Source organism: Acanthopagrus latus, chromosome 4 (genome assembly GCF_904848185.1).
Source record: "Acanthopagrus latus isolate v.2019 chromosome 4, fAcaLat1.1, whole genome shotgun sequence".
Classification (NCBI taxonomy): domain Eukaryota; kingdom Metazoa; phylum Chordata; class Actinopteri; order Spariformes; family Sparidae; genus Acanthopagrus; species Acanthopagrus latus.
In genome coordinates, this window is record NC_051042.1 from 2,602,200 (window position 1) to 2,673,808 (window position 71,609).

At 40.9% G+C, this 71,609-nt stretch overlaps 4 protein-coding genes across 7 annotated transcripts; 3 read left to right on the forward strand and 1 right to left on the reverse strand.

Annotated features, from left to right (window-relative positions):
- Positions 1-2,206: 2,206 nt before the first annotated feature.
- Positions 2,207-16,668, forward strand: pnoca (prepronociceptin a). Of its 3 annotated transcripts, none has more exons than XM_037095676.1 (3): positions 2,207-2,447; positions 13,309-13,439; positions 14,991-16,668. In XM_037095676.1, the coding sequence occupies exons 2-3, from the start codon at positions 13,320-13,322 to the stop codon at positions 15,609-15,611; spliced, it is 741 nt and encodes a 246-aa protein (XP_036951571.1). In that variant the 5' UTR covers positions 2,207-2,447; positions 13,309-13,319; the 3' UTR covers positions 15,612-16,668. The 3 variants fall into 3 exon arrangements, with proteins under 3 accessions (XP_036951571.1, XP_036951570.1, XP_036951572.1); XM_037095675.1 differs by having other exon boundaries at positions 2,214-2,447; positions 13,306-13,439; XM_037095677.1 differs by lacking the exon at positions 2,207-2,447 and adding an exon at positions 11,451-11,475.
- Positions 16,669-18,478: 1,810 nt separating this feature from the next.
- Positions 18,479-33,431, forward strand: pdpr (pyruvate dehydrogenase phosphatase regulatory subunit). The gene is made up of 18 exons (XM_037094935.1): positions 18,479-18,614; positions 19,304-19,577; positions 19,809-19,942; positions 20,408-20,489; positions 20,766-20,929; positions 21,124-21,245; positions 21,427-21,544; positions 22,215-22,364; positions 24,155-24,347; positions 24,573-24,697; positions 24,814-24,969; positions 26,393-26,526; positions 26,861-27,009; positions 27,089-27,201; positions 27,703-27,797; positions 27,934-28,023; positions 28,139-28,321; positions 28,975-33,431. Exons 2-18 carry the CDS (start codon positions 19,315-19,317, stop codon positions 29,380-29,382), a joined length of 2,679 nt encoding a protein of 892 aa, XP_036950830.1. The 5' UTR covers positions 18,479-18,614; positions 19,304-19,314; the 3' UTR covers positions 29,383-33,431.
- A 298-nt stretch (positions 33,432-33,729) lies between these two features.
- mrps11 (mitochondrial ribosomal protein S11) lies at positions 33,730-37,559 on the reverse strand. Its single transcript, XM_037094938.1, has 6 exons — positions 37,242-37,559; positions 36,953-37,057; positions 36,684-36,782; positions 35,781-35,910; positions 34,627-34,692; positions 33,730-33,924 (listed from the first exon to the last, which is right to left on the reverse strand). The coding sequence occupies exons 1-6, from the start codon at positions 37,328-37,330 to the stop codon at positions 33,817-33,819; spliced, it is 597 nt and encodes a 198-aa protein (XP_036950833.1). The 5' UTR covers positions 37,331-37,559; the 3' UTR covers positions 33,730-33,816.
- Positions 37,560-37,894: 335 nt separating this feature from the next.
- On the forward strand, positions 37,895-44,426 carry mrpl46 (mitochondrial ribosomal protein L46). 2 transcript variants are annotated; one of them, XM_037094936.1, is made up of 4 exons: positions 37,895-38,188; positions 39,203-39,404; positions 39,792-39,962; positions 44,037-44,426. In XM_037094936.1, the coding sequence occupies exons 1-4, from the start codon at positions 37,913-37,915 to the stop codon at positions 44,282-44,284; spliced, it is 897 nt and encodes a 298-aa protein (XP_036950831.1). In that variant the 5' UTR covers positions 37,895-37,912; the 3' UTR covers positions 44,285-44,426. The 2 variants fall into 2 exon arrangements, with proteins under 2 accessions (XP_036950831.1, XP_036950832.1); XM_037094937.1 differs by having other exon boundaries at positions 44,040-44,426.
- The last annotated feature ends 27,183 nt before the right edge of the window (positions 44,427-71,609 follow it).

Genomic DNA, 71,609 nt, shown 5'->3' on the forward strand with positions numbered 1-71,609 from the left:
GGTATTTCCATGAATGAGCAGGGCTCCTCCTCCAACACTATGTCCTGTAATACAGCATCCTTGAATAGACGCAGAGTCCATTGACGTGTAAATACAGAGTTTACACGTTCCAGTTGCACACTAAAGCCTGACCTTCAAGTAGAATTTTTTTGACCAGTGGAAAATGTGCATTAGTTTGCAACTGAAAATGGATCAAACAGGTACCAGGAAGAAGAAATGCATTTCCAAATTTCAGTCCACTTAGTGGCATACCTTCCCTTTTTACAATGTGAATTTCAGATGCTGACTTTTGATACTTGTGGTTATTCATCTGTGGTGTAGGATTATAGGGGGTGGCACTCTTTTTCACAGCTTAATGTTGGCAGGTATGTTTTCAGTTATCCAGTATTCTTAGTAAAATGTATATCCAGAAACTGAATGAATGTGTTATAGTACAGCCACACATGCATCCAAGTCTTTACTTTCAAGACAAATTGTGTTTCCTGTTTCCTCAAAACTTTAGTTTTTTTCTTCATTTTGAGATTCATCCTGGAAACACATGGCCAGAGTTAAGTAACCCTAATCAGACAGAAACAGAGCTCATGCTGCTGATAATGAAGACCGGACAGATGTGTATTAAGAAACTCGGGAGCTCAGGCACGTCGTGATTCTTTTGTTTCCAGCGCTGATTTTTGTTTGTGAGCAGAATGACAGTAATACAGTCCTGCCACTGCCTGAAGAGAGGTTGGAGGACATCTGACTGTCACTCCCACAACATGGAGGAGGAGTGACAGCCAGATGTCCTCCAACCTCTCTTCAAAAGAACGCTGCACATGAATACGACATTTTCTTTGAGATAACAGCATATGAGGAATTTTACTCAGGGGAATTGCTAGTAACATCATCTTATAGGCACAGCTTAAATGAAAATAAGAACTTAATTTGTCCAGGTAAAAAAAAAGCTGTGGCAAATGTAAATGCTGAATATGAAGTGTTTGACTATGCAATACATTTAGAGAAACCAAGAAGTGATTGGAGAGCCTGTACAAAATGTTTATGCTCCCCTTCAGTCAGAGCGGCTCTGCAGTGCAGAATGAGACATGTGAAGAGACATGGATCTATAAAAGGGGGAACGCTTCTCTTTCACCTTACCTTGTGTTAACATGTGTGCAGCAGTCTGAAATCTTTATGGACATTTTGATATTTGGTAAACAAATAAAATAACCTACATTCCACATGGTTATTATTATAGTCAATGATTTAGTTATATATTTTACATTTACCTTCAAGTGCAATTAGAAAGTCACGTTCAGTATGTTTAAAAATGATTCATTGAGATTTTGAAATTGAAAAAACAAACAAACAAAAAAAAACACCTAACTATAAGGATATCTCAACTTAGATATGTATACAAGTAGGACATTGCTAGTAGAAAAAATAAGGTATATTTTGCAGACACTGACATACGTGTAGAAATGGATCAGACACGATCCACTATTTTTTATTTATTAAAAAAAATCTTTTGATGTTGAATAAGTGTGTAAATAAGTATGTTAAACATCATTTAAAGTTGGCAGCTTTTTTGTCGTCTGTCTCGGCCCCCTAGTGGCAATAAGGCCTGAGGCATGTGTCCAGACTGCACACACAGCCTGCCCAGTGAAGCAGACGCCTTGTATTCAGTGGTTACATTTTTATTTATGAAAAATAATTTCATTGATTCATAAATTTTGGTAGATTCAGTTACGGAAATAATTTAATTTAATTTCATGAATTTGGAATGAGGTCATAGTGCTGGATGGAAAAACCCTATTTTGTGTTATAGCCCATTGCAAAATCATTGCTCATGGATTTCTTGAGAGTCTTTAATGTCTGCAAGTAACTGCAAGTCGTTGATTTGTGTTTTTATTTCAGTATTCAATTTATTAGTATTCTCTTCATAATGAAGCATTGATAAACGCCTATATCCCTCCGCTTTCCTTAATATTTCCTTCTCCCTCTTCTTGTTCCATTTAAATTTTCCCTTTTTCCATCCTCACCCTTCACTCTCTTCCTCATCCTCCCATCTCCCATTCTCTCACTCAGTTTCACTCCTGCCACCATCTCCCTCTTTTTCTCCTCTACAGTTCTCCCTGTTGTAACTCCTGTCTTCTCTCCCCCGTCTCTCCCCAGCCCAAGTCCCTGTGCATGTTCTCCCCTCATCTTCTTTCTCCTCGGATCTCCATCCCTCCCTCTCTCCCTCCGTCCTTCCCTTTCTCTCTCTGTGATGAAAGAGGGAGTTTTGAAAGAGAGAGAGAGAACCAGAGGAGGAGGTTGAAGGGGAGGGGTGGGTCTCTATAAGAGCAGCTGCCTCCAGCCTCCACGTAGCCAGAAAAACCACGCTGAGACGGAGGGAAGGAAACGTACGCTGACGAACCTCAACCTGCACCCAAGGGACCCCTGTTGGCACCCATAATCTCACCTCAATACAGGTAAGAACACCCTGGGGAGCGGGAGGGAGATAGAAAGAAATGGCTTGACCTCTGACCTTTGATACAGGATCTTTTGCATTTTTATGTATGTAAAGAATTACTGACATTTTGTTACATTTGATTGACAGGCAGGAAAGAAATTGTCAAAGGGAGCAACCGGTTTCAGAAAGTGAGGATCTGATTTTACATGCCATGCTTACAAGTTGCATCTAGTGTTGGTAACGTAACACTGTCAAAAATGTGAATTCCCTTTTAACTATATATAAATCTAATTTGAAACAATGAGTGAGTAAAAATTAAGAAAAAGCAAAATGTTTGAAAGCTTTTTCATCCATCCTAAGAGCTCTTATCACTTGTCGATCATCTATCTCTTTTTCAATGGTTGCCGTGCTGTGACCCTCTGACCCTCCAGCTCCTCACGGCTGAGTGCCTATAAAGATGCCAATCAAAGAATCTGAGCTTCTCTTGTTGACGTCAGTGATACACAGAGTGGTTTTGGATAATGTCTCAGATCACTTTAGCTAACAAACCACTGATTCTGTGTTTTTCATAGGATCAATACATCACCTCCAAAGGAGCAATTACAGTCTATTATGTCTCCTGACACTTTCACCCCGGGGTTAAATACTTTGTGTTTTAGTGGTTTAAAAGCGCAGCGCAGCAGGGATGTCCACGCTACAGAGAGCAAAAGGGGATGACTCTGAGGGCTACACACATCGTTTGTTTTGTCAGTGCGGTGGTATTTAGTGAAGAGGGAAAGGTCATAAATCGTTCATACGGTTAGTCATTAATCGTTAAGGCCTGATTTAGCGCTGCGCTCGAGTGGTTTTCGTGAATGAATGGGGAGTCTCCGCAGAAAGCTGCTGAGGGCTGGTGCAGTAGCTTCATGAAAGGTAATTTGGGTGAGTGCGTGTCGGTTAACTAGGGTCAAATAGAAGATTGTTTTTTGGGGGGGTTTCATAGCCTGAAATACTTTTTTAAAATTCAGTTCAGTTCTTTATAGAGTATGGCAAAAATATGAAAGATTAAACGAACGAGAGGTGATGAGAGAGAAATCAATCCCTGTAGGCTGCTTTAAAGGGGCACCATGTAGTTTTAGAAAATAAACTTGGAAACTCAGAAAGGTAATTTTATACATTACTGACAAGGTAATAATACAAACTTTAAAAAGTGAAATATTTCATTATTTCCACGAGTGTATAAATAAGTCTTCATCAGAGAAAAGTAAGGTCCCCGGAATGCTGTTTAAAGGTGGCAGGGTCCAGCCGATGTAAACCGTAAAACAGTATGAAATTGTGATGTCAGTTTGTATATTCGGTTTATTCAATAATGAAGACAGTTTGTGTATTGTGTTGAAGTATTAAAAATCAATCAATGAAAATCTTCTCATCTGATTAAAATGTCTTCCGAAAAACTGTGAAGTGCACCTTTGAGTTTGATTTAAATATGGACGATGGAACATGAAATGAAACCTACTTCTCATTTTGGATCCACTGAAGGATTACAGCATTTGTCCAAATCTGGCCCATTTGGACATTGCAGTCACTTGTCCGCAAAACCTTATTCTTCCAAAGTTGGATTAATGGCGTCATACCAGGCTAAATGTGATTGATTCAGGTAATCATCTTACCGGAAATATATATGAAATCACATTGTTACAACACCAACTGCGTGTTTGTAATGGTTTGGAATTCAGATTAAGAAAAGATTTTGAGTTAATATTTATAACAATGATTTTAATCATTATATTCATTGTAGTCATATTGCAACTTCTTTGTTTCTGCCCTGTCTGAGCCTACTCATATTATTTACCTTGTGCCTTCAGGCTTTTAGGTGTAAAACTCATTATTGGCTCATTACTCTGTCAAGAAACATTAATGACGTTAATAAACTCTGAGATTGGGTGTCACCTCAGAGATTAACAAAGTGTTTCTGTTCAGCCTGCGGCTCACTTCCCACTTGACCTTGAAAGAAACTCCATACAAAAAAATACTGTTCAAAATGGATTACTTTAAAAGTGAGATAATACAAGATGGCTCTCCCAACAGCCGCTGATGGTAACTGATTTGAGAGTGCATGTATCTGGTTCTAATTAAAGCTTCTTGCATCTCTAAAGAAGGAGCCTGCTGTAGATCTGCAGATAGTCACACGGCATGTTGAGCTGGTTCAGAGAAATCTAGAGGCTGCTTTCTCACACCTGAGGGCAAATACGCAAAGCATTCTTGTGATTGCATCAGATTTGTGTAGCTGTGAAATTTATCTCTAATTAGCTTTGTATTGTGTCCTACAAATGTAGCGTATTTCTGCACAAGCTGGGTGAAACGAGCAAGTGAGGCTTTACGGAAGGAACAGAACCCAGAGTATGGACATAGTATGTTAATGGAAAGTTCAGCGTGAGGTATTATTTCTGCAGAGATTAAAACTGTGATATGTGGATATGTGGGCGAGACAACAAGAAGAGCATTATTATATGGCTATATATCACCATCCTGAAACACATCAACTGTTGGTGACAAACCTTCTGTGCTGTTGTTTCGTGGGCAATTTCATAGTGTTCCTGTGGCAACATGGCCAAACATAGACAAGGTGACGATGACATTTGGGACTGAGAGAGAGAGAGATAAGATTTACAACACCTACTATGATAGAATTTCTAACAGAAAATGTTTGAAATATCTAACACAACTCTTGTGAGAGGAGCACGGGCTTCTTTCTGTTTTACTATCAGACTTAAAGAAGATCTGGAGGGAAAAGTGAGGCTCAGTTTCCATCATCCAGTCCCCCGAAACACACATGTAACATCTGAATGCTTCAAGGTTAAGTCATTGTTAGTCGAGAAAGTAACAGCGCCACACAGGAATTCGTTTTACCCGTCATCCAACTGTGATGGTATCTTATTTGGGGTAAAGTGATGAACTGGTAGTGACTGTGTAGTCATTGAGATGTATGAGTAAAAAGAATAAAACAAGTTCCACCAACACAAATCCATCTGCCATAAACAGTCACTGGTCCAATTCATACTCACATCAAGTAAGGAGGAGAAACTATCACCAGTCTAACCGCTAGCTGCTGCTTACTGTAGCTGCCGTTAGCTTGTAAGCTCAGTTAGCCGTGCAGCTAGTGTTTCAGACTGGGAGCTCGGAGATCACCAGACACACAAGGCTTTTGGACCAGGTCGGGTCAGGGCTAGCTGGTTAGTCTCCCAGCCTCAGTAAATATCTCTGCAGCACAGAAAATGAATGTTATAATGTCAAAATTAACTTTTTTTTCACTCCAGTTCTTACATGATAATAACCACCAACACAATGATTGCACACAACGTTCAGAACACATTACAGAGTTACAGTGAAGTGTCTCATGGCATAAAAATCCCTTTTGCTCCAGCTTCTCAGTATCAGTGGATTCTTTGGTTTCCTCAACAACACAGCACACATTTTTTATCTTTATATATAAACTTCCTTAACCCCAGGAAATCATTCTTGTTCAAAGGCTGGCTAAGTAAAATGGAGGGAGGAGTGCAGGACCACAGGTCAGGCTGCATCGTGCTGGTCTGTACAGCTGGGGTGGCTGCGCTGAATTGGATGTGAAGGTTTGGAGTTAATCCAAGGATACAATGTTCCTAACACTGCAGGGTATCTGTCCATCCTTTTGTGTTGGGATGATTTCACAGATCCTTCTTTATGTCTTCCTCGGTGACCCTGGTGTGCTCCTCTTTTCCCCTCCCTGCTGCCATTTCGAAGGAGAACCGACTCCTGTCAGATGCAGTGGCGCTCATCTTGATTCTGGGGGCAGACATCTACTTTTGCTGTTGCTATTTTTCTGTCATAAAGGCCAGGGCATTTCTTCAGGCTTCTTGATTTGTTTTCTTGTATTCATGGTTCTTTGGGAGTGAAGAGGAATTATTGAGCCATAGTGGAACTCGGGATAAGTGGCAACAAGCAAGGTTGTATTAAGAACACTGGCGAGTTAAGTCTGCTGCAAAACACGTGTTAAATAGCTGTATTTATTTTTTTGACCTCACCCAATTCATTTCATTTCTCTGACACAAACAGTATACATCGTGTTATAATGCATGAACACCACTGAAATGTATAAAACTATAATTGTGAGTTGGAGGCGTCTGAATGTGTTTAATGCACAGACTGATAACTACTGACATGATGTCTGCATTGCTGTGGTAACAATGATAATGGTGGAAACGAGACCTTTGGTTATCCTGTGGCAATATTTCAGCAATTCATCTTATTTTGACTTGTCATAGTTGAAAGCGCTGAGATGTAATAACCGTACTGATGCCTTCCATCAGTGCGTCGGCCAGCCACCTCTGTACAGACTGCAGCCATTAGTGTTGTTATTAGACACACCTGTGCTCGACAAAGGCCTCTTGTTTTTTAAATCCTTTCCGGCCACAATACATTTCCTAAATACCCTAACACAACAGGTTTAATTTAATACTATAATAAGCATGTAGCAAATGAATAAATAAATGAATAAAAAGTACACTGCATCATCTCATCTCAAACCATAAACAGACAAAAAAAGAAGTCAATATGAATTAAGTGTGAAACTGGCCCTGTGTCAGTGTGTGAGCACACCTCCCAGCCATTAATCGACTTTAGGTGATTAGATGCATTAAGAAGGGAAATTGATTTAACTTAGTGTGTCTGCCTGTAATAGCTTCTGAATGTAATGACTTGACTGACAGGGAACATTGTGTTAAAGCACTAAAGGTTTCTTCAAAAGGTTTCCTCTGGCTCGTGATAGGTGCACAAGGAGCGGGATCAGATCAAATAATGTCTTTTGCTAGTAGTGCAGTTGTTCTTTTACTGCATGGGCACATTTTTATGCTTTCTGATCATTAATCCATGCAACATAATCACTGAAAATAACGACTACAGAAAATGGTGCAACTTTAAATTTCTTTGTATGATCTGGAATTAATGGAATGTAGAATTTAGCCACCACTGTTCATGATTAATGGGTTGAACAGTGTGCTAATAATTAACACTGATATAATAAATAAGGCATATAATGCTCTGGTATCAAGTAAAAGGTAAAACAATAAGAAACCAACCTGTTTCTTCTATGCAATAGAATTTAGTTAAGGGGCACTCCTACAACCAAGCCTCATGTCGATGTTTTTACCAGTGGTAGTAGTAGTTTTATCCATTTTATGTGTGTGAAAGACAAAGAGTGAGAGTGAGAAAGTGTATGACGTAGGAAGGGGGAGAGAAAGAGTGTGAGTGGGTGAGAATGAGAATTAAAGAGGCAGAAAGCAAATGTTCGTCTTACAGGAAGAGAGAAGTAATGACAGGTAAATCAGTAGATGGACAGTGTAGGTTCTGACAGAAATGGCTCATTAATGGATTAGATATTTTTAATCAACCTGACTGGTCATCCTGGTTGATTGGCAATATAGATCTACTGTCCTGGAATGTGCCACATCAATGACCAGCCATCAATATTAAAACAAAGAGCACAATGTGTTTTGAGTGGGCCTGGGACAAGCTGTCAATCAAAAAGACTTTTCTGACAGTTAATGTAGTCTGCCATCCAGCTCCAGGCAGAAGACTAAATAACATTTAATTACCTGTCAAACTGACTCATCAACTAACAAAGCCAACATCAGGAATATTTGATTTTTGTCCTTAATATGGTGCTCGTCTTTCCTTTAAGGGTTGGAGGCTATTGCTTAAAGTAAAAGTTATCATATTTAAAGCTGCAGTTTATAGGTATATTTTTGTATGAATACTTCCATAGATCTTTATTCATATCAGTCACTTTTTCATTGCTACTAATTTCAAACCACAGACCACAAATAAAGCACTTGTCTGTCAAATGAAGTGGTCACAGGGCAATCAAACCTCACTAAACATACAAATGTTTTTTTCATGTTCTTGCACATGTAACTACAATGTGTCCAAATGTCCAGACTGGCCACTTGAAGTTGCAGTGACATTGTGTGAATCTGACAATATTGTGGTTATTACATTTTAACTTATGTAATAATCTGCAGCTCAGCTTTTAAAAATAAAGAAGAGCAAGACGGATGGCCACTGCTCCTCAGCTCAACCACGCGTAAATAATCCGGCTTTAAGACGCTCTGCGGGCTGAGAGTAATTTATTTGGAACTTCCTGCTCTTGATGAGAAAATGGCAATAATGGAGGAAAATAATGGTGGAAACAGCTGATAACACAGTGTCAGACAAGCAGTTTGAGAATTTTGTACTTGACTGAGTCGTGAGCAGTGTGGTGACGAGACTCTCAATCAGACTGAAACTTACAGTTGAACATTTCTTGTAGTAACAGTATTTATTCATGGTTGACTAAACATGCTTTTAAATCAACAACTAGAAGATTTCATGATGTTTAGTACTTTTTCCATTTAGCTGTGAAAAGCTTGCTGGGCTGACAATGTACATACAGTCAGAAACTTTCCAAGGAGACAGACCACAGACCCTCTCCTGATGGGCTCCCTCGGTAAGGTGTCACTATAGCTATAATTTGTCTGAATACTTGTTATGTTTTACAAAACATAGATGACACCAAGTGGCTCTTTGCTTTTCCTTTGCAACCTTCTATGGCGACTTGGATCAGGTGTTTTGCAAAGAGCAAAATGGTTCAAATGGCGCAACATCAGCTCATGTGGTCGCATGGTAACAGACTGAGTCTGATACTATTGAGAGATATTCTATGGACAGGGGTTCCTTACATCCAAATGATGTCGCTGGTACATATTTATCTTCCCCTGGACTGTAACACCTCCATCAGCATTGCCTAAGCGTAGCGCCAGACAGTAATGACTTAATTAACTGGTTTATTTAGTAGTTAATCAGTTAATTAAAAGGCAGAGTAATTGGTTCTTTTTAAAGGCTCTCAAGAGAGAGAAAACCTGGAAGACGTCAGTAGAAGACCTTGTTGAGAAGTCCAAATCATTTTACAGAGCTTTTAACAATGAAAAGTACAGATAACAGATAAAGATTCAATGGAGTGTACCTGTGTGTGAATGTCTGCATGCGCACAGATATCTGTAATGTCGCTGAAATGAAATTAGAATTGAACGTTTTTCAGCAGGAAAGGGAGAGTTAGAAACATATTGTCACTCAGCCTGGCCATGATGGTTGACTGTTTCCTGCGTTCACCCTCAAGTAGGATTCAGACTGCTCCTTAAACCTCCAATGACAGCTGTCAAAACATATTCCCCAGATCCAAATCTCATCAAACATTCATGGGGCATGCAGAACAAGTCCGTCCCACGGAGGCCCTAACTTGAAACCCTTCGCACTCAAAAGATCTGCTACCAAAAACCTGGTGCCAGACACCATACGAAAACCAAAAAATGTCCTGTGTCCACTTCTTCTGGCATATCCAACAGATGCTTGATCGCATTTGGACCAGTAGAAGTCGGAGGCCATGTCGATGCCTTGTGAAAAACAGAAAAAAGGACATTCCTGAGCAGTTTTTGTGGTGTGCCATTGCTCACTGTCCTGCCAGGGGAGTCATGAGGTGTGAACTTGGTCTGAAATGGTCTTTGGGTGGCTACAACAGTCAGCTAATGGCCACAGTTGTTGAATGTTCCTTCCTTTTGCCCTCAAGAAGGATTCAAACTGCTCCTTCAACCTCCAACGACAGCCGTCAAAACATATTCCCCAGATCCAAATCTGATCAGAAGTCTGTGGGGAACCGAGTCCAATCCATGGAGGCCCCATCTCGCAACCCACAGGACTAAAAGGATCTGCCATGCTTTGGTGCCAGACACCACAGGACTACTCAGAGGTCCAGTGCCCATGCCTCGATTGGTCAAAGCCAAGTCCGGTGAAGGGTTGGAGCTCTGTGGATCAGACTTGTTCCAGTAAAACCAGGCGGCACTCTTGATTGGACTGGAATCTGTGGAAGTTGGAGACTAGGTTGATGCCTTCAGCACAGAAGAATAATGGACATTCCTTACAGATTTTGTGGTGAGGAGCGGTACTTGGTCTGGGAAGGTGTTAGGCAGAATCCAAATAAATGCCAGGACTGGAGAATTTCTCAGCAGAACATTGTATTGTAACAAGAAGATCAATATTTTTATTTATTAGTCATTTTAATGGTGTTGCTAATTGTTGTATACAATATGACATAATGGTTTGCCTGTATGAAGGTGAGCATGTATGCCACTCTCCTGAAGGATACTGCATGTGTATGTGTCCTTTGGCCACAGCCCTGTAGATGAATACAGATGAGAAGTTATGAAGTCTCCTTCATGCATTATGCTATCCTTAGACTTGCTGTCTGAAGTCAGTGACAGGAGTGAATGAAGATGCATTTTGGACAAATGCACTTGCCCAAGCTGTTTGTCTAAATGAGGTGCCATCTGGCAACAGAGTCCCGCCCTTAGCTGTCCTACGGTATGCCTGCCTTAAATGGCTTTGCTGCTCTGCAAACCATCTTCATTTTCTTATCAGACTAAAGAGAGACTTGACACACTGTGAACGTTTGCACAGTAGAAGACCAATTAATTTTGATGAATTTTGCACCTATTGTTTTATGGGTAGTTATAGATTGGGGAGCACTGTAGTGCAATTACACTTTATCAGTTTTTAATTACTCTGAATAAATTCCAAATTTCTCAGACATTATAAGGTAATGTTTGATTGAAGGCAAATTAGTTTCCTTTCTACTGCATCGTGGCATAGATAATGACAACCTACAGCTAAAAGGGCAGTGGTGTGTGTGTGTATGTGTGTGAAATTGTATTTGAGTGTGTCTACCAATGTACTGTGTAATGGGCATTTGTGAAGATGCATGTATTTATATGTACGTATGCATGTTGGTGTGCTGCGTACGTTTGTGTGTCTGAATGTTTTGTGCATGTGAGTTTCAGTGTGTGTGTGTGTTTGTCAGCACCACACAATGACTCAGTTTGTTGCCAGAGGCATTAATTGAGGCATCAATTAAAGGAGTTAACGAGTTTGTTTAATGAGATGAAAACTCTGGTTGTGTTTCTGACGTCAGACTCACCAGACTGGGCTGCTCCTGCCAGAATAAGGTCAAACTGTTTTCTTTCTGTCTTTTTTTTCATGCCCAAAGTCTATCACACTCTGCAGTGCTCTCTGTCCCCCCGACTGTCCTTCATCTCACGTACTGTCCCGTTTTGTCATTATCATTATGTTATTTGACTCTGTGTCCCTCCTCTTCCAAGTGTGAGAAGCCTACATGCCTCTAAATGACGATCACTCATCTGTTTATATGTGATGGGGCATACAAATATGTGATTGGACAACACTTTTAAAAATGAATTACCTTTAATTCACATTACAGGAAAATGGTAAAAGTATCCATTCTAGATTTTTCTAGAATGTTTGCATTACCTTTTGCATTACCACAAACATAAAACTTGATGAGCTGTGCATTATGATCCCGCATCGTAAATGACAAGTCCTTTAACTAATAACTGATTAGCAGTTCAGTGACTCTGTGTGTGAATGATTGCCACTACTGAAACATGCAACAAACCTATAGGATCGGCTCCTCATTTTGGGAGAAATGCCTTTTCACTGTCTTACCAAGACAAGGTGAAAATATTGATATTGACCTTATTTTGACTTGCAGGGCAGCAAAAAGCACAGGTGAGATTTCTTTAATGAGGGCTCAGTTACATTCAGTGTCCCAGTAAGCCCTGACAGTGAGCCAGCATGCACAACACAACACACCCCGGAAACAGATCAATATTTGTCATGTTACCAGTTAAAGATGTGGATGTCTTCCCGTTAAAGCCACAATATCTGATGTCTAGTTCAGTTTAGCAGTAGCTCAAGAATGACTGAACTTATCACAAAGACTTGATCACGAGGAAACAGCTGGTCGTGCATTGTCATCTCCAATACTGTCTAATTGTGAAGGCCTATGTAGTATACGCATGCAGAAAGAGAACATACAGCCTCATTCTGCTTGTTCCTGATCAACAGCAGCAGTCAAACAACAGCATGTAGCGTCTCAGACGCCCTGAGGTCATCTTTCACACACCTGAACTTTGTGCAGTTGATTCTCGATGAGTGAATTACAGTTTTTGTTAACAACATTGCGGGTAGAAAACCCTGCATCATACTAGCTGACATACTATTTAATTTTTGTTTTTCACTCACCTATATTGCTTAGAAGTGTATACATCTCATTAATCTAGCATGTGTGTTTGATGCTTTAATATCTAATTGATAACATCACTTGAATTAACATCAGTTTTGAGACCTAATTTACACGTCGGGCCACAGACTGAGGAAGATGACAGCTTGACTATGAGGTGTCGCTCTTAGGTAAATGTCAAAGATGCTGGTAAAGTAACACAATAGGCTACATAAACGCACAGCAGGAATGTCAGATAGATCATTCCACTGTTTTGAACTATATATGTTTAAACAGTAGCAGCTTACAACAAAATCAATTCACATATCCCAGAAATGCAAATGAAATGCCAGTAGTCTACCCAGAAGTACCTTTGCTGCTGCCCAGACGCCATGTTGATTCGGTCCATTAGTTGCTAGCTTAGAAAATTCATGTAAATACAAGAGATTTACATCTGCTGGAAGGTGTATTATCCTTCTTTTTAATGGTAATTCAATCTGTAATCAATACTCTGTAGCTGTTACTGTTTCGGTGTGTTAAAAGACAACAAAAGAACAAATGAAAACCATGATGTCGCCAACTTTAATGGCCAGGGATCATTTCTATTAGTGGTTTCTAAGTATCTCCCATAACTATCCCAAACTTTGATACATATCAAGCATTTAACAGTTAAGCCCTTTAATCTTACTTGACACAACATAAGATGCATGACATGTTGCACTGAACATGTGTGTTTGCTCTGTCCTGTGTGCTGCAGCAGACAGTGGGACCATGAAGACTGTGGTGGCTCTGCTGCTGCTCTGCCTGTGTGATCCTGGACAGAGTGACTGCCAGAAAGACTGCCTGGCCTGCAGCAACATCATGCCCAAACAGCTCAGTTTCAACACCATGGTGAGGAATACACACACACACACACACACACACACACACACACACACACACACACTGCAGATTACAGAAGTAGAGGTCCCACCCAGAGGGGAAAGGGTTCCACTTTGTCTGCTGGTAGTAAAACAAATTTGTCCCATCTGAGTCACAAAGTTGGGCGACAAAACAGACAAACGGCCCATCCAGATAAAATCTAAAGGCTGTTCTTTGCAGCCTTTTTCAGAGAAAACTGTTTGGCATGTCACTGTAGCAAAATCACAGGTGTAGATAATAAAGCATGCAGGCTTACTGTCACGGTGTCATGACTCATTGAGACACTTGAAAAGAACAGAGTCATTGTTAATGTTTTTCAGTAACACCTGAGTTTTTCCTGCTATGACAGCTGGAAAAAAAGGCCACTAGCCACTGTTCCTGTTGTGTATTTATGTCTTAAGTTGGAACTTTAACAAATTATGAGTGAAATTACTGAAAAAATAATTATACTGAAACATTACTTAGCAAATCGTCTGTCCAGACAAACCTGGACCTCACTCTCACGCAGACCAAGTCTCTCCATGGGGCTCTTTTAATTTAAGAAACCCCCCACACACCTTCCTAAATTCATCCCATCCTCCCTCTGTCTTCTTCAGTGTCTCTGACTCAAGAAATTATCCTTTTGGCATTTGAGTTTTAATTTGTTGTGGCTAATTAATTCCTGGGGATAGATGTGTGTTACCCCTCTCAGCACTCATGCCTGGTGGTTGTTTCTCCTAATGACATATGTGCTCCTAAAACATTTTCGCAGGGAACAAAGTAAAAGATATTTAAGTGCTCGCGGTTTCAAACATAATACTTTGAATCATTAGCATAGGCATTCATTACCAATGCTCAGCTGAGGTCGGCAGTACACCTGACGATGTTCTCCTCTACTTTATCTCCATGTCTTCTTCTTGGCTGAAAGGCATTTTACTCTTCCATGATTAGTTGGCTTTAAGAGTCAATGATGAGCTCAAATCAATGTGGTATTTCATGCATAGCTACAATCTTTTAGTCTAATAAAAGAAATGGCAGCAGTCTATCAACGTATACGACCAGGAATGCTATTGAGCAACAATTAATGTTACACCTGCGCTTTGTCATGTCAATATGTGTGTTCAAAACTCTGTTCCTTTGACAGAATGTTGTACTTTTACATCTAAGCTGATTAATGGATGGTTGTTTTTAAAGGCTAATTTTTCCTATATTCATATTTAAATCATTAAAAAAATGAAATGAAGCGAGTGCAAAGGAACAACCGTGTTGACGTTACGTCTAGATGTTTATCTACTGTACTGCAGAGATGTCTAGTGAAGTGAGCATGCTAACCACCAACCCCCGGCCTGTCCTGTCTCTGAATACTATTTTTAACCGGCAAAAGAACAGAATATACTCACAAAATGTCAAGAAATTAAATATTTTGCTTTTACCCAGACAAGCTCAATTTGCTTCGTTAACTCATCGTTAAACATTAAATAACAACTAAATTTGTATTGGTTTAATGATGTGAAGGTGATCTGTTGTCTTTATCCTTGTCAGGTGTGTCTCACTGAGTGCGAAGGAAACATCTCCCCAGCCTTCTACTTGGACTTCTGTCGTAAGGTGCTCTCATCGTCAATCTCCTCCCTTGGTGGTGCCATGAGGAAAAGATCTCAGGAGGAGGCGGAGGCCCTGTTTCCTGAAGAGGAGGAGGAGCCGGTGGAGGGACGTCTGATGCTGCCAAATGCATTGGAGAGGTTCGATCACATGACCCGGGCACTCGAGGTGGACGAAAGGGATCTTGGTGGCAAGGGCAGCCATCTGAACACTGCCTACAATGCCCAGAATGCCCTGTCTCTTGAGGATGAGTATGATGAGGAGGCAGGGCAGGAAGAAGGGGCTGCTGACCTTGCAACAAGAGGACAGGGAGAAGTAGGGCTGAGTGTCTCCAAGAGGTTTGGCGGCTTCGTGAAAGGGAGGCACAACTACAGGAAGCTGATGTCTCCCGGAAGATCTTACCAGAAGAGATACGGAGGCTTCATCGGCATTCGGAAGTCGGCCCGTAAGTGGAACAACCAAAAACGTTTCAGTGAGTTCCTGAAGCAGTATCTGGGGATGAGCGCTCGGGCAACTGAGTTCGACAGCGTGTCAGAAGGCCTCACCCAACAGAATGAAGTTTAGCGGAGTGTTCCTTTAAGCCACTGACACAAAACAATTTCCTGGTGTCATTTCAATGATATTGTTTTGCATTTCAGTCATATCAAAATTTTACTTGTGTCACCAGAGTTGACCGTTTGAGATGAAGTAAGGAATCAATAGGTGAACATAGATTCAACAGTAAAACTAAACCCATAATCTGAGACTGCTAGCAGTTCTTTTGAGACACGAGAATCCCTGGTATCTTCTAGGCCACTGAGTTATCAGATCGTTTGTTCATTGCCCTCCTGCGGGATGTTCCAGCTAAACAAGCTGTGTTTGTTTAGCTGGCCAACACCTTATCCTCTAGAGTTTGAAAGGAGACTCTCACTTTGGGAGATCTTTGTATTTCCACAGTGAAAAAATAGCATATAATTGAGTGTTTAATGTAATTTGCAAGGTTAACAAATGCATAATTATGCCTTTCTTATCCCCTGTGTTATACAGTATATTTGACCAATTGATTTCTGTGCTGGGTCATCTATAAAATTTACATGGAGGCCTTTGGAACCTCTGATTTCCCATCTAGAGGACCAATCATTTTCTTCATTATACTACCATCTTGTGGCAAAATGTGTAACTCAGTCTATTTAAAAAGACAAAACTGGTGTTTTTCATGTTTTGGCATTATGGTTAGGGCAGTTATACAAAGTTTTCTGTATGTGATTTGTGGTAAATAAATTAAGCAACACAGCTTAACGTCATTAATTCATCACTGTGCAAAAACACACCTGAGACAGGGCTACTAACGCAGGTTTAATATAAAGGTCTCTCATTTAATCTGGGGCAATGGTGTGTGAAACACTACGCAGCACTCAAAACTCATGCATTACTGATCTGTCTGACAAACTGATGTGATGTACAAGTGAGCATCGTCTCTGACTGGCTGTTGTGCTTACTTATGTAAAAACACAACATACACAACACATATTTGCAGTTTCTTTTCTTCAAAGTGTAACAGTGTTAAAATGTTTTTGTTGCCTACTATGAGAACTTGTAAATAGCTGATTTAAACATGTCAATAAAAATAGTTTACTATTTCCTTCGTGGCCTGTCATGCAGCAACTGATTCTGTGTCTTGAGGTGTTTTTGTTCTTAGTAATGGGAGTGGGTTACATTAATCTTTTCTTTTTGTTTGTCACTGTTAGATATTTTATATGATCTTTATGATATATTTAGGGATCATGAACTGGACTGATCCAGCAGGTCAGAGGTCAGAGGTCCATTGGAGCGGTTTACCTAATGAATACCTAAAACAACCCATTTTTTCAACCTGATGACACCAAAAACTTGGTCTCATAATCGACTTAAATTGCTTTCACAAATTACCTCTAAATGACAAATGAATAAAAACAATTAGTGGCAACTGTTTAAACCTTTATAATAATTTTATGTGAAACATTATCATTATTATGCTTCTGTACTGGCGATTACCGTGGCTTGCCTTCTGTCCATCCAGTCTTTCTGAACGTGATATCTCAAGCACATCCTGAGGGAATTTCTTCAAATATGGCACAAACATGGCAAAATGGTAAGGCTACTAAAATGTATATTATTAACAACTGAGAACCTGTTACAAATATGATGTCAAGTGGAATCTGCCATGATGTGTCTTTACCTCAGACAACAGGCAACTTGACATCTTGACAAAAAAAAAAAAAAAATCACTGAAACACTCAAAATAATCTCTGCACAAACAACACACACACACACACACACACACACACACACACACACACACACACACACACACACACACACACACACACACACACACACACACACACACACACACCAGTACCAGCTGTCCTCTGCTGCCCCTCAGTGGTCAGTCCTACACATGCCTGACTGAAAAAACACTAATAAACCCACTGATCTATCTCCACATTCCCAACCTAATGTCACCACTACTACATATTGTTGTTTTGAAGCATGTCAATTCTTCTTTGGTAGCATTCTTTGATATATGGTTACTGATGAAGCTCAGTTTGTCCACTTAACTTGAAGGAAATACCTCTCAGGCAAACTGCAAGAGAATAATTGAAGATCTATTAAAAATACTGTTTTTTTGTGTAAATGTTATATTTGCTCTTAATCGTCTCTTAATAAGGACCAAGCCTAGTTCAAAACATTTTTGTAAATATATTTTTAAAGTGTATTTCTTCTTCCTTCCATATTATTATCCTCCCAGTTTAGATACTTGTCAACAAGTGTTTGAAAAATTGAGAAACTCTCGTCATCACCTGGACTCTAGCCTTAGTTCTGAGAGTGGTTTGGCGAGAATACCTTTTGGCCTGTTGGGCTCCACTAATTATAAGAAGTTTTCCATTGGTACATTTCTTACAATAAAATACCAGTAAACTATATATATCAACTAGACTTACATTAACATCAGCAACTAGAGGACAAGGTTAACCCCAAGAGTCTCTGTAACTGTATAATCACCTGAAGAGATCAGTCAAATAATTGAGGAGGTCCCAATTTTCCATAGATATGTCAAAATAAAGTTTTGTTCAAAATTTGGTAAACTGGCTTTAAAAGATGAATGAGAGAATTGTATAGTGGCACATAGAATATGATGCAAACAGAAAATAGGCCCACTTAATCTCAAAAAGGCCTACAACTTTAGGACATAGAGTCATCATGAGTGCATCATGTATTAGTTTAAACCTCTTTAAATGTATGACATTAACGTATGAATTCAAATCAGGCTAGTGAAGTGAGAAGTGTTTCTAATTCAAACTAGATCAGTGAATGTATTCACCACACGTTAATTGACTGTGAGGTGATCCTACATTCTACTATCCTACATTACAGTCAAAAGGACCTTACTTTGAAGGTTTGGACCGGAAGTGCCTGTTGTGATTGACGTTAGTTTGACATTGGTACTGACTGCTGTAGCCAAACAAGACTTTCTGTCATATCACTCAGTCACTGGTATTCACTTCTGTCCTTTAAATACCACGACGCCTGGACTCGGTTGATTCGGTGAGTTGCACGTCGCTGTAAACAATGAAAGAAGAACCACGGAGGAAAAGTTTGCGAAGGCGGTTTCCCGGCAGAAGTCAGAAAACATTTACAGTAGCTAGCTTACTGATAGCTTAAGCTACGCAGGCTAGCTGCTTCTACCACCAACGGCACCTTTAACTTGAGAAACTCGAAAGACACGAAATGTCACCAAACCTTTGCGGAACTTTGGAAAAGTACAGTTCTGTTCAAGCTGTTGACCCCAAAGATAAAGTTTGAGGGTGGTTTACAAAGGTACTAACGCATTATAACCCAACGTTAAAGCTAGCTATGTTGCTAAAGGTCCAGCGTTAACTGTTAACTGCGGCGATGCTTAAGAGCTAACAAGTATGGAACGCCAGGTTATATATAATATAATTGACCGCCGAAGGACTTTTGTGAGATAACCTTGCTGGCTTACTAGGCCCCGTCTTCGTTGCAAAGTGTTGAATATTGTGCATAACGACTTTACAGAAACTTGCTGAATTGCATTCGTAGACCCAATTAAACTAAAGCCGAAGAAAGGACAGCACTTTGTCATCTTGAAATCTTATAGAAATTAGATGTGTTGGTGTTGACATTTTACCTATCCTGTAGTAACCTTGAATTCTTGAATACATACATGACCCGTAGGTGAGGTTGTGCATCTGTTTGTGTGTTTATGGCTGCAGGAAGCACAGCTATGTGCAGCTGTGTGCGGAGCTCCAGGGCTCTGTCCCCTGTCCTGCTCCCCCGGCTGCTGCACCCCCAGACGGGCTACAGATTAGCTGGCAGGAGCCTCTGGACCACCCCCCACTGTATGGCTGTCAGTGGAGACTCCCAGCTGCTCCCACTGCCCAGCCAGGCCCGTGTGGTGATATGTGGAGGGGGTGTTGTGGGGACATCAGTCGCCTACCACCTGGCCAAAATGGGCTGGACTGATATAGTGCTGCTGGAGCAGGGCAGGTGAGATTATGTGTTTAATTCATTTACCAGGAATGACTGACATGTTGTGAATCCTCTCAAGCACAGCAGTGTCTGCTCAGCCACCAACCCTGACTTGTGACTTCCCTGTTTTTTGGACAAATAAAGGCCGTTTCTACATTTGGAGTCAGAGGAGGCTCAGTGAAAAAAGAGATGTTGATTGGATATTGCTTTGCTAATGCTGTATTGCTTGCCCCGTTATCTTGTTGGCAGACTTGGTGCAGGAACAACCAGACTATGTGCTGGCATTGTCAGTGTGGCCAAGCCTATTTCCATTGAGTGTCAAATGGCAAACTACTCCAATAGCCTTTACCAGCAGCTGGAGGAACAGACTGGGGTCAAAACAGGTCAGCCACTGGAACATATTTTGCTTTCATTTGTATTTCACTTATTCTGATGCTATTCATGAAGACGACTGTTTTTTCGATATGACTACTACTTGTATCCTTACTGCTGAGAAACTTTCAAAGAAATTTTTCCAGATGCAGATTAATGATCTATTCTATTACCATTTCTAATTTTATCTCCCCAGGGGATATTCAGGCAGTAAAGCAAACCATTGCGTCATGGTCATAACAATTTTAGTGCTGTAAATCATACAGTAAGGCAGCTTAATCATTTGCACGACATGCACTGCTAGTCAAGGTATCACGAGATTTGCCTCGCTGAATACCTCCCATATGTTTTGTCTTTTTACAAATCTAGAATGATAACTCCCCTAGAGTGTTGTTATGGCTTTACTCTGTATTTTAGCTTTGAGCAGTTTGAGATCTGCTGAGTCACATAATATGTGGTTTGCGAATGTGTTTCAGGGTATGTAAAGACGGGGTCTTTGTGTCTGGCCCAAAATCAGGATCGCTTCATCTCTCTGAAGCGGCTGGCATCCCGACTGAAGTAAGACCTGGAAACCTTACTTTGATATTTATAAAATATACATTGACTCTGAGTTGGCCACTGCAGGACGTTCATTTGTGCCTGGTGGTGGCATGATTCTGCAAGGTCATAGCTCAAACATATCAACTTAGAAGGCTTACTTTTATTATGTGTCTGTACATTTCATCTCTGGTTTATTCAGATAAAAAGGTTCAGAGTTGTGGAAACAGTTTATACACAGGGCATTTTGAGTATTAACTCTGGCCTTCATCTTTATCTTTTTCACCAAATGGTAAGGGTGATGGGGATCAGCTGTAACATCATTAAGCCTAAAGAAATAGCCAAACTCCATCCTCTTGTCAACATTCATGACCTGGTGGGGGCACTCCACCTGCCTGCAGACGCTGTGGTCTCTCCACCTGATGTTAACCACGCCCTGGCTGTGGCTGCTGCTGGACATGGTAAGAGACTCAAACTCGCAACTTCTGACTGAACATTAATGTACTATCGTACCAACATACTTTGACAAGTAATATATTAACTCAAACCTTTGTCCCTCTGATTCTCCTCCTCTTCACTGGCATCTTCTTCCATTCTCCTCCCTTTTCTCCTTTTTCTTCCTCCTACATCTCCTTATCTTCCTCATCCAATCCAGGCGTTCAGATCTTGGAGCGAACCACTGTTCAGCAGGTTTTGGTAGAGAAGGGTCAAGTGCTGGCAGTTGAGACTGACCGTGGCTCCATTGAGTGTGAATATTTCGTCAACTGTGCTGGACAGGTAAATCTCGAGTGGGATTGTGGGATATAAATCGGTAAACATAAAAGTTCTTAATGCCAGCTTATAGTGGGTGATTTCTGCTGTAAAATAGCTAATCTTATCTGGTAGGTTGGCACAGTCAGCATACCTTTTGTTCAGCAGCAGATGTGTGACGTATTTGTTCTATATCTCTCTGGTCTAGTGGGCATATGAGCTGGGCCAGGCTAGTGAGATGAAGGTGTCCATTCCTCTTCACGGCTGTGAACACTTCTACCTCCTCACCAAACCTCTCCGGGAGACACTTCAGCCCAACATGCCAGGTCCCACTCTTCAAACACATGGGAAAATTGACTTTTTCTTGCCACAGGCACAGTTGCTAATGGATTTTAAATTTCAATCACTTTTAGTGTTTTAGCAGCTAAATATGATCTCAGTAATAGAGAAGAACCTCCATTTGGCATTTTGTCTAACAGAGTAACTCATTACACAGAATATTACTGAAACAAGCAAGACCCAGCTTGTCTAGTCCTTTCTTCTAAGATAAATTTGACACAGTGACATAGAAAGTGAAGTTTGCTCTGTGATTGAATTCCATCACAGTTCCATTTCACATTTAAACTAATATTTTTAGAGCCTCTTCTCCAATTAATGAGCAGTTTCACCAACATTACAGTGGTGCATGTGTCGGTGCCAATAGTTAGGATGCATACCTTTAAAAGAAAAATGCATTAGAAGATGCACATTAGAACATAACTTCCCTTGATGACTTGTGACTCTGTAGAATCAAATTTGTTTACGTTGCACTTTGAAATGATTTAGCCACTTGACCCTTTGTATTGATTGATAAAAAACCCTAAACATGGAAAACAAATATCACTGTTTACCATTACAGATATTTGTTCTGCTTAATATCAGTTAACATGAGGTTAAAGGTTGGCTACAAACAAGCCCAGAGGAGGAAATCTAACTGAGCCTGTGTCTCGTCTCCAGTGGTTCTTGACATGGATGGCAGGATATATGCACGGCCATGGCAGGGAGGCCTTCTGTCCGGCGGCTTTGAGAAGAACCCAAAACCAATCTTCACAGAGGGCCGCAACCAGCTGGAGATACAGAACATGCAGGAAGACTGGGACCACTTTGGTAATGGAGGGAGGGGGGTAGCTTTAAATGATCGTTGTTAAAGAAAGTAGGTGTTCCTGGCTGTGGACTGTTGGTTGATAGATGTTATACTTTATATTATCTTGATAATAGGTGAGATGCAAATGTCCCACTGCTATATTTTTTCTTTGGCTGTCAGTTTGAAAAGTCTTGTGATAGATTCATATTAAATGCCAGGTTCTGATCTCTGCCCCTCTGAATGAAATGCCAGGCCTCTGCATACACTCACCATTTTGAATTTGTATTCAGCAGTTGCACAGAGACGGAAGGAGTAGTCATGTAGCACAGACACAGGGTGTGTTTTGTTTTGCATACTGGTGGTAGACAGTCTCAGGTTTACCTAACTGATGCGATTGAAGTGATTTACTGAAACATTTGCAGGTTATCCCAAAGAGCACCGCAGTTTTTTACTATATTGCTAGCCCTCATGATACCTTGTGCTCATTATTGGGACAACTTAAAGCCTTTCCTGTCACTTAACCTGACCTGGTGTTTTCCGTGCTAACAGGACGCTAAACAGATGTGTAGCATTATTCATCTATGATGATGTATTCTGATTTTTGAATGAAGTTTAGGCCTGCAGCCCAGCGTGCTTGTTTACAAAATCCAATGTGATTTCCTGACTAATGGCCACAGATTTCTTTCCATTACATTTCAGATTTTTTGCAAGGCTAAAGTCGTGGTGTTTATTTTATATTTTGATTTAAGTAAGCTTCAATAATGGAAGGAATAAAAGGCGCTGGGTCAGTTCAAATATTTTGTGAGCACTGTTTGTTGTTGTTTTTTTGCTTTTATAGTACAGGCAGGTTTTGAAATGTTTTTTCATTCTATTTATTTGACATAAACTGAAAGCAGTGCACTTCAAAGTACACTTCTCTATACACATGTCGAAACACACACCTGTCTTTTGGCCTTGGCCTCATGCTTGTAATCTGAGATTCCTCATGCAGCGTGACTGGCTGTCGTAAAGACGCAGTATATCACCAGCAGACCCTGAACTGCTGCAATGCATAAGTCAAACTAGCCCGCCCCTGGTCCTCCTACAGCCGAATTATAGTTGGTACTTACATGGCTTTACATTTTTATTTTATTTGCATTTATTTTCAAGGTAACTCTTAAAAACAGAATATGTCATTAATATAGATATGAATGAAGTATATGATTAAACACCAGCTCACATTCTGTCGCCAATTAGTTGTAAAACTGCTTGAAGGTATGAATCGAAGTTTTAGTAATTAGTGGAAAATAGTGAAGTTTGGAGTGTTTTCTTTTCATCATGTTGTAAAAAAGGAAAACAAATGAAGTATTTTTATTTCACATATTTCACTTGCTGTGGGCAATAGACTTTTACTGCTGCTTTCATGTTGGAAAACCTGCTGGACTGTTTATGGCACAACATGGGGACCGGATGTGCTCCCTGCTGTACAGCAGGAACTGTAGCTTGTACAGTATTTTGCAAGCAGTAGATATTTTGGTTCTGGTGGTTGTCCGGCAAAGGCAATTAAAGACAACTGGAGCGGTTTGTTTATTTGTGTTTTTCAGTAATTTGAAAGACATTAGCAGTGGGGTTAATTGGAAACAAAGCTTTAGATGTTGACAAGCACTGAGACTGTCAGTTGCCATAGCTTTAGGCTAACATAGATTATATTTTAGTTCATGTTAATTATATGATAGCGTCACTGATTTCAAAATGCAATATATCGATATAGATGATTTTCTAGAGAATTCCTTTAGCGAGATTGTGAAGCACACTTACTGTCTTCTACCTCCAGAACCAATGCTGAGTGCCTTGTTGAGGAGGATGCCTGGTCTGGAGTCAGCTGAGATCCTTCAGCTTGTCAACTGTCCTGAGTCCTTCACCCCTGATATGCGCTGCCTGATGGGAGAGACGCCGGGTGTCTCTGGCTACTATGTGCTGGCAGGGATGAACTCCTCTGGCCTGTCCCTTGCTGGAGGGGCTGGCAAGTAAGTATCGTTACTCGAGGATAGACTATTGTTTTTGTAAAATACTTTATGTGTCTTTGAAGCCTAGACTGCACTGCATTCTGCAACTTATACATTTATAAAGCAGGCAACTGAAATAACTTACAATTCAGCATCAGTTTGCAAATTTCAGTCATTGTGAGCAGAATATGTTTTGATTGCATAACACTGGAGCACAAACAGCATTTTCTGTGTTTTGGTGTCTAGGTACCTGGCTGAGTGGATGACCTACGGCTACCCCACAGCCAACGTCTGGCCACTGGACGTCAAACGCTTTGGGAACTTGCAGAGCAGCCGAACCTTCCTGCGACACAGAGTAATGGAAGTCGTGCGTGAGTACTGAACCCTTGTTACAGTTTATAACAATCCTCATTTTCCAACTGCTTAAAGGTAGTTAAATATCATAATCAGGTATGATTATATTTGTGCTTACAATGTTGGTGTCCAGCTCTGCTGTACGAACTGAAGGTTCCTCGCTGGGACTTTCAGACCGGGCGACAGCTGCGGACCAGCCCTCTGTATGACCGTCTCGACACACAGGGAGCTCGCTGGATGGAGAAACATGGTTTTGAAAGGCCCAAATACTTTGTTCCTCCGGGGAAAGGTAGTCACTAGTAACACACTGAATTCTCTTTATATTTAAGTCTTCAGTAAAAAGCTAAATGACTTTCTAAGTAAATTAACCAATGCTGATATCACAGACCTGCCAGCATGTATGCATTTTTTGTACTCTGTACGGATTTTGACACTTATGTATGCTTGTACGCATTGCTGCTCTCCTGGTAGCTTTTGACCAGTCAGAGGGCTACATTTTAACACCCTCCTCCACCTGCCCCTCCTAGCCAAATGCTCCGTGCGTTCAATTCAGTGCCTCAAGCAAGCCAGGCTGTCCGGGTAACTGATCCCTCTTTGGCCTCTTGCTGTCTCTGCTAATTGCCTGCATCCCTTTAGTTCTCAGCCAGTGCAAACAGCATTGGAAAGATAAAATTAAGACGCTGAGTTTACCCGACAGTGTTGTAAACAACTCATCAAAGTTACTGTTTGTCGATGTTGTGTGTGTGTGTTGCAAATGGTAGTATTGTAAGAGTGGTGTAGCCCCTTGCAGGAATAGGGCGGTGTGTTAGGTGTTTGTGCGTAAGGTGTGTGTGGGCGAGAGAGAGAGAGGGAGCGTGTGGACGGTGAATGCATGTGAGAGGAAGGAATGCGAAGGAGGTAACAGTAGTAGCAACAGCAGTTAATGTAGAGTATAGACTGCAGTTTCACTGTAAATAAGGTAGAAAAGTGGTGATATATCTAGAAATCTAGAAGGATTTAGACAGGCTAGGTGCTGATTAATATAATATAAATAAATAGTAATATAATAATTACAGAACAGCATTTAGGTTACAGTTAGGCTATTTTGTTTTAGCCTAATTGAATTTATGAACTTTAAAAATGACCATGACATCATTACAGGGAGTCCAGCTGTGATGAAGTTAATGATGCAGAGCATAGGCCTATTGGCAAGGCCAATGTGATGGCAACTCACACTGTAGGCATTTAATGCAATGTCACCCTTTTAAAAGCCTATCTGAAATGATCTAACCCATGTTATTTATTAGCCTATAATCGTGTCTCTGCCAGGCTAAATCTTGTGCTTTTGTAGTAGTTGCTTTTACTCATAAAATTTCTTCGAGGTTGGCAGGTCTGATATCACATGACTGAGGAGCACTTTTATTAACATTGATTCCTTAAACTAGTTATTGTCAAAAATGCTGTACCCTGTGATGAAATGATTGTCATCAGTCTGCATATCATAGTAGCACAGTGACCAGTCATACTGTGTTTTCCTGTGGTTGGATGTGACAAACCTAAAATGGGCTCTTTAGGGCATCTTATTTTTGTTTTCTATTTCCTAGATTACAGGTTTGAAAGTCACAATGCTCCACTTTCCGCTAACACATCTGAAATTACTTGGTGTAGTTTGGCTGTGTATCCTCAATGCTTCATGGCACACAACCCTATATTTTCTCTGCCTGTGTGTATAGATCTGCTGTCTCTGGACCAGAGTAAGACCTTCTACAAGCCTGACTGGTTTGACATTGTTGGAGCAGAAGTGAAATGCTGCAAAGAGGCTGTCTGTGTCATCGACATGTCGTCCTTCACCAAGTTTGAACTGACTGTAAGTCCAATAACAACTTAAAAGACTTAATCAGCTGTGATCCCACAGGAAAGAAAACTGCTGATGCACTCCTTCTGAGCGCTCAGACTTCAGAACACATATTGCTCGTCTTTGTGACCCAGTTAGTTGGCATGTGTTTTCCATCAGCTAGAATTTAGAAGTCTTTAAAAGTCTTTAAAATGGCACATGATGCAATTCTTAATCAACTTGTAGCAACTGATGTAACAGTTAAGCACTCTGCTTTTTGGAATGCTGAAGTCCATTCGAGGAGTATTGCAGTCACAGAGCTAAAGTCATGTCAAGTGAAACCTTTTGGTCTGTCCTGATGTCCCAGTCAACGAAGGATCAGGCCCTGGACTTGCTGCAACATTTGTGTGCCAACGACCTTGATGTCCCTGTTGGACATATCGTCCACACTGGCATGCTGAATGAGAGGGGAGGCTATGAAAATGACTGCAGCGTGGTCCGCCTCAGCAAGAACAGGTTTGTGACACCCAGACAGTTACACTACTGACACACAGCTGACCATAAAGAAGAACTCACATTTTTGTCGCCTCTCCAGCTTCTTCATCATCTCACCGTCAGACCAGCAGGTCCACTGTTGGTCCTGGATAAAGAAACACATGCCCAGTGACCCACACCTTCATCTAGAGGATGTCAGCTGGAAGTATACTGGTAAGTGCACAGCACTGTTGTTGAAGTTCTGCAGTCAGGTCGCCATCTAGTGTCTACTCCATATTAGGGAATGGAAAAGCATGAGCATCTCATATTCTCTCTCCTCTCTTAACCCATTCTTTAAACTGACCTAATTGTGGGTTTGGTGTGTCAAAATCACTCACTCAGGGGGCCACGAATGTGGTTAATTACTGTCCAAAATATAAAATGTATTTGTAGTTTAATTACATTAACTGTTTGCAGTGTGAGCACTGCTTTCATTCTATTTTTGTACATGATATAACACCAACTGAGGATCGCTATCCCAAAACTTACCCATGACATTAAACTGTCTTTACTGCAGTGACTCTAATTGTCTTTTCATATTTCAATTGATATTCATCTCTTACAAACTATTAACATTTACTGTGAACTTAGTCAGAAAACCTTTTGAGTGTCAGCCCCGGGCTGAACTCAACACGTCTTTCTTATGTGTTTATAAGTCTGATCCTTTACCCACAGCTTTGAATCTGATTGGACCTCGTGCAATGGACGTTCTGGCTGAGCTGTCGTATGTTTCCATGACACCTGACCATTTCCCCTCCATGTTCTGTAAGGTAGGAAACAATGACTAATATGTAATATTGTAATATTAATTGTTGAAGTACCTGAGTATTAGCAGTGGCACTGATGTAGTAATGAAAGTGTCATTAACATTAGCACAAGTAACTCTGTGTGTATGTGTGTGTGCAGGAGATGAGTGTTGGCTACGCTAACGGGATCAGAGTGATGAGTATGACTCACACTGGGGAGCCAGGTTTCATGCTCTACATACCTATAGAGGTGAGTTCCCATCTTGTCACCATTCCACTGGATGATTAATAAAGTCAAGCCTTTAGAAAGTGCTATAATTATACAGTGCAATTTGTCTTATTTCAGTATTCTCTGCTCTCCACAGTATGCTCTGCATGTGTACAACGAGGTGATGTCAGTGGGTCAGAAGTATGGGATTCGTAATGCAGGGTACTACGCTCTGCGCAGCTTACGCATAGAGAAATTCTTTGCCTTCTGGGGCCAGGACCTCGACACCTTCACCACCCCGCTGGAATGTGGACGGGAGTTCAGGGTGAAGTTTGACAAGGTCTGTACAGCTGTGTTAGCACATCAAATTGTGTGATTACAATGTGGATTCTGACTGCTGCATTCTCGTTTTGGTCACAATACAGCGGCTTGTAGCTGTTACCAAGCTTATTTTAGTCAAGAGGAGATTTACACTAAGATTTTTTTTTTTTAGAAGATGAGGGAATTATAAATAATTCCGAATAATAAAAGGTACAATTTCATCTGCTTTGCTAAACCCTTCAACATCTGAGTCACAGTCTTTGCTGGGAAATGATCTCCAAGCTGCACCTGCAGGCGCAACAGGTGGTGCTTTACACCGGCAGCAGTGAAGTTTAGTTCATTTAGGAAACAGCGGAGCATCAGGTGCTGTCTGCTGCCACAGCAATAATGTCAGCACAATTCACACACATTCACGAATGGACCTCAGTGTAGAATTGGTTTCACAGATTGCTTTCAGTTGAGTGGTCATCATCTGATTCTGTGTCTTTGCTGTGAGGCTTGTAATCAAACCATTTATGAAATGAGAGGTTGTTTACTGTTGCTTCAAACAGAGCAGTGTCCCAAAACATCTGCTACTGCTCTCTCTCATCTTTTACTTTCTCTTCGCACTACCTTTTTTTTGCCTTCCTCTCTCTCTGACTCTCATTTCTGTCTTCTTTCTCCCTCTACCAGGACACAGATTTCCTCGGTCGTGAGGCCCTGATGCAGCAGCGGCAGGACGGAGTCTCTCGGCGGTTTGTCATGCTGGTTCTGGAGGACCATGACACTGAGCTGGACCTGTGGCCGTGGTGGGGCGAGCCCATCTACTGTAACGGTCAACTAGCCGGGGCGACCACCAGCAGCGCCTACAGCTACACCCTGGAGCGCCACGTCTGCCTTGGTTTTGTATCTCCGCCGCCGGGACCAGATGGGCTCCCCACACCCATCACCCCAGACTTCATCAACCGTGGGGACTACGAGGTGGACATTGCTGGCCAGCGCTACCCAGCCAAAGCCAAACTGTACCCTTTCAGCTCCCTCTTCACCCAGCAGAAACGACGCAAGGACGACATAGAGCTCAGCAACCTCCAGGGGAAGTGATGCAGGCTAATGGAAGGCCTCGCCTTTGCCTCAGTTGAGGCTTCAGTGACACTCCTTCAGTTCACCAAATCCACTCCTGCACTTACCTTGCAGTGCCAACCTGTTGTCCCTTTTCTCGCTCCTAATCTGAGGGCTGTATGCACAATCACTCCCTGTCCCTCCGATATTTAACTTCCACACTGCATCTCCCTCTTTCAAAGTGCAATATTTAAGAGGCACCAAAAGCTTGAGCTGTATCAAATACAGAGCTCCTGTGTCGTCAAGATCTGCAGTTCTTCTTTAGCCCTCACACTCAAACACAGCCCACACAGTCTGAACGGCTGGTGTACAGACAGCCTGCAGTTAAGTGCCTTTGTCAAGGCAACATCATCTATATGTGTTGTAGACTTTCACTTTGTTCACTTTAAACCATCCAGAAGGGATTCTGACCGACAATCTTCTCTGGTAGTGTTCCAGTCACTGTAGCTTTTCGACACTGCACAGTCTGGGAGAGTGTGAAAGAATTGTCATTCAGTGCTGATGTGCAAATTCCTACACAGTCAGTGTAGCGATTGACTTTATTGTTCTTCACAAATTGTAGATTTGCTGCTGTAAACAAGATGAGTGATGTGGCCTAATTCAGATACTTTATACTGTCCACTACTACTATCATCCCCACTACATTATCCTGAAAAATGAAGGGTTATAAGTTAATTAAATATCCTTCTTAGTCAGGGGAAAAAAGGTCTGGGAAATATATAATCATTAGTAACCTGTTGTGTTGTGTGTGGCCCATTATTCCTCCTCCAGTTGTGTTGAAAAGGCTTCACAGACTGGTCTAAAAGCCTCAGATTGAAGCAAAATGACCCTTTTTGACCTTGGCTCTCATACCTTTTCAGCTGTCCTGTGTTGTCGAGCTTGTGGTTGTGTATTTCAACCTGTTATTTATGTCTTTTGGTTGTTTTGAAGCGGCGTTGCTCTTTTGATGTTGATGATGAAGTTTTGTTTTACTGATGTGTTGCTGAATGTGTGGTCGATGTTTGGTGACCCACAGATGAGGGAAAACTGCGACTGGACCTGTGCTCCCAGAGCCCACAATATCTTAGATTGGCGATTAGATTTTTGCTTGATTCATAGTTCTCATGTCTGTGTGAAGGAAGGACTTCATTTGCATTTGAAATAAAGCAGTGTATTTTTGTATAGCTAGTGTGTATAAAATATCTATTTTCAGTACTGCACATTTTTTCAAGTTCTATCAGCTTTATGAATCATCTTTACTATGTACATTGATATACATTTATCAAGTGATTTAGTGTCACGTCCCCTCCACGGGTCAGAAGGCAGGGAGAGGTATGGAGCTGGTAGAGATGCTGTGCAGAACTATGTTCTGATAAAAGTGGCAGTTGAACGTGTGATTCATCCAGCCATCATACAGGGCAAACATTCGACACCTGAGGGTTTAGCTAGTGTGTGAGCTCTGTGTTGTCAAAAGGCTCTGCATCAAACTGTGTGTTGACCTGCTGGGAACCTAAAAACGCCTTACAGATTTTGAGGTGCAAAAAAATCAATACAAGTGATGAAAAATAGAGATACATTGTGTAGATATCTCTCTGTATTGCTGTTACCTCCATACTTTAACATTCGCTACACTAGTTTTGTGATGCTGTTGCAGTCAGAGTTGCAATACATGAATGAAGATTATTTGGCTCAATCTTATCTCTGGCAGTGAGATATTGGGAGTGATTGTGTGTGCTGCAGGAGGAGGGTGGAATATCCTCAAATATAAACAAAAAGACAGACCCAGCATGGAACCCACTGCGATAACTCCCAGTGACAGACAGATTTTCTTTTATCTCTCTATTTCCCTACTTGAAATCCTCTGATCTCAAGAGCAGAGAATTCTCAGCAGCACCAGTTGAGTCTGTTTCAGGCCCGTCTGAAGCACCTCTATGTCTGAAAAGGATGAAAACTGCACTCTTTACAATTGCGCACAAAATAGGAATATGGGAAGTTTTGCCAAATAGTACTTGTTAATGCTTGTTTGTAACAGCTCACACAAAAATGAAAATCAAGTCATTATTTACTCAGCTTCATGCAGATGGAAAGTTTGGGGAAGTTCTGTAGTCCACAAAACATTTCCGAGCTACAAAAAGTGTCTATGCAGCTCGGCCAGCATAATCCAAACCTTCAGAAACCCTGAGGTTGCAGATTGAATTGAAAATGTTTACATTGAATATATTTACTCACTCCTTTCAGACAGGCTGTATGCTAACACTTCTAGATTAGTGCCAACAGTGAAGATTTGGCTGTAAATATGTTTTCAAATGAATTTGGATTCTCGGGGCTTCTGGAGAATTTAATTACACTGGACAAAATCATCTACTACAGTTGATTAGGATAATGCAACAACACTGTTTTGCTGTAAAGCCCCAGAAATGTTTTGTGGACATTGAAACTCACTCTGATTTCCCTCCATATGGGGGTGAGCAGATAATGACTTTTCATTTTTGCGTGAACTTTAATTAGATTTAGCTTTTGATCAGTTTGCTTATATCTCAGGCTTCTCCACTATACATGATGTACATGGAGCCCTTCTCAAATGTAGAACAAAGGGCTTATTTCTCTTTTTGTGTGTTGTGTGTGTAAAAAGGCACTCAAGTTAAGTGAAACATTTGCATGTCAGAGTGCAGTGAATCATCATCACTCTTTGTATCCGTCTGCTTCAGTGCTGTGTCCTGACCTCCTGGTACCTGTGGCACCAGTGGTACCTTTGTTTTGGCTATATATGATTCACTTTTGTGGTCTCATTTATATGACTTATTTCATTCTGTTAATTTTTTTCATATCAGTATTGTATAAATAAGGTCCCATTAATAGCAGTTAATAATTGTGTGATGAGGACACCTCTGGATTCCTTGTACAGGTGACTGAAAGACAAACTGCTGTGTTGACACTGATCTCATGTGAGTGAGTAACTGAAGGGCCACAAGAATTTGCACTAAACCAGGACAGCCTGAGTCTGCTGTTTATACTCTTACTCTGTTTGTGGCAATCACATGGTTTCTGTGTTATTTTAGATATTCAGAATCTGAGTTTCTTTCATTGTCAAAGGTTGAGAAAGAATTCAGTACACTTACTGAAAAAAAAAAAAAACATTAGGAAAAAAATGGAAATTTACAGTTAATTTAACATAAGTTAATAGTTCATTGTACACCAATGGAATGTGTTATTTACCATTTATTAAAGGTGGAATTTCATTTGAAGACATTCAGCAATTAATTTAGTCAAACTAAAATTATCAATGACAATAAGTTTCAACAGTTTCAACGTCTTTTTCTTGAGTTGCAGAGATATCTACTTGTTAGCATGCTAACCAGCCCGTTGCTGTCCAACATTCCTGTCCCAGTGGTGTAAAGCTCTGAGTCTGGACTACTACATGTTCAGCTAAATGAGTTATCTAGCTAACAGCAGCTACAGTTAGCAGCACTTAGCTGCTACTCAAGTGACACGCCTGTTTATTTCAGTATGAATTTGACGAGCAGCCAGTTCCTAAATATTGCACCTTTGAGCAATTGTAAAGGTTCATGAACATCAGTTGCAACTTCTACAACTATGAATTGCTTAGTAAAGGGTTTATAATGCATTACATTAGGAAACAATAACTAGTTTAATTAACAACACATTTACCATTTATTAATGATATTTATTGTTTAATGTCAAACTATCGCTGAATATCAAATATGAAGCATCTGATCTGAAAAGCAAAAGAAACATGAATGGTAAAAAGTGAACATCAGTGAAGTTCTGTACTAGTCTGTTGTATTGCTAACTAACAGGTGTAGTCTTTTCTCTTTCAAACACATCAACACTCCACACCACTTGATAAGTTTGGTGCATGTTTGTCTCTCGTGTAATGTTTCCATTTTAACATGACTTGTACTTGACTGATTTGTAAATGCCAGCTTTTTCTTCAGAGCTTTACAATAATGTATTTATATCATGTGCAACGACGTTTGGCTGTCCAATGTACTTAAAGTAATAAAGAAAGAGAACTTTGTTCGTACAAGAAACTTGAATATGCTTCATCCGTTCTCTTCAGATGGTGTTGTGTTGCTGCCAGGTTACAGGGTTCAGTCCCCATGGCTACCAGTGCTAAAATAGAACATGTGTACAGTAGTGAAGCCTTGTGCTGTTTCTCTTCCCACACAGAGCCATCAGCCTGTTTCTACAAACATCAGCCATCTAATGAACATCAGAGCGCCTGCAGTCATACTGAAGATTTATTCACGTGTCCTAAGTGGCAGCAGAGGACTCAAACACCTGTTCTCTGCTCATTAATAACAATAACTGCAATTATTTCCACAAATCAACTGTGTAAGGTACAATGAAACACTTTATTAACATATTACAACACAAGAGCTTCCTCCTGTTGCGTTGCATTCTGGTACGCAGAGGTCATATTCTTCTGGCTTTACGTGGGCGGCATCCATTGTGTGGCACGGGGGTGTTGTCAGTGATGGATACCACCTCCAGGCCTCCCATCGTCACGCCTTTGATTGCAGACTGCACGACAGAGAAAAACACATTCATTCATTAACAAAGTTAATGGGAACAGATCAACATGTCTGAGGCTCCTTAAATGATCCTCATTATAAAAAGACTGAAATTAATTTCCTCATGCAGACAGGCCTGTCTGATGTGCACTGCCACTGTTACAGACACAGAGCAGCGTCAGCAGTACACAATGCAAACCGTGTTTTCATCTTTATTTCCTGTTGGGCCCATAATTTCTAAACATTTAAATGCTTGACTGTAACTTTGAAATATGAGTCCACTTCTGCTCATGCAATAACCATAAAAACAGTCAGTCAGTTGACTGGAGGCAGAAAATGTCACATTTTGCCTCAAGACATTTATCACTGAGCAAAAATGACAAGGTTCCAGTTATTCAAATGTGGTTTTGTTCCTTCAATCTGCCGTTTGTCAAACAAAACAAGCATCGTGACTCAGAACACTTGGAAAGTGCAATGTGCATTGTATTCTATCTTTAACATTTAATAGACTAGAAAATTACATTAAATGATAAAAAAGAAATGAAAGGATGAGCTATGGAAAATATCTAGTTGCCACAGCAACAACATTAGTGATGGTTAAACTGTGAGATTTACTATAATTTAAGACTATTTGGGGGGAAGGCTACAGATAAATGAAAATGGAATGACAAAGCGATGATGCACAATGGAAACGTTTTCTTCTTGCACTCACCAGACGGCCAGGACCGATACCTTTGACCACAACACGGATGAACGTCACTCCCTTTGCTGTGGCTTTCTGTTCGGAGGAACAAACACAGGAGATTGGAGGTTAAAGGTCAAAACAGCCACACATAGTTTCTGTGGCTACATGTTGTGAGGATTGTCAAACCACGAAGTTAAACTGATGTAACCATAAATTGTTAACATTACTTAATATTTTGTCAGTTAACTCCACTGCACTTCATGAACACTATTAAGTCATCACCTTTAAATAATGTAAAAATCAAAGTTCAGTCACATTAACAGAACTCATATACAGAACAGGAACAACCTTTGACTACTGGCCACAGTAGCTGACATACTCTGACACGTCTGCATTTACAGGTTTTACCAGCGACTTAATGTGAACTGTGATGAGTTGTAAAGCTAAAACGATTAGTCGATTAACGCAAGTTAGGCTTGTTATAGCTTTGTAGTTGTGAGGATTTGCTCTTTCTAATGTGACAGGAAACTGATTATCTTTTAGTCTTGGAGTCACCCAACATCTTGATTTTAAAGCCTAAACTATTGATTGGTTAATTGAGAAAACACATAGCTCAATAGATAATGAAGTACGACTTTTCTGAGGAAAAGAATAACTTGAAATACAGGTTGACCAAAATTACATATTTTTTTCAAATGGTACAGTTCTAGAGCTAAATCTGGTATTAAATAATAATAATAATAATAATAATAATAATAAAGATTAAACTTACAGTATTTTCATTCATCTATAAACAGCTGATCAGAGGCTCAAATAATTCTAAAATTACGGCGTCACCTTGAAAAAACGGTTAATTCCTTCAGTGTGTTTACTGCGAATCAATGTGACCTTACCCCTGTTAGCCAGCAGTCTTCATAAATCAGGCTAATAAAAAGTCTAAATGAGCACTTAACACCAACTGCTGCACTCTGTCACAGTCCTTCGAGAGGGCAGCTTACTTAAAACAAACATTTAACATTCAGAAATCAGTGAGGTTACACTGTGTTGAAGCAGGATGTGACCTTCACTAATATTCATTTATTTTAAACAAATGCCAGTCCTGCTTGGATAACAGGGTGAGGGTATTAGAGAGTAAACCCTGAACCTGATCTCTCACATTAAGCCACAGGTGTAGGACTTACTGCTGCAGCAGAGATGCCTGCAGTCTGAGCAGCGATGGGCGTCGACTTCTTGATATTCTTGAAGCCTTCTGTTCCACAGGATGTCCTCACCAACGACTGTCCCGCGCTGTCTGTCAGCTGGATGTGTGTGCTGGGACAGGATGGACAGTTTATAGGTTCACTCACTTACAGCTGATGGGAACAAATCTTTATTCACACGCAGTCACACTGATTAAACATTATATGATCACCGTAGCTGGTCTGCCTGCAGCTAATGACTATTCTAAAATGTTGTGAAGTTGTCTGCTTTACTTCCAACAGCTTCTTGTTGTTCAGGAGTCCTTTCCTACAAATCACTTTCCGCTCAACTCGGCACCCTCTGCATTCCACAAGATTATTAATAACCACCTACAAAATGAAATGTTAATTTCCTTTTTGATTACTTGCAGCTGTTTGCACTTGAAGTGATAGATAGAAATTACAATCTGCTCTCCAGCAGCACACTAACAACACTGATAAATACTTTTCCATGCATCGTCTAATGAGGACTACAGACCCTTTTCCGAGTTGTTACGGGAGAAAACTTGTTTTGTTTTTCACTGTGTCCATCTGGAAGCACACAACTTGTGGTTTTCATAAAACTGAAGGAGAGCAAGATAAAATCCCAGTTTTTTGCTGCATTTTGAAACATCGAAACAAGCAGAAACATCTATGAATTCAAAGAAGCTATCATTTCAGTTTTGTTTGCACTCCACGTTTCCCACTAGGCACCACTGACCCAACCTAAATTATAAGGAAAATAAAATTATCTAAGTGAATTATGGTCTCATATTGACTCATATATCCTCATAGACACAGGTTTCAATTTCCAAAATGCTGACAAATTAGGATTTATTGACAGCTTTACTTGCAGATACCACTTACTTATTGTATGTGGCTTTAATGTGAAGGATTGGTAACTCCTCAAACTTCTTTCCTCCCCATCTCAGTGGACTGTCCTGACCAGGCAGCGGAGGAAAATGGCTGAGGGATTTAAACTAGGGTTAATTTCTCATCAACATTATTTGTACTGTAATGACTTGTGTTTAAATTTAGTGAGCATACAAATAAATTAAAGGCAAATGCCAGAAATACTTCAGAATGCTCTAGTCAGTGGACAGACGTGTACATATGAATGTGTGGCGTTGTCTGACCTGAAGCCTCTGGAGGTTTTCTCAGACTCTGAACTGGATGCTGCTGTCTCCTGAAGTCTGACAGCACTGGTACATAATGTTCGCTGCAGCACACTGCTTCCACATCTGTGCAAACAAAATATCATCAACATCATCGTTATTTTCAGAGAAACAACGTTAGGTTATGTTATCAGGTAGTTATGTACAGTCACAACATAACACTCTGCATGAAGCAGGCTGACCCGATCAGAACTAACGTTAGCCGTTAGCTAAGTAGGATGCTAGTAAAGCAGACCCACGAAACACTTACAGAGCGCTCCCATTTGCATTTAGGGAAACAGCCAGCTGCCGACATGCGTTAGTCACAGAACTAACTAATATACAATTTAATTTATACATGTCTCATGTGTTAAAATAAAACTATTTCGATATCAAACAGTTAGCTATTGGACACACAACAAACGTGACATTGAAGGAGCTGGAAATCCAGACCACACCAGTAAAATTTTGTTATTTTGAGGGGTGCCGAGCTCATAACAACATTGTTTTTACAGGTGCAAATACAAACTTCACTTGTAGAGGTTAAAAAGTTGTATCGATATTAATTTGGATTACATCAGAGTATATTTATGTACTGTAACAATGAAATCTATCTATATATTATAAAGCGATTAACAACACCTCCCCCACTTTTGTCTGAATGGACCGTTCTGTTTCCTGCACAGAATTGTGGGTACAACTAGAAACATGCTGCCTTCAAGGACTTAGCAAACTCTCGTAAATTGAAAAAACTCAAAGCGAACTCTCCCTTCTAGCCCTCAAACAACAACAAATCTGCCATAAAATTTACATGGAAGAATAAAAATGTTTTTATCTTCTATTTTGTTGCAACCTAAGGAACAACATGGTTGAAAAAAATCACACTTCCAGGCTGTTTCATGAGTAGTTACCGCCGTCATTATTTTTGTGCAGATACAGTGAATGCAACAGGAGAAGATGGCTGCGCCCTGTAGAAGGATGGCGAGTCGGTCTGTCTTACAGTTTCTGTCTAGTTTTAGCAGGACAGCGGTCGGGAACACGGTGACCCGTCCGTTTTCCAGCACTTCAGTTCGTCGGGCAGTTCTGCAGACCAAAGATGTGACGGACAGAGCGAGTTCTCCGTGGACTTTGATGGCAGCGGTGTGTCTGCAGAGGCTTCCGGTCATTACAGCAGACTGCAGCCCCATAGAGGAGCGGTTCAAACAGTTGTTGCACCAGGTGCGTTTGTTCAGTACTAAAGACTGTGTGAACAGTGATGCAGAGAGTGGCAAAACGGGGTTTAGTTACTATATGAGGCAAACTACCCCTCATTTTCTCTTGGATATCAGTTTCATCTCACACTCTGCAATGGTAAATAAGGAGAGGTTGACAGATGAAGCGCTCTAACGACTTATGGCTTACTTATCTAAAATCTATGGAGACACCAATTTTATTTACAATTATAAACAATATATTGTGTGACAATGATGTAAACATATGCAGTGGTAAATATAAATCAGGTCAAGTGTCACACAGAATCAAGTGTAACTACTGGAAATGTGTTTATGTGTCATAACTACAGCTGTAAAATGTGGTTTTAAGATTATGTAGCGAGGCTCTTTAATCTGACACACTGTGAGCAATCCAACTAAGATGTCTGGACAGTATGTTCCGTTTATAGAGACTGCCATGTATTGCAATAAGTTCTGCCATTGTCATGTAATTTGTCTGCTTGACAGACTGTATACAACATCAACTAACACTGTGCAGGCATCAATCTGATTCATTTTTATTTTGATAGTATCTATTTCTGAAAGGAGACATGGAAACATGTCAAGGCTGTTTCCTGAGTGAACGACAAAAGTTTCTTCAGTCAGTCTCAAACTGAGATTTAAAACAAATGATTACAAAAACAGAACAGTAATCAGCTCATCATATTGCGATGACGTTTATTGTAATGACATTTTATTTTCACCCGTTTACAAGCATCATAGTCGGAGGCTTAACTCAAACACTTGGTCACTTGAATTGCTTCTTTGTTATTACCAGAGATTGACGGTGTGTATGAATAGTGGTAGATGAGGTTCTTAAACAAAATATAAAGGGCATATACAGTATGAATCATGTCAAGCCACAGGGTGTAATGAGGTGGATCACAGTCAATTTGTTTAGATGACACACAGCAGCAATTTCCATAGTCAGTAAGAAGAAGTCCTGGAGTTTGATCGGTGACACGCTGTGGCTTGATTTCAGATGGAGCAGGAGAGAAGCTTGCTGTCAGACCACGAGCTGCGGCTGCTGGAGGATGCTGAGAAAATGAGTCGCAAGCAGGCAGACGACTACGACTCGGACGAAGAGGATGGCCACAGGGACCAGGACATCGTGTTGGCTCAGGACCTGGAAGACTCCTGGGAGCAGAAGCTGAAGAGCTTCCAGCCAGCGCTGAGGGTCAATGGTCAGTATGTGAAATGGATAAAATGTTTGAATAAGGACAGAAGAATCTACACTGTATGAAAGTATTCTCAAATATTATAAGTGTGCCTGATAAAATACATTAGAGTGTTCAGCCTTTTGACTTGCTCCAGTCATTAATCAAATGAGACAGAATGAAAAAAAAAAGATAATCTGAAGGCATGACGTACATCTTGGTTTGAAGAAAATTACCAGAAAGGAAAGACACTTAAATTATTTTTTTGACATTCAGAAAATCTTCTCGCTCCAGCACTCCCAATTTGCATTTTGTTCCCCGTGACATTTCCAGTGTTTTTGTGGTTTTTGCTCGACAGTCACACAGAGAGACATAGCTGTTGTGAAGCGTCTGATGGTCCTGTCTCATGTTTAGCTGATGTAGATAAGGAGCTGACCTCACCGGAGCGCTGCCTGGCCAACTCGCTGCTCCTTCTGGCCGAGCAGGAGGTCGGCGGGCAGAAGCTGTGGCTGCTGCCTCAGACTCAGTGGCAGCAGGGAGAAACGCTGCGGCAGACGGCTGAGAGAGCCCTCGCCTCCCTGCCAGGTAACACCAACATGACTTTTAAAATGTTGATAGAAGTCATGTGTAAATGAAGCTGCTGATATTTTGTGCAGATATCCTTCCTTTCTTCCTTCCTTCCATTTCTTTTTTGCAAAGATCCCTCAAATGTATTTATGAAACACGTGTGGCAAAGATGTGGAATGGCAGCGTGATACTTTACAGTTTAGAAATAAACCTTATTATCCAAAATGACATAAAAGCAATGAAACTGTAAACTTCAGTTAAAATGAAATTATTATTAATTGCCCCAAATCAGCGCATATCAGACAACACACAAGCTGTTATCGATACATCTGTGATCGGCCAATATCGTATGACTGATATCGGTCGGTAAACAGTATTTAATCCCAGAGTTATTTAGATATTACATCCTCAGCAGGAGTGACCTTCACAACTCTAAAATACACGGACGGTCAAAATATTGTGGTCACTCAAAAAATAAGACAATTAATTCCAGTTTGAATCCATCAAATTAGTTGCAAAATAAATAGAAACTTTGATAAAGACAAGGGTAGAAAAAAACAGATCTTTTTTACTAGAAATAATAATTTTGCCCTTCAAGTTTTCGTCAAAGAATCGTCCATTTGCAACAATCAGCATGGCTGAGGTCCGGTGACTGCACTGGCCACTTCATTTAGGACAGAAAACCAGCTCACTCTTAATGGATAGTTTGGAGCTGTGCTGTTGGTCATTGTAGGATTAAGTTGGCTCCAATGAACTGCTGTCCACAGGGTGTGGTCTGGTGTTGCAAAATGGGTGATGTCCTCCAACCCACAAATGCTGATGCTTCAGATACTCGACTGACCGAAGGAAGGCCAATGTTCTTGCTTTCTTCATCAGCCTTTAAAGGTCCTATTTGAAAGAACAGTTGAGTTTTGATGCTGGGGGTATGGATGCTGGTCGACCCGTCCTACAATCCCAAAGTGTCAGTATTTGAGGAGTTGGAAATGAGACTCAAAATCAGCTTTTCTTATTAATGTTACCTTTAAACATGATAGACATGGATTAGCTAACACAATGGGCTCCCCCATTTCTGATCAATTTTACTGTTTTTTTAATGGAATATAATTGTGTCTTTCTTTGAGTAGAAATAATAATAATAATAATAATAATAATAATAATAATAATAATAATAATATAAAGACAAGGGCGTAACCATGCTATAGATATTGGGGGGGTCCAATTGAGAGCCCTTCCCCTGAATTTTTTTTTTTTGGCCGAGGTTAAAACTAATGTTATCAAGCTGTTTAAGTTGTCATGTCATGTCATTGTCCGAACCGCTTATCCCTTTACATGGGGTTGCGGAGTGTTGCGGCTGGAGCCAATCCCAGCCTTGTCTCAGGGCGAGGGCAGGGTGCTCCCTGGATAAGTCGCCAGCTCATCGCAGGGCCCTCACTGATGAGCAATGTGGGGTTCAGTGTCTCACTCAAGGACACTTCGACATGCAGCTCAGCCCTGCCCGGAGCTGGGATTTGAACCAGTGACCTTCCGATCACTAGTCGACCTGCTCGACTAGTCGACCTGCCCGCTGAGCTACAGCTGCCCCGCTGTTTAAGTTCTCATTCAAATTTCTCACCTGATCATCTGTATCCCCAGAGCATGTCCCTGCCTGGCCACTGCTCTCAGTGATTTTAGAACAGCTAAGGCACGACGCGCCTCTCGGGGCTCATTGCTTTAATCTACTAAGCTAACGTTACCTATTTAAGTTACTTACGTTATCTAGTCACTTACTGTCTGAAAAAAAACGGCTGTTGGTCTTGCTTTCTCCACTTCGTGCTAACTTCCATGTCATCCCACCTTTTCTCTTGAACAACAACAACAACAACAACTGCTAAATCAAATAGAGATGGGCGCAACCAAGTTTACAATTGAGAGGGGGGGTTCACACACTTGTGTTTTCCTTAAAAACGGAAATAAATTGAAAATAAATAAAAAATAATGAGACAGATCTGTTGACAGGGTTTATAAAAGAGTGCAAATTTAACACAATTTCTACTGTATATTGGGGGGACAGATTGCCATTTTCTCAATATTGGGACACACACGCCCCCCCCAAAGAATGCACGGATACGACCATGAATAAAGACACGTCAAAGTGACCCCAAACTTTTGAGCAGTTGTGTATTTCAGTTCTTTTTAAATATATAATTATTTTCTTTCCATTTTCTTCAGTGTGTTATATATGTAATATATCTTGAAAGTAAAAAGATCACAGTCTCTCCTACAGAAATCACTGCACCTGAAATGTCTTGTCAGTAGTCCCGCCTTTAATTCTGCAACTTTGTTACATCACACTACATCACACATTTGCATCATTTATGCCTAGTGGCTCGTTGGGTGCGTAAGAATTGATTTAGAACAGCTACTCTGTTGTTGTTATTAGTGCTGGCTCAGGTGTGTGTGAACTGACCAATCTGAGCAGACTGGGTATTCAGGAGGAGAGCCTGAAAGAGACGGGCGCTAAAACAGAGCGTTCCATTCAGAGGGAGAATACTGTGCTGCAGCACTGGGCAGTATGAGACAGCTGAGGAGTTTTTTGAGCACTAAAGAAAGCAAACCGGTTCCAGTAGCAACCCAAAATAAAGTTGTGAACCTGAAAATGAACATAAAATGTCTCCTTTAAAATCTTATTTCCTAAAATCTGCAATCAGCAGATGTCCTGAAATCATGTGATGTCCTGAAAACAAGTCACTCCAAAGTACACAGATTTCCATGTAACTGTAAATTATAGCAAAACACGACATCTCTGAATTATAAAGGTGCACCTTTGGTTAGATAATAAGAGAGATGATGCTCTTATGGATTCTTCAAACAGACAGACAGAAAATGCAAACTCTTATTTATGTCAGTGTATTATTTTGAAATGTCTTGTTGCAAAAACTGTCACATGTCTCTGTTATCAGTGCACTGATTTTTTTTTTATTATTTTCATCAGCAGGAGACTTCTGTTCTTTACCCAGTTATCTCTTTTGGGAAAAAAATATAACCGTAAATAAAAAGGAGTGTATTGAAATGCGAGGAAGGCATGAGAAAATAGTTTGTATGTATTTTAATTAACCTCAGAATCGTAGCTTAAGACAGAATATAAGGTGCTGTTCAAGGCTATTATTGTCAACATGCTCCATTTGCTGCATTATGGCTCTATCTACACTCTTATCTCTTTTGCTGCAATGACCCACTTTTATCCTCTGGATCATTTAAGTTTAATGCGATCTTATCTAAAATAGCTGTGTGGTATTTCAGTACAATCATCCATATTAACGACAACAAGAGGGTCGGATCATTCGCAAGCCTCCAAGCAACGATTCGTTTATATACGCAGTGCTTTACCGATCATATTCCCCTAGTAGTTGCAGGAGTAGTTGTCGTACCCACTTAGACCTCCGCTGGTGTCCGCTGTGGATTAGCCTTCAAGAGTAAGATAATGACAGGAAGACACTCTGGAGTCACGGCTGGCAAAACATGGAACAAATGTTCCAGTGATTTGATAATGATCCCTCGCACAAGAAATTTTACATTAGCTGTTAACCGTCTCTCCTCTTTTTTTTTTCTCTCTGCATCCGATGGAAATCAAGCCTTTAAGCTCTCTGAATAAAAAGCCAGTGACTGACTATCTTAAACTGTTTCACAACACTGCTCATGAACTATTAATGTGCCAACTCCATCAATCACTCCCCATTAGACCTTCCACTTGACATTAACGCGTGTCAGATGGAAGAGGGTTTTATTTAAAGTGTCTTACAGTAGCAGGAGTCAATCCATTTTTAATATCGCTGGACTCGGTGGGAATTGAATCTCTAACATGGTCGCCGTGCTGCCTCAGCCTGCATGTTGAGCCAACAGGGAGCATGTGATTTAGATGACACAAGACTGGATTAGAACTTAATTGAGAAAAGTGTGTTGTTGTCACAGCAGAGAATGAGAAACAGAGCATTGGGGTAATGCCACACTTAATTAGGCGACAGTACGACCACATTAAATTTTAGGAACATCTGCACTTTAGCTCACCTTTTGTCTCCAGATGAACTAACTCGCACCACGTTCCCTTCCCCTCAGCAGCTGGTTTCAAGGCGACTTTCCTCAGCAACGCCCCCTGTGGAGTGTACAAGTACAAACTGCCCAAAGCGTTGCAGACTGAGAACTCGGTCGGAATAAAGGTGTTCTTCTTCAAAGCCATTCTGTCAGACAGCGGGCGCTCCGCAGCCCCAAACCCTTCTTTGCTGTGGCTGAAGAAAAGTGAGCTGCAGCGCTACCTGAAGCCAGCGTACATGATGAAGGTCGAACGATTCATCCTCGAACTGTGATGCACAAAGACGGGGACGCTGACTGTCAGAACCATATTTATGATGCTCAGAACGTTACCCTCGTCACTTATCTGTCGTCCTGTATCATGAAATGCTCTTTCATTCAATATATGTGTATAAATAAATTGTTTTTCCAAACAAACTTTGTGCATTGTGGGTTTTAAGTTAGCAGAACTCTCAGAGCTCACCTGCACTTTACATTACCAAGTGATATCCACTGCAAAACTGCCACGAAATGTTCTTTTAATAAAACTGGTCATAAACATTGACTTATGAATAAAGGGGCTCTGTGGCACTTTTGTGTTGTGCTGGAAACTGGTCATGTGAAATGAACCAGAGTCTTTCAAATAGAAATCCACAGTCCAGCAGAATTAAACAACTTATGCAAATTAACCGCAGGCTTCTATGGGCAACTGAGAGAGACGTCAAGGCATAATCGGCTCAAATACGTCCAATAAAAAAAATGATTAATACATGTATATTGCAACAAATTATTGCATCGAGCCCCTTTAAAATATTTGTATTGAAAGTAGGCATAAAGGTTAAAAGGATTACAAAGATGTACATTTGATTACATGTAGAGAAATAATTATCTTTAGTAGTTTCTTGGAAGTCCTGCTGACAAACCGACCAACAGATGAACAGTGAAAACAGATGAAAAGTCTTCCTGTGGTCGTTTGCATTTTTTGCATCTTCAGTGTATTAAAACATGCTAGATGAAACAGAATCACATTTCCTCTCTACCTATGTTCACAATATAAAGGACAACACACTTTCATTTTGGTTTACTTTGTTTATATGTGGCGGACCCTGCCAGCTTTCTAGTTTTAAACTGTTCTGGAGACCTTATTTTCCCCTGAGAACAGCTTGTTTAGTCAGTTCTTGAAAAAAATAGATATTTCTGAGTTTGTATTATTAATATCATTAATATTAAAAATGTTAAACTTCTGAGTTTGAATTTCTTCTCCAAAACTACATTGTGCCCCTTTTATCAAATTCTTGTGTAATCCTGGTTTACTTCAAAATAAAAGCTTTTCTATTCTACATGCTCTTTGTCAGCAGGTTTTTAGTATACAGTGTGTTCACACTACAGGTCCTAACAATAGACCTTTTTCACAGCTGACATTCTGACTTGTCATAGCAATCCAGTAAGCTATTCTACTGAGCCAACAGGCACAGTACCAGGACCCAGGGACTGGCTCACCTAAGTGGAGGCAGCATTACTAATGTAATTAAATGTACCTGTGCCTTGACTTTCATGATATGTCAAAATATTTGCTGTGAGAAAGCACTGTTAGGCATTTCATTAATGCTGCGTGTTCTTGATTGTAAGAATAATAGCAGAAGCAGCTGAGTGCAGACTCTCCGAGGCCTCTCCACAACAGTACCCACACAAGATGAAGCAGAAATGATCTTATGTAAGATTTCCATTTGACTGCTTCAGTATATTGAAGCATGTAACATAATGCATGATGGGTCCAGTCAGGACAGGATGTGAATGAAGCTGTGATTACTGATTTGATGCAGCCATGGCATGACATTTTGGAGGCCTGTCATTGGCTGATTAAGCGCTTGAGTGGGAGTATTTCAGGCAGACATGTTTTGAGTTCTTACCCAAGAGTCAGTCAGATCTGAAGTATCACACTTAGACTTTGACCAAAGGTACTTCTACAAGCAGAAGAATATTTTTGGACTTGACTCGAAGTCTAGGAAACTTTAAGACTATTTCTTTAAACTCAAAGTTCACCTTGAAAAAAGAATACCAGTCACTATCTACTCACCTCTATGCCAATGGAAAGTCTTGTGAAGTCTTGTAGTCTACAAAACATTTTTTGGGCTTCGCAGCAAAACAGTGTTGCAGAATTCTCTTATAAAACTGAAGTAGATGGGGACTTGTTTTTTTTTTTGCACCATCTACCTGCAGCTGAGCTTGTGCACACATTTCAGATGGGCTGCCAGCTAATGCTTTAAGGCCCCCACACACCGCCCAGACTCAAACCAACAGCCAACTGTCTTTATCTGACTGCTCTGTCGCCGACCCGCTCAGCAGAAAAGTTGCATTGAACACAACGCTTCGACATGCTGCCAACTCCACAGTAGCATGTACGACCTGTGCTTGTGCGAGATACAATAAGCCTCCTTAACATCGGGTGACGCTAGTCTCATGCCAGTACTCCAAAACATGAAAACAGGAAATGACAGAATGCACAGAGTACATAGAAAAAGAGGTTCCGGGGCTTCCAGGGTCTTGGACCAGCTGAATAAAGCCATTTTATACTTTTCTCGATTGTTAGATTTCTTTTTGACATTTAAAGTCCTCATCTGCTTGTTTGCAATGTTGTCAATGCTGCAACATTGTTACGCTGTAAAGAAGAAACATTCAGTGGACTATGAAACTTCACCCAAGTTTCCATCCGTGTGGAGCTGAGGAGACAATGACTGAATTTTCCTTTTTGGGTGAACATTTCCTTTAAGGCTGAAGATGTAGTGAACCACAAACACATATCACTTCACCAGCCATAATAAAAAAGGGAATAAAACACTAATAATATGAGTTTAAACTGAAGTTGGATCAGAAGGGCTCTTGCTGTAAGTTGTGTTGGTCTTTTAGAGCTGCAGCAGTTAGTGAGAACACAGGAGCACTGAAAACTGACCATCGAATGTGATTGCTGCTGTTTGGAGTGCACACCTACTGCTGAACTGTGTGGGCCCGTCACGCCTGCTGGAGCTGGACTGTGAAGCTCCAGCAGCAGGCACGTTCTCATTGTCCAACAATAGATGGCAGTGTTTGCACACCGGCCACAGACGAGCACTGTGAGGCGCTGTGTAATTATGCCTGTGTGGTGACCTCAGAGGGGGACTGCAGAGAGAGCTTTTCTGATCAACTTGGCTTCCTCTTCCTCTTACTGAAAATATCCATCATAGCAGGCTAATGTTCCTGTGGAATATAGCTGCGATAATTCGTCTTAGGTAAGAGCATTCTGATGTTCCCGACCCATTCTCAGCAATCAGCCTGTTCTTTCTATTCATGCCTCCTGGGACAAACAGTTAATGTTTTTGATTTGCATTAGTTTTTTTTCCCATCTTCATTTTCCAAGTTCGCCGGCTTGATCCATCAGTTGAGATGTGAGATGTGAAGGTCAGGGCGAGCTAATAAAGGCCATTTGTAGCTTTTCAGTTTGCACACAAGACCACTTACTACTCAGCCGGCTGCAGTGGCCCCCTGCTGCCCTCAGTGCAGCTCTGGTACCTGATGTCAAATCAAGGTGTAATCACAGGGACAAAAAGAGAGACAGCTGCTTTCATTTCCACGGGGAGTCTGATGACGGTGTTCTTACCCAGCTTGGAGGGAAAGAGCCTGAAAGGTTAGTCTGGTAACGCTTCATATCAACCATCATTAATACATTTGAAATTTCTTGCACTACCAGAAATTCTGCTTCATAAACCATAAATTAAGCAATTTCCTATTGTAAAGTTGTAGCTGATGTTTGTAATACTTTGTAAATTAATTATGTGTAATTCACTTATAAATTATTTGGATGGTTGTTATATATGGAAGGTGTTAAGAGCAAAAATGTATATGCAAATTAATATTCAATTATATGAATATTTGACTAATTGTTTAATAAATAACTGAAATAAATAACTGAATGAATAACTGCACAACTTAATGCTTAATGAATTAATAATCAAATAAATGCATACATAATCTAATAAATACATATTTTATGTTATTGTCAAGTCAAATGAGTAAATCCCAAATGAATGCACATTAAATGTATAAATGTTATATTTATTTGAGTATATTTATATATTCACACTCAAACATATTTTACAGTTATATCCCATATATATATTTGTGGTGACTATTAAACAGTCAGTTATTAATGATCTATTAATTAATGTATTCCAGTGTTATATATTTGTTTGTTTATTTAAACATGCTGTTATCTCCTAATTCATTTATATATAATGATGCTTATTTTACATTTGCTTAAGAAATGATTCTAAAACATTTCCTCGTTTGTTTACAGTAAAAAGAAAATAAGCTAACATTGAATTAACAATAAACATTTAGTGATGATAGTTATTATAGTTTTACCATTGTAACATCTGTATCATCGGAAAACATCTGGGAGGTGTATGTGGCCGTGTGTTTCTCTACCCTCCATTTAAAACCTGCGTCAAGGTGCCCTTAAGCAAGGCACTTACTCTTGATTAAATAGAAAGGAAAACAGGAGCAAGCAAGAGAAGGCTGGTTGCTGGGCAGCTGGTGGTGTGAAGTAATGATAATAAACACAGGATACATGAATGTTAAGGAGGAACTCATTTCCATATATAAAGTTATAATAGTCATGGGGAGTTCCACTGAAATGTCATTGAAATCACAATTTTCAACCATCCTTCACCAACTTCATGGGAGTGTGATATTGAACCCCTTGAGTACTCTTTAAAAGGAAAAGAGCTCTTTGTCCAGACCCTTTAGGAATGTTTCTCAAAAGTAGATAAAAGCACGGTCCAGAAATATATTTCTTAGAGGGGTTGGGGTAAAAGCAGGATGGTCAAAAATGAAGCAGCAGAGACGGAGAGTTTTAGTCCCTTTTGTGGGTCATGCTCTAGAAACACTGTGACTCAGGAGCATCTTGTGGTTCCCCAGCCGAGTGAATGCTCACGTTTTTTGACCTCCATGCTTGGTTTGGTCTTTTTGGTCTCACTCTTGGTCTCACTATGACACCACCAGGATTACTTGAGACACGGCAGACATTATACACCTGTTTACCAATACTGGGAAACTGTTTCCATCAGATAATTATCGGTATTTGTCAATTCTAGGCGACAAATAGAGACGCTCTCATTGGTTTAACACGTGCAGCATCCACACATGGATGGGTGGCAGTGTGCACCTTTCAAGTGGGTTTTTACAGTCTGTCAACTACCACAGAAGAAGAAGGAGAAGAAGAAATGATTGCAATTTGCGGGGAAGTGTTCTGAGAGGAGGCAGGAATCAAATCAAATCAAATACATTGTTATTTATATAGCCCAAACTCACAATCACATTGCCATGGTGGGCTTTAGGAAACCTCAAGGGAGGTCCACAGAGGAGGGATCCTCTCCCAGGACGGACAGAAGTGCAGCAGATGTTGCACAAGTCTGAGTTTTAACACAATAAGTCCAGTGGAATATGTAAATAGTCCATCTTTGCTCAAAATATCTGAATCTGAGCCATTTTTTTACCCTCAGGTGTTCATAAAGTACAAGGTATAAACTTTTTTTTAAATGATAGAATTGTGAAAATTATCTGTTATCTTACCTGTATTCAAGAAGCAGGTCATTATCAGCATGGCTGAAAAAGAAATCCATATCGCACATCTGTGTAAAATTACTGGAGAAATAAATGTAAATGTTTTTCTCATTTTTAGAGCAATTTTAAGTTTGTATCTCCAAGCATAATTTACACAGAGAGCCTTCACATGCGCGCTCATACATGCTGGTTAATATGAAGGGGCTTTGTGCTTCATTAGATAAACAGATGTTCATCAGCGATCATACAGAGGCACAGACCTGCTGATGCCAAAACACCTAAACAGGTTGAGGCAGAGGTAGATCACGACTTCGCTTCAGGAAAGTATCTTCCTCCTCTTCCTGCCAGAGGCTGCCCCACAATCCACCTCTTCATCCAATTAGATAGCACATGATAGCACCGGGATAACAAATGTCAACACAAAGGTCTCATAGTTTTTCACCACTGAAAAGGGTAAAAGAGAAACGGTAAATGCCGAGTATGAGGCGGCTGATGGCCTCTTCTCAAGCCCGGCTGCAGCTCTGGAAACGCTTGCATGTATAGAGGAGGATGTTACTACCTGCTACACCGTCACATTCACACTGGCCTCATTCTCACTCAGGATTTCAAACTGATTTTAAGGCAGCCACTGAATTTTTTAACCTTATTCTTGTGATCCTTTGAAGTTCATTGCACAGAGGAAGGCACTGCCAAGCAGAGGGGCTCAGCTCCATTAGGGTGACCTGTGCTAATAATAGTACTCTCACTCGTGGCACTGTCGGGCACTATCGCGGTAAAAGCCACCGCCATATGGTAGACTTTCCTCTTCAGTGATGCCGCTGATAGATGCTGCATTATGTTCATATATTGCAAAACATATCCTCTATAAATATTTATGAAAATATACTATACAGATGAAATCTAAACACTTTGGCAGCAGTTTGACAGGGCAGGAGAACCGAGCTCGGAGCAACAGTGCACACAGTCAAACTTCTCCACTCTGACCTGTCAGTGTCATCTGTGGTTATAAACAAAGTCTGGCTGGAGAAGACAGCATCCATCTGTAGGAAACAGGGCAGCTCTGTCTGGAGTCAACCTGACTTAGTCAGATTAAAGGACAGCTCCACATCTCCGCTCTCATGAGAACTGCAGCACAACACCCCCCTCAACTGTGTTTATACACAGAAGGTTGCCTTTTTTATTTTATGCTAATGTCTCATGACTGAGGAGGATTGTAAGCAGGCCAGTCGTCCAGCGCAGCTTAACCAAAAATTAGATAAAGAAGCTTATTAAGACCCTTTCTGTAACACACAATAAAGCGCAGAAACATGCAGGTAAAGGAGTGCGGCTCCGAGGAAGGCTTCTGGATACCGACTGAGCCGGACCACATTAAGCGCCTTAACCACCACCCTCCTTAGTTCCACTCTCCCACCATGCAGTGCCAGCAGCAGCGCACTATATTTCTTACCCTTAATCATTCAGTGACAGTCAGCTAAGCACACACGCTTTCAGCCCCATCCTACTGCGCCTTTACTCAGCTGCACACTCAGAAACAGAAGTCTGCCAAGGGAATTTTGCTTTTTGGGTAACTACATTTCACTCACCAGTGTTCCTACCACCTACAGTAAGCACAGTCATTTTATTAGATTAGATCGTCATTGCATACACTAAGTACCAGTGAAACCTAATGCAGTTTAGCATGTCTGCAGATGGTGCAAACAGCAGTAAACAGAAATAAAGATTACTAACCCAGCACCAGTGGAGGACGCGGGATGTTTGAGGGGCAGGAAGTTGTAATAAGAGGGCTCTCCGCCATGTTTTGTCCATTGGAAATGGCACCTTCACTGCATTATTTTGAGCAGGGGGACAACCTAACCAGGTAGATTTCCTGCATAAACCTAACCAAGTTGATTTTCTGCGACCTGGTACCAGTCACAGGTACACTGCAAAATCATGTTGTTTGAGGAATCATGATTTCTGTAGTATGGGGGTCACTGTCAGTTGACCCATTCCTTTGTTTAGAAATGAAGATGTGTTAAGAGAATTAACACTTCTGCCTCCCTCTAGGCAGAATTAACACTCACAAACCCCTCGTGCTTCATTAGGACAGTTTGGATGTGGTTTTGATCACAGTCTGGTTAAAAAGTCTAGAACCCCCTCAACTGTCATCTAATGCTGCTAAACCTTTACTGGTGCACAAAGGTATGTCATATTTTCCAGCAGTGTGCCGACTCAAAAACACAAATATAGAAATTCTCACGTGAAATAGCCAAAAATGTTCTACATTTTGTGTAGATGTGGGATCTCATGGCCGTGGGGAAGAAGCTGCTGGAGATGTTTTTTAGGACTTTTAATACATTAAAGGCCGGGGCTGCAGATAACAATAAAAAATAAAAAAAAACGTGAAAGCAAACATGAATACTTTGATGGTAAGGAGATTCACCAGGGAGATATTAAACTTTCTTGAAATGCTGTTTATATCAGTGCACTACAACCCCAGCACTGCGTGCAAAGTCCCAGAACCCACTACGTCTACCCCAGTCGCCAGTTTTACAACCTCAGAGCACAGTATTTCTACCATGAGACTCTTTAATGGTGACAGTGCTTAGAGAAAATGCAACAAATGCAGTGCCTGCTGCGCCGCTGAGGGCTTCCTAACAGCCAGGGTGGCAGACAGGAGGAGGAGGAGGAGGAGGAGCTGTATTTTATGGTGACCCCCCCCTCTCTCTCTCTCTCTAGGGCCTGCCCTGTGGCAGAGATGTGATTTCTGTCCCTCCACTGGCTATAAAAACATCTTCATCTCCAATCAGAACCAGATGGTCAATGTAGAGCTACTTCTTCCAGATTTAAAAGCTCAGGTGTCATTTAGGTGTGAGTGTAACACCTTCTAGCTTCACTGTAAATCGCATTATGTTCACTTGACACTAAGACAAAATAATCAAGTAGTTTTCTTCGAAACTATAGGCTAAATTACAGAAGAGGTGACTGTTTAAAGTGAAGCCTGACTAAAAAGTACACCTTTTGGCTTTATGATTTTTTTTTTTTTTTCCGTATTTTAAATCTGCTGAAAATGTCAAATGAGGCGATGTATCCACTGAGAGCCATCTCTCTCTCACACATTCAACACTGAATTCACATGTGATAAAAATCTCACTTGCTTGCGTCGATACTCTGTAGTTTATGTTTCTAAACTTTTGCAAGCTGTTCTGTAACTGTTATCAATTAGCAAATTCACTAAACACTAGTGCCGCTGCTAAACCACATGTTCACATGTTGCAGATAATGATGTCCTCGAAAAATGCAGTTTTTTGGACCCAAGGATAACAGAAACAAGTTAAATGCCCGCCCACATTGACATATTGTCAAATTAAACCAATTGTTCAATCATTGTTAATGTACACACCAAGCAGGTACAGCACAATTAGCATTAACAATGTGTGTTTCTGTCGAGCTGGTGAATGTATATCCAACAATTACTCGTCTTTTAGCTCTGGCCTACTCTTAATCAAGTGCTGAAGGAAATATTCGGCTCGCTAGCTGCTAAATAATCCACCTTGTTCACCAGCTAACGGCTCACCTGTGTGTAGTTCGGAGTTGAGAGGTAGCACACACATCTTGCTGAAAACAGTTTTCTGCTATTAGCATTTGGGTCAGCCCCAGTGATAGTCTTCAGTGAGTTTGTCACTATCAGCAATCCTTGTCACATCCATTGTTAAAGGGGCTTCTGTGTTGTGGTGGAAGTCGGTCGTTGGTTTATGTTAGCTGACTCCATTTCTAAAATAAGGTTAACTGCTGTTGCTCTCTGTTAGCCGAGCCGAGAGAGGTGCTGACACGAGGCACTCTTGCATAAAGTCACATCCTCCAGTCGGTCGCATAAAAACCAAACCAAATCGTTCACATAGAAATCCACAATCCAACAGCATTACACAACTTCAACAAATAGTCCACAGGCTTTTACAGGCAACTGAAAGGAGCCGGAGAAAGCCTCCTTTTTCTCATAACTTTATAATTTGCTTACACATGGCTTTAAAAAAGTGATTCAAAAATGTCAGATACATTATTTGTGTCATTGAGCCCCTTTAACATATAGAATATTGATTATAGCCGTTCTAAAGCAATTGACAATAGAACACTAGAGATCCATACAGTTGAGTGCACATAAAAGCAGAACAGCCCCCTTTAATTCAATCAAGCTAATCCGCAGGATCCACATCAGGTCGTACTTACCCACAGACACCAGCCACCTAAATACATTTCTTTTTCTTGGACCTGTCTCTATCTGGATCTGCACTACAAGTTAATGCTGCGTATTCTGGGTGGAAACTCATGCTCCCTCTAAGTTTCATGAATATCCGCCAAGTAGTTTTTGTGTAATCCTGCTGAAAAACCAACCAACCAGCAAACACATGGACACGGATGAAAACATAAACTCCTCGGCAGAAGTAACAAAGGCAAATTAAATGTGCCATGATCCTGTAATTATAACGTGTTGCCACAGTGGCTGTGGTTCAGCAAAAGTTACACAGTCGGCTTTCTTTCACTTAATCACCCATTGATCCATACACACGAGATCATTGAGGGGTGACCCTCATTCACAATGACACAGACAATTTAAAATAAAGAAAAGGAAAAACATTAACAAAGAGATAAGCTAACAAAGAAAAGGCAACATCACAATTATCTTATAAAAAGAATTTAAAACATTCAGATTATAGAGCAGGGGTACTCAAATACAAATCTTAAAGGGCCACAAAGATTTTTTTCAATGAATCAAAGGTCAGTCAGTGCCACATGCAATTTTGAGGAAATGTCTCTTCAAAATTCCCATACTTGGTCTCATAATGCCGTTTCAAATTGGAAATCTGCATCACAGCTGTAGTCTCCTGGCATATTAAGCACACGGGTCTTGTGCTGGTTGGAGGGAGAATGAATGCAAATTTTTCAGTCCATTCTTCTTCGAATTGCCGATTTTCACTGTCCACTTTTCTTTTAGCAGTTAAGTTGGAACACGGCATTTTCGTGCAATCTAGTGCTCCTACAGCTGGCAAAATGTCACTATGCGAACTGCTCCAAAAATGAAAAGTGAAAGTCAAAAATTGCGCTCGCAGCAGTGAATGACCCAGCTGTCTGTGTATCGTTGGCACAGAGACAAGTCCCGGTATACACGTGCTGACCCAACCAAAACACATGGTGAAGGAATGACAGTTAGGGGGCCACATATAAACCTATTGAGGACCATTGTAACTTCATAGATAGATTAAGATGCTAAATGCTAAATAAGATATGCAAAAAGTTGAAATTATATCATAATAATCATATTTAATAATATTATATATTTAATGATAAAAATATTTAATAAAAAAGTATGATGAAAAATAAAGTTATGCAAAACAATTAAAACCAAAAGCAGCGAGGTTTGAGATCACATTCCTAGGTGAGAGTGTATTGATATCAAAGAGATGCTGTATTTTGTTCCGGAAGTCAAGTGCACTTACATTAAAAACAGTCTTTCCAAGAAGAGCCAGTCGGTAGAGCAGGTCTGATAAAGCCCATCTGAGAGATGGAGCAGCTCTCAAAGGTAATATGGTAATTTTCCAGTAAAGGCTTTACAGATAAAAAGATACCAGTGAGTCTCACGTCTCTCTTCCAGGGAAGAGCCACCCAGCCTTATCATATAAAATACACTGATGTGTACCATAAACATCACCTGTAATAAATCTTCAGGCAGAGTGACAGACAAAGCAATATGTATTTAAAACAAGCCATGCGGGTGAAGAGGCAGAGGTCACAGCACTCTAATGATCCAACGCTCCGTAGAGGAAACATATACAAGCTTATATCAGTGATAAATGGGACGTTTTCTCCACCATATTTCCTAACATATAAAATGCATATTTTTTCAAATGGATGAGCTTAATGTGGAAAAATGTAAATGTGTGAATTTATGCGTGAATGTGAATTTATGGGAGATGATTTATATGCGACAGAGTTAGTGTACTGTGATGCTGTATCTTTAGCAGAAGCAACCTATTAAATCATCAGATTAAATGTTTCATATTTCACTTTTGGCTGTTCCTGCTTTGTGTAAGTCTAGCCCGAGTGAATCTGCATGCATTAGGGACGAGCGAGAGATTGTGTGCGATGTCGTTGGGATGGAACAGTTGGAGACGGCAGACGCTCCTCCTGCTTCCTCCTGTCCCAGTCTCCACGCTGCAGGAGGAAGCCTTAGTCCTCCACACCTCCGTCTATCCTTCCTTCTCGCCTTCCTCCTTCCCATCCCTCCATCCAAAGCTTTGTCAGTCATTTGCAATATAAATATATCATAGATTTTTGAATTTGTTTCTTTGGTTGTGTTGTTGTAAACCCTGCATATGTGATGTACTTTGTCCGATTTTGTATACAATTATAAGAATACATCGTCATTCATACACATACACACACATTTTCTTTCTTTTTCTTGTTTTCTTTCTTGCTTTTCTTATTTATTTTTCTATCCAACCATCTTCTCCTTCCTTCCTCTTTTCCTCATCCCCATCAACACACAAACTGGCTTTTGCAAACACACACACACACACACACACACACACACACACACACACACACACACACACACACACAGATCCGTTCATACTGTGTCTGGCAGGCAGACCTCCGGCCTGCAGGGTGAGTCCTCCTCCCCTCTTCTGGCTGTCTGGATCCGCCACCTCCTCCGTATCACCCCAGATCCTTCCCCCTTCCCCGGGAGCCGTCAATCCAAACCAGACAAAACAGTGTGTGTGTGTTGTGTGTGTTGGGGGCTGCCGGGGGTCGGGGTGGAGGATGGATGGACGGATGGATGGATGACAAATGGGACGTCGGGGTTGGAGGCGGGGTGAGTGAAAGAGAGAGTGTGAATGGACAGCAGGAGGGTTAAGGTCATGTCCAACTGCGCAGTAAGATGGCATCGTGTCAGTACGGACGATCCCTTTACTGACCCCGACTTGCTCCGTCACCATCACCGCCTCTCAGCGCACCCCCCTCCTCTCCTTTCAGCATACAGGCTGTCTGATTGGCTGCTGGGGTCAGAGGTTCACGACCAACCACCAGCTGGACTGGAGCGTCATCGCACCTCCAGGTCAGTGGTAGCATATGGAAGGCAGACTGGAACAAGTTCACCGGTTCAATACCGTATAATAATGTATAAAGAGGAGAGAGAGCTGTTTGACTGCAGCGTGATCACAGAGCTACAAATGTGGGATAACTGCCGACACAAAATCAAATGATTCAGCTGAATCACATTAGCAGTGTTTAGATATGTATAAATAGAAAAAAGGAAACCTTCACACATGCTCTCACATGCAGAATGTTCATCGACTGGTGTGGGTGGTCTGCTGGCAGTGGCCTGTGAAGGGGTGAGTCCCCTTCCAAAGACCTCTCTGATGACGATCAATGGTCCCTCAGGGATCTCTAACAGCTCTACTTTGGCAGCAGCGCCCGTCCATGTCCCCTGGGATCAGAGGGACAACAGCTGCTGCAGCAGGCCCAACATCTGGCAGAAAGGTAGGAAAGTTGAAGTCCGGAAGGTTGTTAGCAGAGACAGTGGCACTGAGGATCATGTAAGACGGTGCCGTCATCGTTAACAGAGACTGCAAACAGCACGGCGCGCTGCTCCCCAGACGGAGGAGTCATCTGTATCTTTCCTTCAAGTGCTGCTGAACATTTCTGCAGTGATAAAAGACACGGCACTTTTGATAGGAAGGGCCTCAGGGACTATGTTCGACTGTGTTGCATACTGCATGCACGGTGGCAGCCGGCGTAGCAGACCAATTTTAATGCTGTCTGCCTGTTGAACTACAGCTGCACTACAGCCTTGTTCTTGTGAGGAATCACTAAGAATATTTAGTTTCCATTAATGTATTTTCATCGCTGCGTGTTGTCTACACCTTTAGGTTCACGTCTGAGTCAACAAGGTCGTGTAAGAGTCATCAGAGTCACAAGAAGAAAGGTGTGACTTGTTGTGAATAAAACATTTTATGATGCACCTGATAGCTCAGAGGAATGCAATCGCTGGTTAGGTAAGTCAGTCCCTTGAGGGTTTTGTGATCATGCAGATACATTCATACTCAGCCTGTCCCTGTTGTTTCTGCTGGATCGTGCAATTTTTTTTTTAAATAATTGGAGTTTTTGAGGAAATGAAGAACATTTCTGGAAACTGAAAAGAAACACAGAAAATAACAAAATACAATCATAGAATCACAAAGTACAACACAATACAGTAAACCTGTAAATCTTGCTGTAATGATTATTTTCTCCATGAATTAATCTGCCACCTATTTTCTCGATTCATTGATTAATTGTTTGGTCTGTTAAACATCAGAACAGGCGGTTAAAAATGCCAGACACAGTTCCTCAGAGCCTGATGTAATGTCTTGTTCCAGATGATCAACACTCAACACTTGAAGCTACAAGTAACTTAGATAAATAGTTGATTTTGGAGGCCCCTGCGTACAAAAGTGTTTCCACCGTCAAACCACATATAGTTAGAATTGTTTTTCTTACCAGGTCAGACTGCAACTTGGCAGCATTGGATAAATCCTTAAATCAGAGCAGTCTTTTCCTTTGTTGCACTTTTGTCCACAGGGGGCGCCAGAATCAACTTAAATGAAAGTTTCTTGAAGCAGCTTTAAATTGGGAGCTGATATTTTAACATCTCTGATGAGTAGATCAAATATTCATCCCATTTTATTCAACACAATATCTGTTGTGGTCTGTACAAAGTCACACACTTCTCCTCAGACATTTGTTGTTTCTGTATCTACAGACAGACACATTTTCGCTGAAGGTTTTGCCAAACTGGCAAACGTATTTCTGAAACTGCTTGTTTTTATTTATTTATTTTAAAGTGTGGTCTTTAATAGTGTCTATTTCTGTCTCTCAAGTAGCAGTTGATCTCTCTCTCGGCCTCTGTACATTTGGGAAGAATTCTTGTCAGACTAACCACTCAGTGCACTGCAGTGGATTAAAAGAGGCCAAATCAGAAGCACTTTGAACAGCCAAGGTCAAATAAAAACCAGTCAATCAATTATTTCACACCTGGCATTGATATGCAACACGATGATCATCTCACATCTCACATGACCACTTGTCATAGGACCTCAACACCCTTCTGTATACACACTTACATCACAGGGACACAATGTTCTTTACACATAGAAAGAATTATCTTCATTTGTTACATTCACTGAATTTAAAGTAGGCACAAATAATTGAGAACTGTTTTTGAATGCATTTTACAAAAAAACAACTCTAAAATATAACATTTCTTGATTGGAGTCTGGGGATTTTCTCTACGGGCAACAAAGAAATGGCCTTCATTAGTTACTGTTTATTGTATTTATAGAATTTGACACGTTAACCTTCAATAAAGTTTAAAACATTGAATTTTGTGAATAGTGAATTGTGAAATCAGTTGACACACATACGTAATATGCATTACAGTAAACAGGAGACAGCATGTAATCCTGTCTGCCTGTTGTTGTGGCTTCTTCTTGCTGTTTCATAGAGGACAGCTGGTTAGAGGGTCCTTAAGTGTGTCCCAGGACACAAACTTACACAATGCTAAAAGAATGTGGTCACATGTGGCCTCGACCACGATCACTCAAGCTTCAATGCGGTCTTAGTGATCGGAAATGTAAAAGCGCTGCCTAATTGCGACTCGTAACAGTGTGGTAGACAGACGTCCGGAGAGATCCATAAAAGATGTTTTAACAGTTGCATTTTTTTTCTTTTTTTAACAGCTGAGTTGCAATTTGTAAATGTTGTTGTGCATCTTCCCAAAATGAATATAACACAGGGAACCCCTTATAATAAACATTGTTAATAAATGGTAAATATTTAGTAAATTATATAGTTATTTCACTGTTAACAAAAATTAAATGTTTTATATACAATTATAAATATTATATATATATATATCTATATCCAGCATGAACTTGTAAACATCAGTTGCAGCTTGATAATGGCCATCCAAATAAGGTTTATAGATCAACTATACAATATTTATTAACCATTTACAAAAGATATTATCATAGGTCCTAAACACCAGTTGCCACTTCACAGCAGATTGAAGAACAGTTATACAGTATATCACTGTCAACAAACAATGACCTTTTATCATTGGTGGTTATCATAAAGTGTTATCAAAAATATTTTAAGTACAGTCTTTTGGATAAGCTGCCGTATATGGCCTAATTCTGGGCAGCAATAATCCCAGAAACACTGAGATCCTGGAGGGACTGTAAAGTTATTTTCAGTAACTCAGCAGAACTTTGAACGCTCCGAGGTGAAGCAACACCTCACGCAAGACATCTGCTCGCATGAAACAGCCCGGCTACAAAAAAGATCAATTCCAGGCATTTACTCTGCCTTTGATAATGATTTCAAATACCATCTCTGGTAATGTCAATGTCTTGTAGCTCTCATCCCATCATGCACTATGCATTATTATAGCTAGTCAATGCTCTTTCAGCCATTTTTATTTCATTTGCCCTTGTCAGTACTTACCCCTCTTCACTCTGATGGAGAAGTTCCACAGGAGGTTGCTGAGCATACATTCTTAACAGAATCCCTTTTCAAATTAAATTTAAATGACCCCCTCAGCTCATAAGCAGAGGCTCTCCTGACAACTTAATTCATAATTCAGTGCTGAGCCAGGGCCTTGAGGGCCATAATGACGGCCTAAATGGAGGAGAGATGCTACTAAATGGGCTGTTTGTTTGCACCTAAACCTCTTTACAGGCCACAAGTCCACAGCTCAGCACTGGTGGTGGTGAGGAGGAGAGGGGCTGATGCAGGGAGGAGGTGGAGGGGCCGAGGCAATTTGCTGACCGACTGCTTTCATGTCTCGGGTTGCCATGCGCTACTTGACCACATTGAGGTTTGGGTAGATATTGCACATTTTAAACAGCATCTCTACTTTTAAAGCACGCGTGAGTTAATGTCTGTGGTTTATTAGTGCATCATGTAGGCGACAGGAAGAGACAGAAATGCACTCATGAGATATTTATGTCAAGGAGACGCCGGTGTGAATAGTGAACCATTGAAGTCCCCGAACTAGGCCGACACTTACGAGAACTGATTAATGGGGGAGAACGTCTGGGCCTGTCACACAGCCTCCAACCTGTGTCTGCTCAGCTTAATGCTACGTATGGATTCATGTGGAGAAGGAGTGAAGCGGAGGACCGGCAGAGTATTTTGTAAATAATGTGCAGAGAGCACTGATAGAGGGATACAAACAAAAGAGGTGGAGAAGACTGGTTACCACTCCTACTTATTTTTAAATGCAGAAAATGAATGTGAAAGTGAAGCTATATCCTAATGGGTATAGGCAAAAGGAGCAATACACTAAACTTGTCTCAAAAAATATATATATAAATGAGAGAGTACAGTCTGACAATTATATAGCATGACAGTGAGAAATACTCCTGTTTTAGTTTGCCAGGCAGATGTATGTCAAACATTACGAGAACAAAACTCAATGGATCCAAACATGGTTCTAGATGACTGTAGGAAGAGGTTTATATAATGTACATAACGGTAACCATAGCAACAATACTTGTGCTTGATGCTTTGAGATGGCAACAATTTCCTGTCCATCAATAATAAGGTCCACAAACAAGCCTTGAAAATGTACTTTTATTTGTATTCTCTCTCTGTGCTGCTGTCCTGCTGTTGGTGGGATTAGCTGCCAGTAATATCTTACAATCCAAACCAGATTTGGCTTTTTTAGTCAAGGGTATGTACACAAACAGCACATGGTATGTGAGGTTTCACATTTGTTCTCAGTGAAGTTACAACATTGTACAAGGAAAAAGACATGATGAGGAACGAGGCCAAAAACTGAACAAAGTTTGAAGCTGTGCTCGGGACACTGTGCCAACACAAAATATCCATATTTGACATCCTGGGAAAAAGACTCAACAATCAACTATCTTTCTGGTAAGTATCTGTACTTCTGATCGAGCAAAGATTGTGCATACTTTTGCCACCTCTTACTGTACTGCCCAACAGCATGTGCAAAGAAAGTTGATATATATTAATAAGATGATAATAATAATAATAATAATAATAATATATTAAGAGCACCATAAAAGTATATGCTATCAAAGCAAATCATGTTCAGTGAGCTGAAAATATATATCACCCACTCTGACGGCCTGTATAGACAGTGAAAGTAGATGATGTTATAAACTCGTTAACAGATTTGATATTTTAGACTGAAGCTCTTTAGTAATTGATGATGTTATGGTTAATTGACCTGTCATGACTACGGATGTATACCGTGGACCAGTACTTTTTTTTACTGGCTCCTAATTGGGTCGGTAACTGTACCCTAACCCTAACCGTTAAGATTCTGAACAAATGGTACTGTTATTGGTACTTTTCTTTTTTTTTTTTACTTTTGTTTTTTATGATTTTTAACCGATTTTTGACATTGATGGTTTTTGAACATCTACCCAACTGTAATGACAATAAACTTAACAACAAACTCTGTGACTTGACTTCGCAGAAACAAAACCGGGTGCCGCTGCTTCGGCTCTGCGGTCTTTAGCGTTAGCCGGGCTGCTAACTTTACTGGCTTTGTTACAGCAATCAAACACACTGCACTCCTTTAGCTTCATGCTATGCACACGCTCCAAATGTTGGGTGATGTTGCTTACCCCGAATTTCCACTGGATACTGTCCGCTGCATTATGGCTCCAATCTGGCTTTGCTCTGCCGTCTGCTAAACCCCACCAGTTGGTTTGATACTGCAGTAACGTTACGGCAGACAACTGCTGCCGAGGCCGTGGAGTTTCCGCGATAATCACATAATCACTCGCGACAGCAGTTATAGGTATGTGTTTTAGAAACAACAACAGGAAGTGTTCGCGACCGAAGGACATTAGAAGAACTTGTGTTTGTCTCTTTTTTGAGATTTGTGTGCTGGTGTCAACAAGGAGTGTTTTATTTTGAAAAGTAACCGGATGGTATATGGTTATTTCTGTGCTTGACTTCCTGTCTGCCCGGTGCTAAATTCAGCTGCATCGTGCTCCGGCATCTTTATATCTGGTCCTGGTCCTGGTTATGTATTCAGGAGTATTTGTAAGTGCATAGTTTCTGATCGTTGAAGCTTTATTATTACCGTGTGGTAATAAAAAGAAGGTTGAATCTTTTGACATCTTGTAAAGTCTTTAATTTTTTTAACTCAAATTGCATGTCGTAGTATCAATAAGAGTATCGATAAGTATCGGTACAGATAAGGAGTATCGGTATCAATAAAATCCTAACGATATCCATCCCTATTCATGACTGATTCAACGGTTCATCAGGATGACTGCCTGTGGAAAGAGGCTGTTCTTCTGTCTGCTTGTGTCGGCATACAGGACTCTGTAGCGCCGACCAGAGGGGAGAAGTCATAGCAGGTTGTGTTCATGTGTGATGGATCTGCAGTGATGGTTCCTGTCTGCTTCCTGAATCTGGACATGTATGAGTCCTGAATGGAGGGCAGGTTGGTGCTAATAATGTCCTCTGCAGTCTTGACAATATTGTAGTCTGTTACTGTCCTGCTTAGTGTCTGCTCCAAAGCAGAACGTGATGGATGAGCAGAGAACAGACTGGATTACTGCAGCGTAGAACGAGATCAACAGTTCCAGAGGTAGATTTAACTTCCTGAGCTGGAAGTACATCTTCTGCTGGCCCTTTTAGATGGAGTTTATTTTGGATGTCTCCTTTAGGTCCCGGGGGATAATGGTTTCCACTGTAGCCACTGTATTGTTGAGTATGGTAATGGGGGTAGTATTTAGGGGCTGAAGTCCACTCTCCCCTCCACAGTCTGCACACTTCAGGAGATTAACAGACATGTCTTCTGATGTGCTGTCTCATGAAAGAGAGACACAGGTGCCTCTCAAAGGATTTCTTGAGATGTCAGGGCGACCGGCCTGTAGTCATTTAGCCCTTATATAGAGGATTTCTTTGGTACTGGGATGATTGGAGCATTGAAGCAGGAGGTGACTTCCCACAGCTCCCGTGATATGTTGAAGATCTGTGTGAAGATTGGGGCCAGCTGGTCAGCACAGACTTTCAGACAGGAGGGTGACATGCTGTCTGGGCCTGGTGCCAGTCAACCCAAGTCAATTTTATTCATATAGCAAAAAAAAAATCTCAAATCACACTGCTTCAGTGGGCTTTACAATCTGTATAGTGTGCAGCACCCTCTGTCCTCAGACACTTGATTTGAACAAGAAAAACATGACAACAGGAAACAGGAGGCCCAGAGAGAGCTCTGATGCCACCAACATTCAGCTTGTAGCACTAGCTCAAAATATAGATTAATATTATTTTGATAACCACTTGACAACAAAGTTCAAAATGCCTATGATAGCCCTTAGCAAACTAGCTTCATAGCAACTTCAGGTTGTATAAATGCTACAAATAAGGTTCTGGTGTTGAAGCTGACACCAGAGCATCACTGGTTTGAAAATGAAGAATACAGGAGAACAGGAGGCTCACAGAGAGCTTTGACGCTAGGCCCTAACAAGCATTCGGAGAGTGGTTTAAATTAATAGTGACATGTAGCTATTTTGTGAACACTAGCTAAAAGGCTTGCCAGATGGAAATTGTTTGCTTGTTTGTTAGCTGATGTCATCTAGCAAACTAGTTTGCTGGCAACTACAAATATCTGCTGACATCACAGCCTCATTAATATCTTTCAGATTAAAATGGTTTACAGATTGGTCCAGCCTACCTAATATCTCCAACTGAGGAAGGAGCAAACTGTAAGATAACAATGAAAATAGCAAGCACTGACTGCCGGACTGTGGGGGTGGGACGATCTAATGCTTTTCTGGGGAGTCTCCCCTAGAACAGTTTTTATGGAGCAGATGTCATTTCCTGTAATCTGGTTGCTTTTAACAGGTGGACTGACACTTTTGTCAATAGTATAGAAATATATTTGCTAACTAATTTATTGTAGCTTTTTGGCACAGGCCCCTAATATATATACTGTTTTTTGACCAACACATCAAATAGCAATAATAGCCAAAAAAAAAAATTCTAGTAAGTATATCTAACTTAATGTGAAACAATGACTTATGCAGTGACATATGCAGACTGAAGCTGGTGGAAGAGTCACCAACCTGTTGAGACAGCACGAGGTCGTCCCACTCACAGGAAGGCCAGGCACTAGACTCTATGAGGGAGCCCTTGAATCTGAGCTGGAAGTCACTGAGGGGCCGTCCACATGGAAACGCTTCTGTGTGTAAACGCACATGTTTTGCATAATTGTGGCCGATCGTCCACATAGATCCTATAAACGCACTTTTTTGAAACCTGGTCTCAGGGTGGAAAAATCAGAAAACGCCGCCCTTGCGTTCTCCACACACTTCCTTACACATACATACTCCACATACTTTGCGTATCGATGATGCCATCGCCCCGCCCCTCGACCTCTAGCCTTCAAACTCTGAACCGCGCGATGTCTCATCACAACAACAACAACAACAACAATAATGGCGGACTACATGCTTGTGTTGATGCTGCAGAAGATATTGAGCCTATCAGGGTTACTAGGGCAAAATATTCTGCTCCTCTGTCACTACGCTGAGCGAAAAAGGATCATGGACAACCGACTAGCCACATCGTTTTCTTCTTGTTGTGCTCAGTTTCTCTTTCTACTGTCTGTTTGTATACAGTGTGCAAGCTTTATGCGCATGCTCCGTCTCTTCCTCTCCATTTTTGGTGAATTCAAGTGCCACCTGTAGGCTGGAGTATGAACTACAGTGTGTTGAGTCGTTTTCAATGGACCCGTTCGGACGCAAATATTCTTGAAATGATGCAGAGGACGACGGAGGAAAAAAAGATTGTTTTAAGACGTGTGGACATGATTCACTCTCTGGAGATTCATACCTAAGTGTGTGAATCTCAAGCCAGCACACAATGCACAATTCTAAACATGAAGACATTAGTCTCTGCATATGTTGATGAACGATATGTGACCAGACGGAGGACATCTTTCTCTGTGTTGTAACATGATCTCTGTTTTAAATCGCCGGACACGACTGAGACCGCAGAAGTACGAACACTAGAACTACAGAGGCAAAGGGAGAGACATTTTCACCTCACAGTGTTCAAAGACACTGTGACTGAGGGAGAACCAGTAGAACAAGGAGCTGCTGTAGCTTTACCCACAGTGAGGAAGAAGACGAAGTCCCTGTACAGCTTCTTAAAGAAGACACTGCTTGACCTCAGGACTCGGTGACACAAATAACAGCTTGAGAAATAGTCCCACTCAGCAGACCCAGACACTGAAACGCTCCAAATGGAAGTTTTTTTCGTCATGTTACTTGTCTCTGTCTGTTGTCCTGTAATGACTGACAGCTGAAGTCTTCAAAGGCCAAAAGTGCGCACTATCAACCTATTTACTGTTGAGTTGAGTGCTTGAAGGCTGCTATTGTACAGAAATTGCTTCTTTGTTACTAAAATGAATCTGATTTTGTATTTCTGTTGGTAGTCCATACAGTCCATGCTCGTTTTTCATGCTCTCAATAACTCTATTGTAAGGTATTGTAAGCTTAAAGCTCTTTATGCGTCTTTTTTCACATTTATACAGAGTGAATAGACCTCTCTTTATTTGAAGTTGGACGGCGTTGCAGCAGAGTGAAAACACAGGCGTGAAACTTTTCAGAAACAAGGATGAAAACGTTGGGGAGGGGATTTGTGGGACTCAAAGGAGAGTGGCCAGAAAGGTCCAGAGGCAGCTGCAGTGCCTCCGGCCCAAAGAGTCACAGCACCACTGGGCAGCTGTGAACAGGTGAGCTGGGTCAGGCCAGAGGGGTCAAACCATTTTATATTCTTCTGCCCCACCTCCAAAAAAGGCATGCACACCTCAGTTTTTAAGTTGGCTCCTCCTTGCTCTTGTTGCAGTTGTTGAAGTGCCTTCGGGCAAAAGGACGCTGTGATTATACTGAGTCAGTCCCCCAGTGTGAATGTGTGAATGTTTGTTGGGGTGTGATGGCAAGTATGGCTTAGATAGAGGTTGGAGTTCTTTGCTCATGAAGACAGATGTTTAAGTAACATCACATATTTAACCAAGTGTTTGTCTGTGTGGAGCAATAGCCAATCAGAGGATGAATTCACTGTGCGCATATTGTTCATCCCTCAAGAAAACAAAGCTAAAAGAGAAAAAGATCACATTTTCATTTTTTAAATGGTTCCTTTTTAGTTGTGTGAAACCCTTCATATCTCCAGTAACAAGTGACACGTCCAGTTACCAACAATCTGATGTATTTAGAGTAGAGATAAAACTATAGGGAGTTGGCTGAAATAGAAACAAAAAAGAAACTAAGGGCAGGAAAGAAATTCTACACCTGCCAGGAGGAGAACTGAAGATGATGTGTACGAGAGCAGATAGCTGTGATGCATGGAAAGTACTTGCAGACAAAATAAAGCTTTATTCTTGTTTTTAGCACATGTGATTAAAGAAAAAACTGACAAGGAACAAAACTGGGTGCGTGAAATGTTTGAATCAAATAGGCTCAAACCTCCGGATCATGAATCATACAACAATCAACTTTGTACAATCACTGCAGATGGTCAGAAGAGTCAGACTACTGCATTTGTAAGCTTTTATTCTTAAGTTTTTTGAGAAAATGTGAAAGAATGTTTACTTTCATCTCAAAAATGTTACGTTTCTCAGTTTGATGGATCCGGGACTTTATCAAAGACAGGCTTGTGTTTCTAATCCTCTATTATTTTTAGACTCTTTGTATTCTGTAAGTTATAAAGTCTGACTTCTGATCTGCATTTGCTCTGTTAAGTCACCGTTACTTCTATTTGCTGGCAATACAAATTCAACACACCAGCTCCTTCTTTCTTTAAAAAGCAACTCGCCAGATTTAACCAACACACTTGTATATTCACCCAACCAAATCTCCATGTAAACCATCTAAATAAGAATCTATTTGTATCCGAGGATGACATGACTTTTAATGATAATGAATGCTGTGGAAATATACTTAACACTGAATTTATCAGGACAATAATCATGTGAGAACTAACAATTTTTCTGTTAATTTAATTACTGCACTTGCATTTGTTGGTGTGAACCATGACTTACCATATTATATAAGACCTTTATGTATTTATTTGAAAGCAAGCTTTTATTTGTAAGTTAACTGTAATCCTTAGCATAGGACAGGATCACTTTAGCTTACACTGTAGCTAGAAAAAGATCATTAGCTATATTATTAACTATGGAAATAAAAATGTAATACTTTCAGTGAGATGTACAATGCAAATATAACTTGAAAGTAAAACTGAGAGGCAGAGGAGGAGCTAATGTTGTAGCCTAATTCAGTCTTTACAATCACAGAGTCTCAAAGGTCCCTGCAAAATAGACCTTGGTCAGCACTGCAAGCATTGACATTTTTACTCTTATATTGAAAGCATTCATCAGGAGCGATGCGGTGGAGAGCCAGTAACTTGCAGTGGGACTACTGACACGCCGCCTGTTACGAGAACTAAAGATAAGAGCTCACACATACTGAACACCCTGACTGCTGAAGAGACGGTCCCCGCAGTCTCCCACGGCTGCTGTGTGAGAAAGTGTCTCTGACAAGATCTAATTTCATCTCAATATTAGTGTATGTGGTGATGTGAGCACCGGCAATAAGAAAAGGAACCATGCTACCTGTCAAAGTGACTGCATGGGGTGACAAATGACCCGATGTTGATCTGTTTCAGCTCGTTTTATTGCTGCTGCTGCTGAATACTCACAGGCTGGTTCCCACAAAAAATAATCAGTCAGCTGTGGATCAATATGTGCAGGTGACAGATGTACGATCACTGTACAATCAAAAGAGTTTCCATAAGAATCAATATCAAGCTGAATCCTCTTTGCTATAGGCTACTACTATATTAAAAAAGTAGGTCTTATAAGTTCTTTATCTCCCGTGGAGTTTTTCATTCATAACTGCAGATACCTGTAGAATATGCACTGTAGAAGCTCTGTGGTGATCATCATTGGTATCTTTAAAAAGCCCCTGTCTATAAAACCTTTATTAATTTGTGTAAACAACATACTTCAGGGACCCAGAGATTGTTCAGTACCATAGGAAGCAGTGACAGTGGCTGCAGTTCAAGCTACCAGGAAACCCTGCTTTCATTTATTTTCTAAAGTCTGTTAATTGATTTGTCAGCCTAAGCTCCTCCGACAGGTTGTTCTAAAGCCGTGGAGTCCAACTGAGTGCAGACCGTAGTATCAGGGAGCCCAACACACACACATGAGGAACTGTTGTTACCTAAGGGGGCAGTTGTTTTTAAAGAGCCCGGACCACCCATGTCCTGCTGTGCCATTACCTGCTTTAACAGCAGTGATTTGTTGGTGACTCTCACTGGCACTGTGTGATGTAGGTTTGGGAGTGAGCTCTATTAAAAAGTCATTAAAGCTGAGAGAAAGCATGGTGGGCTCAACCCTCTTGGCGAAAGGCGCCTCTGGAAATTACTCCATCCATCATAATTACACCGACCGGACTCTGCCTCACAGAGGCCAAGGGACACAGATCCCTTCATGACCTCACTGAACCAGACTGTGAGCGTATAGGGAGGGAAGGAAGGGATGGATAAAGAGACTAAACCAACAGAGAGAAGGAAGGAGGGAGGCTTGGAGAGGAGTATTAAGAGGTTAGAGGAGGAGGAAGGGAAGGAGGAAGGCTTCGGGACAAAAAAGGAAGGAAGGAGGAAAGTTAAAGGTATGACCCTGACGGAGCACAGATTAACTGTGAAGTAAGGCTGCTGTCATAAAACAGATGATAAAGGGAGGGACATATTTCCTCAGTATCTCAGTGTGGGCTCTGGTGCAGGATGTGAGTGCACAGGGTGTGGCGGCTGAGTTTTTTAAATTCTGAGGCCAGAGGCAAACAGTGCAGCTGGAAATGAGGTTGGATTTAGAGAAACACATTATCTGTGTGTCTGGCTTCAGTCATGATCAATCAGATAAGCACTTTTCCTTCCTTTTAGAGTTTGATAATTTTGTGATGTAATAGTCCAGAGCATCACAAAAGCCTCTCTTGAAAGGAAACTAATGTCCTTGTGTGGGAGGTGCAGCACTGCCACCAGTGACTATATGGTACCTTAAATAAACTACTGGTACTTAGGGCTGGTGATTGTGTTTGTTGCCGTGGCCGTATGGGAACAGTTGCCCCAGCGCAGAAAATGATATTAGACAAAGAGACAATCAAACATTGGCAGCAAATCGCCGTGTTAGCCCACACTATTGACTCCAGACTGTCCCTGAGCACATTGTTTAGAGAAAATAAAAACAACCCCGACGACCCGTCAGTCCATTATGGGGCTCGCACACATACATATTCAAATCCAGGCGAGGATTACTCTGTCCTCTCCGGAGTTAGAGTTTGCTTTTATTGAATCAGAATCCAATATACAATCCCTTGTTGAATCTGATTAATTTAACATTTGCAAGTAATTAAAGTAATGAAGTAACTAAAAGTCAATGATCTGTAATCAGCTTTTACTGGCTGTGGAGGCAGAGATACTTCAGTTTTAAGTAGTCATCTATTTAATCTTCACAACCTGCAGCTACACCCTAAAACAGAGATGAATGGCAGAAGACACGTAACTGACAGTGAAATAACAGTTTAAGCCAACACACTTTAACACCTGATTTTTCATGAGCTGCTTGATGCAAATAATGGAGGCCCTGATTCAGAGGTCGTTGATCAACTTAAAATATTGATGATATGCATAAAAGTTTAACTGTGAGATTAGAATGTCACGGCATGATTAGCTAGATCATTTCTCAACAAAATAGTTGCCCTTCTTGGTCTTGCTGAGCTCCTCGTGTTTGCAGACCCGTGTTGAACACTGGTGTTTCTCTTCACTCACACACACTTAGCTGAGTCAGTGGCTCGAGGAGATCCCATTCATCAAACAGACTTAACAGCCCAATCGCCACAGTAACTGTAGTCTTCTGAAAACCATGGACATGTTTCAACTTTGCATTTATTAAGATTAAGTTTTCTATTTTATGTTGTGGTAACGCTGTGCTTGCTGTCTACATAGGCACAAAAACCACTTGGAAAACAACATGTTTTGGCTTCGAATACCTGGTTTGTTTGCCATAAACAGTTTGAGATGGCCCAATGTCTCATTAATAACACAGCTGAAGATAACTCAACTTCCTGTTAAAAATATCCAGTTTTTGCTGCAACGAACAGGCCAGAAACTCTCCAGCGGTCCTCATAAACTATCCAGTGGTTTCACACTTGCAATTGTTGAAACACAGTCTTGAACTACGGTCAGTGGCTCTTGGCCTGTAACTCCATCACCATCCCGTCCACCTTCCAACAGGAAAGTTATACAGATGTAATGTCGACGTGCTATACAACGTATTTTAGAAATGTCAGCATGGTAGCCCACGTATGACAGGTGCAAAATGTGAATGAATCAGTAGTTTGCAGAAACCTCACCTGCCAACATTTTGTTCTGGCAGCTGGGTTGAGCTTCCTCCAGACATGTTCTGCAGCATAAAAGATTTCTCTTTAGATAAGATTTTTTATGAAATGTTGTCACAATGGTTAAATTATAACTTTGTCTGATTCTTTCCTTCATTGAAAAAGAATCCAATATGCAAATATCCAACAGTGGCTGAGTAGTGAACATCTATTGGCTTCCGAACCTGTTAAGATGTCATAAAGTCATGCCAGTCTGTATTCATCTTAAATTCAGAACTGATGTGAGACTCTTCCCCCTCAGTAGATACATGTGAAAACACCCACACTCTCAAGCTGAAACATCCAAGAGAAGCGACAAAAACAAAACACATTTTCACGGGGAAGCGGACTTTAACACATCTGGATATTTTGCCACCTAGAAATGGGATCCAAAATAAAACTGGCTTTCACAAATCAACCCTCGTCCCCTCCAACTTACTGACAGCACAGCAAAGTCGACATGGAAAAGACGCTTCAAGGACCTGACTGATTCCATGCACTGGAGCCACAGGACTAG

Bases quoted from the DNA above. Each gene is read 5' to 3' on its own strand.
- pnoca (XM_037095676.1), top strand. From the start codon at position 13,320: ATGAAGACTGTGGTGGCTCTGCTGCTGCTCTGCCTGTGTGATCCTGGA. The intron at 13,440-14,990 runs GTGAGGAATACA...TATCCTTGTCAG, and splicing joins AGCTCAGTTTCAACACCATG to GTGTGTCTCACTGAGTGCGA.
- pdpr (XM_037094935.1), top strand. From the start codon at position 19,315: ATGTGCAGCTGTGTGCGGAGCTCCAGGGCTCTGTCCCCTGTCCTGCTC. The intron at 19,943-20,407 runs GTCAGCCACTGG...AATGTGTTTCAG, and splicing joins ACAGACTGGGGTCAAAACAG to GGTATGTAAAGACGGGGTCT. The intron at 24,348-24,572 runs GTAAGTATCGTT...TTTGGTGTCTAG, and splicing joins CTTGCTGGAGGGGCTGGCAA to GTACCTGGCTGAGTGGATGA.
- mrps11 (XM_037094938.1), bottom strand. From the start codon at position 37,330: ATGTATAAATTAAATTGTATATTAGTTAGTTCTGTGACTAACGCATGT. The intron at 36,783-36,952 runs GTCAGACAACGC...TAAATCCCTCAG, and splicing joins AAAACCTCCAGAGGCTTCAG to CCATTTTCCTCCGCTGCCTG. The intron at 33,925-34,626 runs GTGAGTGCAAGA...TCTGTCGTGCAG, and splicing joins GTATCGGTCCTGGCCGTCTG to TCTGCAATCAAAGGCGTGAC.
- mrpl46 (XM_037094936.1), top strand. From the start codon at position 37,913: ATGCAACAGGAGAAGATGGCTGCGCCCTGTAGAAGGATGGCGAGTCGG. The intron at 38,189-39,202 runs GTGCGTTTGTTC...GCTTGATTTCAG, and splicing joins TCAAACAGTTGTTGCACCAG to ATGGAGCAGGAGAGAAGCTT. The intron at 39,405-39,791 runs GTCAGTATGTGA...TCTCATGTTTAG, and splicing joins GCCAGCGCTGAGGGTCAATG to CTGATGTAGATAAGGAGCTG.